Here is a 72,089-nt window from a genome sequence, read left to right as displayed (position 1 = left end):
TATGAACACCTCATTTTCGATAAAGGAGCTAAAAGTATACAATGGAATAAAGAAAGCATCTTCAACAAATCGTGCTGGCACAACTGGATGTCAACCTGTAGAAGAATGAAAATAGACCCATATCTATCACCATGCACAAAACTCAAGTCCAAATGGATCAAAGACCTCAATATCAATCTGAACACACTAAACCTGATAGAAGAGAAAATGGGAAGTACCCTACAACATATGGGCACAGGAGATTGCTTCCTATGTATAACCCAAGCAGCACAAACATTAAGGGCAACATTGAATAAATGGGACCTCTTGAAACTGAGAAGCTTCTGTAAAGCAAAGGACACTGTCATTAAGACAAAAAGGCAGCCTACTGACTGGGAGAAGATCTTCACCAACCCCGCAACAGACAAAGGTCTGATCTCCAAAATATAAAGAACCCAAGAAACTAGACGTTAAAATGATAATTAACCCAATTAAAAAGTGGGGCACTGAAATGAACAGAGAATTCTCAACAGAAGAAATTCAAATGGCCAAAAGATACTTAAGGTCATGCTCAACCTCCTTAGCGATCAGAGAAATACAAATCAAAACAACTTTGAGATATCATCTTACACCTGTCAGAATGGCTAAAATCAAAAACACCAAGGATAGCCGGGCGGTGGTGGCATACGCCTTTAATCCCAGCACTCGGGAGGCAGAGGCAGGCGGATCTCTGTGAGTTCGAGACCAGCCTGGTCTACAAGAGCTAGTTCTAGGACAGGCTCCAAAACCACAGAGAAACCTTGTATCGAAAAACCAAAAAAAAAATAAATAAATAAAATAAAAAAAAATAAAAAAACACCAAGGATAGCCTTTGCTGGAGAGGTTGTGGAGAAAGGGGTACCCTCATCCATTGCTGGTGGGAATGCAAACTTGTGCAACCACTTTGGAAATCAATGTGGCAGTTTCTCAGAAAAATTGGGATCAACCTACCCCTGGACCCAGCAGTACCACTCTTGGGAATATACCCAAGAGATACCCTATCATATGACAAAAGCATTTGTTCAACTATGTTCATAGCAGCATTATTTGTAATAGCCAGAACCTGGAAGCAACCTAGATGTCCTTCAATGGAAGAATGGATGAAGAAAGTGTGGAATATATACACATTAGAGTACTACTCTGCGGTAAAAAACAATGACTTCTCGAATTTTGCATGCAAATGGATGGAAATAGAAAATACTATCCTGAGTGAGGTAACCCAGACCCAAAAAGAAGATCATGGGATGTACTCACTCATAATTGGTTTCTAGCCATGGATAGGGGCCACTGAGTCTATAATTTGTGATCTAAAGAAGCAAAACAAGAGGGTAAACCCAAGGAAAAACATATAGTTATCCTCCTGGCTATGTGAAATAGACAAGATTGCCGGGCAAAAAATTGGAATCTTGGGTGTGGGGTGGGATGGGGTGAGGGGAGATGGGGAGAGAAAAGTGTGAAGGAGAGGATGAAGGGAACTGGGGGAAACGGGATGATTGGGGATAAAGGAAGTTTGGATAGGGGACAGGAAACTCATATCTTAGTTAAGGGAGCCACCTAAGGGTTGGCAAGAGACTTGGACTTGGAGTGGCTACCAGGTGCCCAGGGCAATTTCCCCAGTTAGTTCCTTGGGCACCTGAGGATAGGGAACCTGAAATGAACCTATTCTATAGCCATACTGATGAATATCTTGCATATCACCATAGAACCTTCATCTAGCGATGGATGGAGATAGAGACAGGGACTCACACTGGAGCACCGGACTGAGCTGACGAGAGGCCAAGGACAATGGCACAGGATTTTGATCCTACTTCATGTTCTGGCTTTGTGGGAGCCTAGACAGTTTGGATGTTCACCTTTCTAGACCTGGATGGAGGGGGGAGGACCTTGGACTTTCCACAGGGCAGGGAACCCTGACTGCTCTTGGGACTGGAGAGGGAGGAGAAGAGGAGTGGGGGGAGGGGCGAGAGGAGGGGGAGGGAAATGGGAGGTGGGGAGGAGGCTGAAATTTTTTTTTTCAATAAAAAAAAAGAATCAATGTCTCATTTTCGCATTTATTTCCATCTAATACCATTTTTATTACAACACTACTCTCACAAAACAGTTACTGGGTCAGTAAATTAAATTTGATGTTTAACATAACAAAGATTCTCAGTAATTACTGCTTTATCCTCATATCATTTCATATTGATTTTCTTTTTGAAATTATAAAGAATGATAATTGTGTCTAAGGTATACAAAGATGCTCTAGCTATCCAAGCTGAGAATGGTACAAACATTTTCATCCTAAGATCAATTATAACAATGACTTATGACTCCTTAGCTTTAATTTTAAGAATTATAAATTTTACAGGATGCAGTTTGTTGCTTAGTTAACTGTTTAGAAATGATGCATGAATCAATTTAGGAGTATCATAAGGCCATTTATTTTAACTTAGAATTTCCTGTTATAGTGGCATGGTTCAATATTTTAATGCTAAATTATTTTATTATTTGGATATTAAACTAAAATATTAGTTGGGCTGGGAAATGGCTGCACATGCCTTTAATTCCAGCACTTGGCAGACAAAGGCAGGTGTATCTCAGTGAGTTTGAGGCCAACCTGGACTACAAAATGAGTTCCTGGACAACCAGTATTGTTTCACTGAGAAATCCTCTCTCTCAAAAAAAAAAAAAAAAAAAAAAAAAAAAAAAAAGAATGAATAAATGAATGAATGAATGAAAAGAAAAAGAAAAAATAGTTGGAAATTTAATTGCAAAGTTGGTAGTATTAATAGAAATATAATTTAGTTGAGTTAACTTTATATAACTTATATTCTTAGTGGTCACAATCCAACTAAGACTCCTTTCACCACAGTTGACTAAAACAGTACCTAAAATCACTTTAATCTCGATTAGTATTTTCCTTGCTAGTTTTGACACTTTCCAAAAGACAAAAAGATAAAATGTAATCTTTCTTTTAACCCAATTTGTGTGTTTCTTCATTGTTTTCTCCCCTCTTGGTCTTTTACTGAGAAACACACAGATATTTTCCTGATGTCATTTTATTTCTAGGGGAAATTAATCCTTAATTCTTTAAGCATAAAATTTATATTTTAAATTTACATGTAATAATTTCTTGGTAACAATTTTGTTGGTGCTGGAAATACAGATGGCAGAATCTCTACTTCATTAGTCGCTTTGTAGATTGTCATTTTGTATATTTAAGTTTAGCTTACACTGAGAATGTGTGATAAAAATCAAAATTAATCAATATTAGTCACTTCCAATATGACTTTTATCTCCAGAGTGTCTTTTTCTACTTTCCCCACCACCCTGAGGTGATGCACAGATCTGACAGTGGAATCCGTTCCCCAGGCTCCCACACACAGGCCTGGCTTTCTATCGTAATCATTCTTTCCATAGCACAATTTGTGGGTCTCTGAAATGCAGCTATGGGTAGCGCTCTCTGTACTCAAATGAAGTGATATTGAATTTCTATTATGCATGTGCCTTGGAAACCTCACAGCTCTCCATAAAGATTTTATTCACACAGCAGATTTGTTGTGACTTAGATAGTTTCAGACAATTTTTGATTTGAATGGACATGGCAGGATCTGAAACTATGAAAGAAATATCAGAAGAAAGAAACATGTAGATCTAAATGTTATTTAAGCAAGCTGCAGAACAAAGCAAAGAATGCCTGTGGTTGAAGTAAACAATGCCTAAAAATGAGCCTTTGAAGGCCCTCTCGTGGGGGCAAATCTTTTTATACTGCATATGTGAGCTGATGCTGGAACTTGGCAACTCCTTTCATCCTACAGATTAACTTTTTATAAAGCATGTTCCTTATATAACCGTCATGTTTTGAAATAAATTGTTCATAATAAGACATATTCTACTTTCATATACATTCCCATTGGTCTAGGTCATAAATACAAAGTGGAAAATAAACAAATTTACAAACAAAACTTATTTCACAAGTAGAATTTTGAAGATTTAATTGGAAAAGGAGGAAAAGCAGTTTTTAGTAGAAATAAAACATATTGAATTTAAATATTGGTGAAATTAATTCATGGCAAAAAGAAAACTTACGTTAATATATTATGGAAAAAGTGAATCAAAATGGCATTGTCAAGTATTGAGAGTTCACTAATTATCAATCATAATTGGAGCACTGCAGAAACAGCACTGAGCATCGTAAACAATGCTATTACCCGACAGAACATACACGGAAAAACATTAGTAAAGAAGCAAATAGTTAAGTAATTCTAAGTGGTAATAAGTGCTATGATGAATATGAAATATAGCCACCTAACAAAATATGCCTTTCCCTGAACAGAGTAGGAGATGGCAACAAGTACCTCCTTGATAGCCAGAGCAAGCCTTAGAAACAAGATGATACGAGCCAAGTCACAGAAAAAGAGGGCAATTTCCAAGCTCCCTTGGGGGTGCAGTAAGATGTACACATGGAAAAACACCTACAAAATGCCTTCTCCATTGTAGCTATTCTTTCAAAAAAGATTTCTTCAAATTACACATTTTTATCACTTTAAAACTATTTAATCTTTGCGAGAAAAGCTGGTGCTAAAGTAAAGAATAAAGGTGAGTGGGATGTGAAATGTTGTGTAATCAATAAATCAATATACTAATAACCACAAAAAGAGAATAAGGGAAACATACTTATCAGTGTATTAGAAGAATCAAAATTTTATTTTGATAAATGGTAAGAACAGAACATATATCTAAGACAAATAGGGCATTTAATTATGCATTTATGTAATTTTTTGGCCCCAACTTGATCAGCTATTTTGTTTACCATTGTTTTGTCTATTTTGTGAGTACTGTTAACGTGCTTCATTTTTTCAACATTTATTTTAAGTGAATTACATAATATTAAAATAACAATATTTGTTTGTTCTGTAGAAATCTGATAACTGAATCTCAACATTGTCTACCATTTCCCCTTCTTCCCTATAGCTCAGTTTCCAGAAATGCTCACAACACTCAACTTTCTCATGTCATAATACACATGATGCATTATTCCGTATCGGGATGTTAATGATCCATTTATCATACTTGAAAAGAAAGGCATATGTCAATTGAAGTAACATATGTCTCCGTAAGGTATCTCAATCATCTAGTCACCTTAGTAGAAAAGTTTGACTTTTGACAGAAATTCGGTATGAGTTTTGTTTCAGAACCTAGGTAAGTTTCTTCTATCTGGATAAACTCAGATATGATTAAGTTTATAGATAAATTCAAGACAAATTAAGTGCTCTGCATGTATTTTTAAGCTTTCTTTAAAGTGACATTTATAATCTAGGAATTATTTTAACCTTAATAGTTATCAGACTTCTTTTAGCTTGTTCTTTGATAATTTCATGCATTTATTTGATTTTTTTGATCAACCCCACCATGAGTCTCTCCACTTTAATTCTTGTCATACCGCTCATGGACATTTTTCTGTCATTTCCATGCACTCCTCTTGTTAGCAATTGAATTCAATTAGTGCTAAGAATGTGCTGAGCCATCCACAAACATGAGAAACTTACCCGGGGTTCTCATCCAAGAAGAAAACTTATGCTTTGCTCCCTAAGCAGCCCTCAACTTCAACAACTCTTATGGGTGGGGCTTCCTCAGCCCCATCTCCTCCCATGCTAGAATTTTGAGTGGCTTGTTGTTATGTAAGTCTTGTTTGATACCTGTTTTGTTATATGTAATTTTACTATGTTAAAGTTAAAACCTTCCTTTGTATTTATTTGTTTATTTATTTTTATTTTATTTATTTATTTTTTGATTTTTCGAGACAGGGTTTCTCCATAGCTTTTTAGTCCTTCCTTTTTATTTATACAGAAAAGGGGAGGTGATGTGGGAGTTCCCTCTGTAGGCTGTGATTACCATTAATAAATAAAATACTTTGAACCTATAGCAAGGCAGAACTTAGGTAGGCAGGGAAAAATAAGCTGAATGCTGGAAGGAAGAAAGGCGGAGTCAGGAAAAAGTTATGAAGCCACTGGAGACAGATGCTGGTTGAAACTTTAGCTGGTAAGCCACAGCCATGTGGCAACACACAGATTACTAGAATGGGTTAAATTAATATGTAAGAATTAGCCAATAATAAGCTAGAGCTAATGGGCCAAGCAGTGTTTTTAAATAATGTAGTTTCTGTGTGATTATTTTGGTTCTGGGGGGCCAGGAAGAACAAGTGGCTCTTTGCAACAGCCAATGTGAGTTCATGTATACAACGGTTCTGCCATGTCCTGAAAACTGTTTCAAAGTCCTCCACAACCTCTGGTCCTTACAAACTTCCCACTCCCTCTTCATCAATGATACCTGAGTGTTAGAGGGAATAGAAAAAAATAGATGTCACATTTAGGGCTGAGAACTCTACAGGTTTAACATCTAGGTTTGACTAGTTGTGGATCTCTATTTTATTTTACTTTTTTATTGATTTTTATTGAGCTCTACATTTTTATCTGCTCCCCTCCCTGCCTTTCCATTCTCCTTCAACTCTCTCCCAAGGTCCCCATGCTCCCAATTTATTCAGGAAATCTTGCCTTTATTTCTACTTCCCATATTGATTAGATCTATGTATGTTTCTCTTATTGTCCTCATTGTTGTCTAAGCTCTCTGGGGTTGTGACTTGTAGTCTGGTTTTCTTTGCTTTATGTTTAAAAACCACTTATGAATGAGTATACGTGATAATTGTCTTTCTGGGTCTGGTTACCTTACTCAAAATGATGTTTTCTAGCTCCATCCATTTGCCAGCAAAATTCAAGATGTTATTTTTTTCTGCTGTCTAGTACTCCATTGTGTAAATGTATCACATTCTCCTTATCCATTCTTTGGTTGGGGGGCATTTAGGTTGTTTCCAGGTTCTGGCTATGACAAACAATGCTGCTATGAACATAGTTGAGCACATGTCCTTGTGGCACGATTGAGCATCCTTTGCATATATACCCAAAAGTGGATTATTGGGTCTTGAGGAAGGTTGTTTCCTTATTTTCTGAGAAATCACCTGTAGTGATGCAGCAAGCAGACCTGCTTTTCATCCCACCCGGCTCCCACATGGTTAGCTTTACACCCGAAATAACAACACACAAATTCTATTCATTTAAACACTGCCTGGCCCATTAGCTCTAGCTTCTTACTGGCTAATCCTCACATCTTGGTTAACCCATTTCTCATAATCTGTGTAGCACCACGAGGTGGTGGCTTACCAGGAAAGATCCTAACCTACATCCCTCTCGGGTTGGAGAATCATGGCATCTGCCTCACTCTGCTTTCTTTCTCCCAGAATTTTGTTCTGTCTACTCCACTCATCTAAGGGCTGGCATATCAAAAGGCCAAGGCAGTTTCTTTAATAACCACATAGTTAGTAACACATAGACAGAAGACCCACCTACCTCAATCACCACACTGACATCCAAAAGGGCTGTACCAGCTTACATTCCCACCAGCAATGCAGGAATGTTCCCTTTACCCAACAACCTCTCCAGCATAAGTTGTCATCAGTGTTTTTGATCTTGGCCATTCTTACAGGTGTAAGATGGAATCTCAGAGTTGTTTTGATTTGAATTTCTCTGATGACTGAAGATGTTGAACATTTCCTGAAGTGTCTTTCAACCATTTTAGATCCATCTGTTGAGAGTTCTCTGTTTAGGTCTGTACTCCATTTTTTATTGGATTATTTGTTCTTTTCATAAGCACTTTCACTAATGTAGCAGGATACAAGATTAACTCAAAAAATCAGTAGCCCTGCTGTACACAGATGATAAATGGGCTGAGAAAGAAAACAGAGAAACATCCTTCACAATAGCCACAAATAGCATAAAATATCTCAGAGTAACTCTAACCAAACAAGTGGAAGACTTGTATGACAAGAACTTTAAATGTTTGAAGAAAGAAATTGAAGAAGACATCAGAAAGTTGAAAGATCTCCCATGCTCTTGGGTAGGTAGAATTAACATAGTAAAAATGACAGTCTTACCACAGGCAACCTACAGATGCAATGCAATGCCCATCAAAATCCAAGCAAAATTCTTCACAGACCTCAAAAAAATGGTACTCAACTTCATACAGAAAAGCAAAATCCCCAAGATAGACAAAATAATCCTGTACAATAAAAGGACTTCTGGAGGCATCACAATCCCTGACTTCAAACTCTACTACAGAAGTAAAGTACTGAAAACAGCTTGGTTTTGACATAAAAACAGTCAGGAGGACCAATGGAACCAAATCTAAGACCCAGATATTAATCCACACGCCTTCAAATACCTGATTTCTGACAAAGAAGCAAAAAAAATCAAATGGAAAAAAGAAAGCATATTTAACAAATGGTGCTGGCATAACTGGATATCAACATGTAGAAGTATCTCTGTTTTAAATGACACCTACTGCAAAAAAAAAATGAAGCTTCTCTAGTGAGGGTTGAGAGTTGCAGTAAGCTATGTCCATTTAGCAGCACAATTGTGGTAGGTTCTGCCCCTGGGCCTCTGATGTACCTGGGTAATTATTATTGGCATTGTTTTGACAGTAATGGGTATGAGATCTGTTTTATAGAACAGGTATTAAATTCAACTAGTAGACAGCAGCTGGTTACCACTTATAAGGTGGGCATAGCTTGCCTGGCTATTGTAGTTCCTAAGTATGAAAGTTGTGTAAGTTAAACAATGAATTTCCACCAGCAGCATGCACGCTCACATGCGCGCCCGCGCGCACAGACACATACACACAGCCAATAAGGAGGAAGCTTCCAGTTCAATATCAACTTTCAATGTCAAAATTTCTCCATTCTTGCAACCAAAAAAAAAAATGTGGTTTCTGCAGGAATAAGATTTTACCATCTTGTTTGAATAAACAATAAAAATCTATGGTAATAGCCTATGCTGTTGACTTAGGGACTATCTAAACCCCTTTTGAACAAATTATCCTGAGGATGGATTCCTCATTTGACAGTGCCATTTATCTATTTAAAAAATTATCTATAGCTTCTGGGTAGAGGACAGCCACCCCTGCCTTATAGAGAGGAAAGCCAATTAAACTCTGCTTTAAAAAAAAGTATAAAGTTTTGGAAAGCTAATAAACCAGGTTTCCACATATATGTTTTTCACATATCCTTAGTGGTAGATATGCTACCTTCAAACCCCTCCTATTCCACTCTCTACTTAAACTTCCCCCCATAAACATTTAACTTTCTCTTTAATACTATCTGACATCTAGTTTCTACTTTCCCTCTCCTTCTGTCTCTCTCCCCAAGGCTATTTTCCTGTTTCCTGGAATACCCACATGCAAGAGAGAGTTTTTGTCTGTCTGAGTCTGGTTTAACTCAGTCAGGATAATGTTTAATCTTTTCCAACTCAATCCATTTCTCTGTACTTTTTATTTTGTTTTCCTTTACAACTGAAGTAAAATACATATTATATATGCATCATATTTTTATTATCTATTCATCAGTTGGTAGACATCTGGTTTTCCTTCACTTCTTAACTGTAAACAGAAGAATATTTTTATACTCTTTGGGGACAATATGTCAGGATGCTTATTCAAAGCATGGCTTACATTTTTCAGAAAAAGCAAAAATTTGGAATTGTCAATGGCAAATTTGTACAACTTAAAATAGATCCAGAAAACTATAACCAAACCTATTTGGATGAGTTAAAGATAGAATTCAGTAAGAGTAAAAGTCAGAGGAAATGTTTTAGAACTACAGTGATCTCTACTCATAGTTGAAATAAATTACTTTCGTTGAAAGTTAATAAAATTATATAAAAATAAAAATCTATAAAAATAAAAAATTATTTATCAATGTTACCACTCAAATCAAATATTTTATTTGCATTTTTCTTCACTGAAAACTATGCTCAATTACTCAATTAATTCTAACATTAATAAACAAGAGTGAACTCTCTGGGATCCAGAAAATCAAAAAATGGAAATAATGTGTATTTGTGTTTAAATTCTAAGAGTAAATACTGTTTTTTTCCATGTTAAAGTTTCCATGTCATCAGTGCATTATTATTCCAATGAAACACTAGACAAACCACACACACACACAAAAAAAAAAAAAAAAACTATAGGAGAAATTTGCAGTTGCTCCCTTATCTGATTTACTTTGGAATAGAACAGTTTGCAGGAATCGTTACCCTCTACACTCTCAGAAATATATGAAAAAGAGACAAAGAAGGAAGACAGCAAAAAAGAAGATTAAGAATAGGTAGAGGAAAATGTCAACCTCAAAATCCTACTGATGTTTATAGAAAAGTCATCAACTGAAAAAAAGTTAAGAGCAAAATGGGAGTTGTAATTTTATGTAGAAAAATCCAGATTTGTGGGACTAAGCAGCATGTGAGGAATCTTTGGATACTAATAAATTAAAGCCTACCACAAACAGGCAACAAGCACATGGCTTAATGCAGTATCCAGCCGGTGGAATTACCAACATGCAATCACACTAAACTTATACTATTATTGAGAGAAAGAAAACAAGAAAATGCTTATGTTGTAGTTGTTGACAGAGGTCCTTTTGAACACATATTTGTGAGGCTTATTTAATGACAATTAACTTCAAGTACATCAAAATGAAAAAACTGAAGATTAATAAGCATATAATATAACATTGATTCACAATTTCATTTAAAAGTTTATCATTATGTTGGTTGCAGTTCTTCTGTTCTGAACACTAAAGCACATTTTTCAGAAAACACATGTTACAAAAAAGCACTGAAATTACATGATGTTGTATTGGGAAGAGAGATGAATTCTGACTTCAAATATAAGTCTAAAAACAGCTTTGTATACTGAATAAAAATCTTTTAAAATGACACAAACTACTTGGAAAGTCAAGAAAGTAATAAGAATGGGTATTATTTACCCAATGTCATGATCAATGCTCCTTAGTGTCTGATGGAAATCATATCACATCATCAAAAATAAACATGCAAAAATCTATAAGCATTTAACATCACATGTCCCGGATTCACAATGCATTCATACTACTGATAATAGATGCAATCAGAATACTCCCAAATGTCTTGAAAGGTGGCCAGATACTGAGTGTGGGTGAATATTGTTCTTCTGATTTAGAAAGGAGATCAGGCAACATTCCTGATGTCTTTTTTAATATGATCTTCAAGAAGGATGAAACTCAATTTAATAATAGTTTAGAAAGGACTTTTGATGATGGCCAAGAAAAGGAAAAAACAAAGAACATATTCAGAATATATTACTTTTAAAACTATAATGAAAATTGAATTGCAATGAAAATAGCAGTTGTGTTATAATAGAATATATATAATATATAAACATTATATTTTTATATATTTTAATTATAAGTGCTAGTTGTTTACTATGTATATCTGCAATATATCATGGATAGAGTTATAAATAAACATTTAAAATGGATATGTAACACTCTCATCCCATAATAATTTATTAAGTTTAAGATATAGACACACAGAAAAGAATTCAGAGGCTTAAATAAACATTTATTTTCCTCTTGCATACTAGCCTGATTTGAAGGGCTCTGGCTGGCTGGGTGGGGCTCCTGTGAAGTCATTCAGTTCCCCAAGGCATCCCCCCTTTGTCACTTCCCCACACTACATATTTTTTCCTTACTTGAACACTACCTGCTAGTCATAATCGTACACCACAGCTGTGTTCTGTCTGTGTAAAGGGAAAAAGATTATAATACAAAATCTTCTACTTTCAATTTAGAATTGAATGTAAGCTACACAGATCATTTCGTCTTCTCCAGAGAAACTCAGAAGCATGATTACGGTGTTAGCTTTTTGGCATGGTCAGGAAGGCAGCAAGGACTGGAAAGCTTCAATACAAACACATAGTCTCATGATGCCAGAACCTAGAAGTCTGCGATCAAGATGACCATGGGACTGTTTCTCCTGAGTTCTTTCTCTTTGCTTGCAGCTGGCGGCCTTCCTGCTGAACACTTTCACATGATCTTTTCTATAAATGTGTCTGAACCTCGTTGCCTCCCGAGGACACCATCATTCTAGATTAGGGCATATTCATGGCCTCATTTAACCTTAATTGTCTCATTAAAGACCCTATCTCCACATGCAGTCACATTAGACTTTAACATGTGAATATTCAGTTTATAACATCTCGGTTCAGAGAAGGCTGAGCTACAGCTGCTTGTAGACAGATGTTGAACCAGGTCAAACCTCTCACTCAAACCTCTCACTTCAAAAGAAAGAAAGGTTAATAACTATCAGAGAGCAGTTAGCAGGATTTGCACCTTACTTTGGAATTCACATGGTAAAGTCAAGTTTTTACTCAGCGAGAAAAAAAGAAGAGAAAGAAAGAAATAGTAAAATTCAAAGCAATCATTGCCCTCCCCCACACCTTAAAAAAAAAACTGGTTTAAATGCAAAAAAAAAAACTAGTTAAAAATGAACTTAATCCAGGGATAGCAAGTCAATGTATACTATGAAAATATTACTTTAAACAGGAACAGCAAAATTATTTTAGGATAGTGTAGTCAATTAATGACTCTTTTATTACTTGTTTTTTGATTTGGGGTTTTGGGGAGAAGGTTAGTTGATTGGCTGTCTTGTTTATTTTTTATTTGTTTTGTTTTCTCTCTCTCTTTCTCTCTTTCTCTCTCTCTTTCTCTCTCTCTCTCTCTCTTTCTCTCTCTCTCTCTTTCTCTCTCTCTCTCTCTGTGTGTGTGTGGATAGTGCATTCTTTGCAATTCATGTTATTTAGCCCCAAATGGCATTGAACTTATAGAAATTCTCCTGCCTCAGCTTCCCAAATACTGAGACTTGAGCCAGCATACTCTTCTTTTAATAAGTGTTAAATGGACCATCCACAAAGAGAAAACTTCATTTATTTTATTCCTTGCCTTTTTCAGTGAACATTTGTTATACATTCCTAAGATGTTATTTAAGCCTATAAATAGAGAAATAAAAGCATTTCACTAAATGAAATAAAAGCCCTGTAGTCAGTGTTAACTTATTCTATAAGAAATGTAGAGAAATACGTCGTTTACAAAACTCATGTGCTTAACAGAATGGGAGATGGTAAATAAGACTTGAATTATTAAGCAGAAAAATTTCTCACTGAATTTTGGTTTTCATTTTATATTTTAACCAATGTTCCTTGTATCCACTGCATTGTTTCAAAATGCTCTGTAAGGATAAGTCTGAAGTATAACTCACAAACCTTTCTATGACCTTCAATTCCTTTTTCTAATTCCCATGACAATTTTATATGGCAAAAGCGTAGCATGAGCACAGTTCACAAATTGTTAATTTGTGAAATTTATTTGAGTAGGTATGTGACGGTTCCTTTGTGCTGTGACTCAGGCTTGGGTGCATGCCAGGAGCACCCTTAGCCTTTGCTTTACAGTTGCAGAAATAAAATAGGAGTATGAGGCACTTTTACTAAGAAATATTGTGATTAAAAAATAGTTATACAGCAAAAAACAGTTGCAAACACATAGTATCATTCATTGCTAATGAGTTAAAAGGATACCACAGTGCACATATAAATCACTATACAGTATCGTGCAGTTTATTTAAATTCACTGTGCCTCATTATAACTGAGCTATGCACCTTTAGGTCCTAGTTGATTAGGAACACGATAGCTCAGAATAGCTTTTAATTCAGAGAAACACGGCCTGACCTTTACCATAATCCTGTGTGAAACACACTATAGTTTAGACATTAATAATGATGCTGCCTCTTCTTCATAGTGCTGAGATGCTACTTAAAATTTGGTGCTATTAGTTAACCGGCCCAGGCCAATACATCAAAACCAAATTACCCTTCTGTGTATAACTACAGTACTTAAGTCTGTGTTCTTCATCTCTCATAACTATTACTTCCTCTTTAAAAATGCCTGAACTCAAAACGTAATAGTGTCATGTCATAGCAGTATGTCACAGGTACACACTAAAGGTACTGTCCCGTGCTCCCCATGGACTGCCACTGCACGCAGGAAAGAAATTATGCCTCATGATATACATTTTAACAGTCACAGAACTGCTGTCTTTGACCTTTGCCTCTCAAATTAAGAATGCCATTTCTTTAAACCACCTTCTAGCAAGTCAACTGGTACAAATAAGAGTGTTCCTTGCCACTCTGGTCCAACGCAGTGGAAAATACAAATACAAAAATTTAAATACACAGTTTCTTTCTAAAAACAATTTATTGTGCTTATTGCTGTTTAGTGAACAGAAAACAATTCGCACATTTCTCCCTTTCAGGTAATCTAATGGCTCCTCAAGTCTCAGAACCAACAGTAACAAGCCTACACCACCCTTCTCTACTCCTTTCTTCCATTTCTTCTCCCTAAAGAAAATATATTATCATCCGTGTGGTGTGTGTGTGTGTGTGTGTGTGTGTGTGTGTGTGTTTGATGGTGCTGGCAATCAAACATGGGTGTAGCACATGACAAGTAAGAGCTTAACCACAGGCCAGCATCCCAACCATAGCATATCTAATAACATGTTTGTCTTGTTAAACCCCAACTATGTGTGTGTGTGTGTGTGTGTGTGTGTGTGTGTTTAAGTATTGAATATTGGTTATCTACAGGCATAACACTACAAGATATTAGGCAAAGCAAGAGTCCATTGATATGGTCAAAATAATTGTGTGGAGTAGAAAGGCAACAGAGGACTCTGTGATTGCAATGGATACCTTGCTTGCTTTACTAGTTTGCTTCATTCCCTCTGTGTCAGGTCAGGAGAAGAGATAACTGCAAGTCATCAGTACACCATAGAAAAGAAAGGGAAGAGCAAGCTGGCTCCCTTTCAAACTTCCCAGAAGACACATTCTCTACTTCCACCAACATCCCATAAACTGCGGTTAATGAAACAGCCACACTTAGTTTCTGTGGGCTGGAAACTTTGCCTTTGTAGGCAGTTGTCTTATGAAGAAGTAGTGACAACATCAACTCCATGCTGCCGTTCTGCATTACTCTATATAGCATATTATATTGGAGAAAACCTCAGAAATAACATGCCTTTGCATCTTAAAATGCCATTGTTTTTATACCTTCACATTTGACAGAAGGTATTGTACAATTTAAAAACAGATTATAATTGTGTGATCGATTATTACTGTTGCTTTAAAAAAAATTGGTACACGCCATTATCCTCTGACTTTCAGGGTTGACATTAACCCCAAATCTCTTCTGATAACAAATTTGTCTGTGATCCTCTTGTACTATTCCTGCACAGGAGCCTTTATGACAGCTACTGTAACATGCAACGATATTGTAAATGTTGATCTGACTCTATTCTTTCTTGAACTCAACACTAGGAGATGCCTTAGTCTGAAAACTAAATTACCCCCATTCTGAGAAATTTACTATTTCTGAGAGTTATCTGTTTCTGGAATTTGAGTCATAATGTCAGACAAAAATAAGCCAGGTTTGGTGCTATTTAAAGATAAATTCTCGCCGGGCGGTGATGGCGCACGCCTTTAATACCAGCACTCGGGAGGCAGAGGCAGGCGGATCTCTGTGAGTTCGAGACCAGCCTGGTCTACAAGAGCTAGTTCCAGGATAGGCTCCAAAACCACAGAGAAACCATGTCTCGAAAAACCAAATAAATAAATAAATAAATATAAATCCTCAGAAAATCACAAGGATGACCCCAGCAAAGACCCTAAGAAAGAAAGGAGAGGGTGCCCAAACTGGCGTTGGTCTGTAATCAGATGGATGAATATCTTAAATAAATATCTTAAATATCACCATAGAACCTTCAAACAGTAACTGATGGAAACAGAGGTGGAGACCTGATTCGGAGCACTGGACTGAGCTCCCAAAGTCTAGAGGAAGAGTGGGAGGAGTGAGAATGTGATCAAAGAGGTCAAGATGATGATGGGAACACCCACTGAAACAGTCTAGCTGAGCTAATGGGAGTTCACCAACTCCAACCACACAGGGAAGGAAACAGCATAGATCCAAACTAGTCCCTCTGAATGTGGGTGACAATTTGTATGGCTAGGTCAGACTGTGGGGGCCACTGGCAGTGGCACCAGGATTTATCCCTACTTTATGTACTGGCTTTTTGGGAACCTATTCTCTTTGAATGGATACCTTGCTCAGCTTAGCTATAGTAGAGAGGGCCTTGGACCTTCCCCAAAGCAATGTGCTTTACCCTCTCTGAGGAGTGGATGGGGTTGGGTGGAGGGGTTAGGATGAGGAACAGTGAAGAGGGGAGGGAGTTGAAACTGGGATTGGCATGTAAAATGAAAAAGATTGCTTGTTTTCTTTTTTAAATAAATATTTAAAAAAATAAAACTAAAAAAAGAAATTTGCCTTCCATTGTTAAATGAGTTATATAGGTACAATACCTTGACTGAGAGTAGAAATATATGTACAATGAAATATCATATTTATTAATTGAACCTCACCACAAAAACACATTTAGAAATATGTGGTTTTAAACATCAAGTCTCAGATTCACTGAATTAAAAGTATGTGACAATTTTATCAATAAAATATGCATACTAAACAGATTGATTATATTGAATAATCATTTTTCTAAACTGACAAAAAATTCTCTCTTCTCAGTTGCTTTGAGTTGAAGTAGTGATTCATAAAATATATTTTAAATAGACCATTGCTATTTATTTCCATGAAAACCCTGACTTATGACTGAGCAACGTTCTCCTTCCACCGCTCTTCAGGTTTACTCCTTTCTGGAAATGAAGCCCTGGGGAAAAAATGAGGCACTGTAAATAGGGAAGGAAATTTCTTAAGACATGTGTCAGCTAACAGCTGAAATCTTTAACAAGCACTCCCAAAGAAGGTGAGTTTCATTTTTACTATAATACAAATATTAACCAATATAACAGAAGGCAACGTGTTACTTCAGGTTAGTTTTTCAAATGGGATGACAGACTGATAGAAGAATACAAATTAGCTTTTTGATAAAAAATTAAATTAAAATAATTTTTGTTTATACGATTTGAAAAACAATAGAACTGTTCTTTACTGAAATGTTAGCAAATATATTAGTATTGTTTTGTTGTTGTTGTTGTTGTTGTTTTTCAAGACAGGGCTTCTCTGTGTAACAACCCTGGCTGTCCTGGAACTAGCTGTTGTAGACCAGGGTAGCCTCAGACTCACAAAGATCCACCTGTCTCTACTCCCAGGTGTTGGGATTAACAGGTAACAGCACAAATATGCCAAGCTGAGCACAGCTTAAGCCACAGGTGTCCCAGAGGAGGAGTAAGCAGAAGGCCTATTGGAAAGGGCAAAACATGTGGCGCTGGTGAAAAGAGAATAGCATCCCTACCTCAACTCAAGCCTACAGCTCTCACCCAAACGGTTGGGTAAAGTAGTGATTCCTCCTGTCGGTTGTCAGGAGTGACTTACAAGGCAGTGGCAAGACCCAATCTTGACTGAGAATGGAAATAAAAAGAGGTCATGAATTTGAAAGGGAGCAAGGAGTACATGAAAGGGTTTGGAAGGAGGAAAGGGCAGGGAGGAATGTTGTAATTATATCATAATCTCAAAAGGTAAGAACTTAAAAATAAATACATAAGTACTGTTTGGGTTGAATAATAAAAATAAAAAGGAGCTACTAAAGGAGCGACTCTTGATGTCATGCTACTATACCCAGAGATCAGAACCTCAGTCAGCCTTCATTACAGAAGATTCTTGCAGTGACTGGAAGAAAATTAATACAAGAACGAACAATTGGACAGCATGCAGAAAGTAAGAGAATTTGGTTTACTCAGTCTTCACTGTGACATCATAATCAAATATCTCCCCTCAAGTTTCAGAAATATATGTTGAAGAAGAAACAGAAAAATTGTGAGAGGTAGAAGTGATGGACAACTACAAGAAAAAAGTCTCTTCTGGAAACAATAAGAATAACACACATATAAACTCACAGAGATGTGGCAGTATGCACAAGGACAGTACAGGCACAAGCCAGACAGGGTCCCAACACTGCGAAAAGAAAGTCAACAAGGTCCCATTCCAAATCAAGATGCTATCTGCAATTGGTATCTTGTAGCAAAAGGGAAAAGCACTTTTGTCTAATGAAGTATTTCTGGGTGTGTAAATGACACTTCAGGATAGGCACTCCAGAGTTCTTTTGTTGCTGTGGGATGATGGTTTTATCTTGTAAAGATTTGATTCCTGTACTTTTTAAATAAAATACTGACTGGTCAGTAGTCAGGCAGGAAGTATAGGCAGGGCAACCAGGCAGAAAGTAGAGGCGGGTCAATGAAAACAGGAGAATTCTGCAAAGAGGAAAGATGCAGTCTGCAGTTGTCATCCAGACACAGAGGAACAAGATGTGACTGCCTCACCATAAAAGTTACCAAGCCATGTGGCTAACACAGACAAAAATTGTAGGCTAATATAAGTTGTAAGAGTTAATAAGAAGCCTGAGCTAATAAGCCAGTCAGTTAATAATTATTGTAGACCTCTATGTGTTTTGTTGGGATGGAACACCTGCCGGACCAGTTGTGCCAGAATCCTTTGTCAGCATTTTGTGAACGCCATGTTTCATTTTGTTTTGATTTGAAAATTTTTGTCTTATTGTTATTTTGCTTATTTGTTTTGATCTTTGTTTTGTGGAGTTCTTTTGAGTTTCTTGTTTAATTTTTCTTTTTTGCTCTTTGTTTTTTGAAAGAGAAAGAGGACGTAAGGTTGAGTAGAGTGGGAGTATCTGGGAGAAACTGGAGGAAGGGAAATTGTGATCAAAGTATACTGTATGAAAATACTTTTTTAAAAAAATTAACAATTAATACAGGTTTAAAACATCAAAAAATTGGAGCTTCTCTTGGGGGTTAAGAACAAGGAATAAATACAAATCAAGCCATAGCCCTCAAACAAGAAACATCCCTAGGAGGCAGTGGAGAAAAAAAAGAAGCTGAAAAGCTGAACAATCTATCTTTAAGAATCATAATTCTAAGAACCCTAACTCCAGTGAGCTGGAGCCCAACTCTCCTAAAAATAGCATTGGAACTTGATAGCCTTCTCCTAAGGTTAGCCAGGGAATCAACCTCTGGAACCAGCTCTGAAATATAGCTTTTCAGGAAGGTGATTAACATTTACAAGATCATGGAAGATAACAATACATTCCTTACCCATACAGACCTCAGTACTATAATTGCTTCTGGCACTCACAAAGCACTTGGCAGGTACCTCTGCAGCAATGACTACCAAAGGATTAATATTTCAGGATTCCCAGGACTGGGATAGAACCTGCCCATCTCACAAACTACAAAGCCAAGCATGGCCAGTAGAAATCCCTGGTTTACAAATGTAAACTAAAGTAACTAAAATGATGTAATTAAATGAAGACAACTTGAAAAAAAAATAGGAAAAGTACCTAATAGACACTTATCACCAGCACAAAGCTTTCCGACATCTGTGTTTATAATTTTTAGTTAAAAAAGACCTATCTCTGTCTCTCTATCTCTTTCTTTGCCTCTGTCTCTCTGTCTCTCTCTCTTTCTCTCTGTCTCTGTCTCTGTCTCTCTCTCTTGTATGTGTGTGTGTGTGTGTGTGTGTACTTATCCTGTTTGATATTCATACTTGGGTTTGGGCGTCTATACTCTTGGCTTGAGGGCATTGTCACTTTTGGAAGACTCTTGACCAGTCTAACATTAAATATGGCATTCTGTTATCACCATATAGCATGACAATTAAGTATTTCAGACCTTTCTAACTTGTCCCACGTTTCTGTTCTTACCTTTCAAGGCTCAGTCTAACCCATTCTTCTTTCTTTCTCCCATCTCATTTCTGATTATTCTTCACAGTGGGGGCTTCAGCTGTAATCTCTTTACATTTCCTAAACATGCCAACATCTCCAAGATTTTCAATAGAGAACTCCTCTCTGGAATTTAACCCACTACTCTCTCTAGTTCTTACTCAACAATAAAACCCTGGTGAACATGCAATGCTGTCTGAAGGTTTTCTTAGATTGGATACTGTTGCTTTTGCTGTGTACTCAGAACCAGCTCTCTTGCATGTAGCATCATGATGGTCTGTAATTATATTTATATCTACATTTTCTATGTTTTTTAATCTATAGAAAACCAGAAGAAACCCTCTTTCTTTTGCAATACATTCTGTTTAAATTCTGTTTTAAATTCTGTTTAAATCCGTTTTGGTTTAATATAACACTGTGAGTTAAATTCACTGATTTACTTATAACTTGTATATCTAGTGTTTATATTTGGACTTCATTCTTCCATGCTGTAGTTTTATCTCCCTGCATGTGATGTGGGATGTCCTTCTGTATATGTGCTGTTTTATTGGCTAATGAATAAAGCTGCTTTGGTCTATAGCAAGACAGAATATAGCCAGGCTTAAAGAGACACATAGAGAGAGTAGGCAGAGTCAAGGAGACACCATGCAGCTACCAAAGTAGAAGGACATGCTGGAAAGTTAGAGATAAGCCACAGCCTTATGGTGATCCACACATTAATAAAAATGGGCTAATTTAAGATGTAAGGGTTAGTTAATAAGTAATCTGAGCCAATAGGCCAAATAGTGTTGTAATTAATATAATTTCTGTGATTATTTGGGTCTGGGTAGCAGGAATGAAGTAGCAGTCTCCACCTACAAAATGGCACCCAATGTATGGCAACTACAGACACCAAAAACCTCAGAGAGATTCTTGATAGCAGCGTTTTCTCAGATGGACCCTGTTTGCTAGAATCAAGCAGAGGCAAGATACCTTTAAGAGAAGGCTGTTTGACTTAGCATTAGCAGCAAAAACCTATGTGATTCCTTTAAGTGCTGGCTTCATGGTTCATGCTGATATGGTTACTGAACACTTAAATGGGGTCTGTGAGCAACATGTTACAAATTACTTATGGCTATGAACATAGTTGAACAAATGCTTTTGTAGTATGATAGAGCATCTCTTGGGTATATTGCCAAGAGTGGTATTGCTGGATCCTGGGGTAGGTTGATCCCGAATTTCCTGGGAAACCACCACACTGATTTCCAAAGTGGTTGCACAAGTTTGCATTCCCACCAGCAATGGATGAGTATTCCCCTTACTCCACATCCTCTCCAGCAAAGGTTATCATTGGTGGTTTTGATTTTAGCCATTCTGACAGGTGTAAGATGGTATCTCAAAGTTGTTTTGATTTGCATTTCCCTGATCGCTAAGGAGGTTGAGCATGACCTTAAGTGTCTTTCGGCCATTTGAACTTCTTCTGTTGAGAATTCTCTGTTCAGTTCAGTGCCCCATTTTTTAATTGGGTTGATTAGAATTTTAAGGTCTAGTTTCTTAAGTTCTTTGTATATTTTGGAAATCAGGCCTTTGTCTGTTGTGGGGTTGGTGAAGATCTTCTCCCAGTCAGTGGGTTGCCTTTTTATCTTAATGATAGTGTCCTTTGCTTTACAAAAGATTCTCAGTTTTAAGAGGTCCCATTTATTCAATGTTGCCCTTATTTTCTCTGCTACTGGGGTTATAAGTAGGAAGTAGTCTCCTGTGCCTTTGTGTTGTAGAGTACTTCCCACTTTCTCTTCTATCAGGTTCAGTGTGTTCAGATTGATATTGAGGTCTTTAATCCATTTCGACTTGTGTTTTGTGCATGGTGATAGATATGGATCTATTTCATTCTTTTACAGGTAGACATCCAGTTATGCCAGCACCATTTGTTGAAGATGGTTTCTTTCTTCTATTGTATACTTTTAGCTCCTTTGTTGAAAATCAGGTGTTCATAGGTTTGTGGGTTAATATCCAGGTCTTTGATTTGATTCCATTGGTCAACATCTCTGTTTTTGTGCCAATACCAAGCTGTTTTCATTATTGTAGCTCTGTAATAGAGTTTGAAGTCAGGGATGGTAATGCCTCCGGAAGTACCTTTATTGTATAGGATTGTTTTGGCTATCCTGGGTTTTTTGTTTTTCCATATAAAGTTGATTATTGTCTTCTCAAGATCTGTGAAGAATTTTGTTGGGATTTTGATGGGTATTGGATTGAATCTATAGATTGCTTTTGATAGAATTGCCATTTTTACTATGTTGATCCTCCCAATACAAGAACAAGGGAGATCCTTCCATTTTCTGGTATCCTCTTCAATTTCTTTCTTCAAAGACTTAAAGTTCTTGCCAAATAGATCTTTCGCTTCCTTGGTTAGAGTTACACCAAGATATTTTATGCTATTTGTCGCTATTGTGAAAGGTGATGCTCATAGCAGCATTATTAGTAATAGCCAGAACCTGGAAACAACCTAGATGCCCCTCAGTGGAAGAATGGATAAAGAAAGTGTGAAATATGTACCCATTAGAGTATTAATCAGCAGTAAAAAACAATGACATCTTGAATTTTGCATGCAAATGGTTGGAAATAGAAAATACTATCCTGAGTGAGATAACCTAGACCCACAAAGAAGAATATGGTATGGTGTGGCTAGAATCCACTTATCACTCATAGCCATAAATAAAGGACATTGAGCCTATAATGCGTGATCCTAGAGAAGCTAATTAAGAAGGTGAACCCAAAGAAAAACATATAGTTATCCTCCTGGATATTGGAAGGAGACAGGATTGCCAGGCAAAAACTGGAAACTTGGGGGTGGGGGTGGGGTGGGGGTAAGGGGAGTGGGGGAGAAAAAAGTGAGAAGGGGGATGGGGAAAGCTTGGGGGAATGGGACGGTTGGAATGGAGGATGGGTGGAGGGGAGCATGGAAGTATATATCTTAATTAAGGGAGCCATCTTAGGGTTGGCAAGAGACTTGACTCTAGAGGGGTTCGCAGGTGTCCAGGGAGATGTCCCCAGCTAGTAACTTGGGCAACTGAGGAGAGGGAAACTGAAATGACCCTATCCAATAGCCATACTGATGAATATCTTGCATATAACCTTAGAACCTTCATTTGGCGATGGATGGAGATAGTGACAGAGACCCACATTGGAGCACCGAACTGAGCTCCCAAGGTCCAAATGAGGAGCAGAAGGAGGGAGAACATGAGCAAGGAAGTCAGGACCAAGAGGGGTGCACCCAGAGGGGTGCACCCACCCACTGTGACAGTGGAGCTGATCTATTGGGAGCTCACCAAGGCCAGCTGGACTGGGACTGAATAAGCATGGGATAAAACCGGACTCTCTGAACATGGTGGACAATGAAGGCTGATGAGAAGCCAAGGACAATGGCACTAGGTTTCAATCCTACTTCAGGAACTGGCTTTGTGAGAGTCTAGCCTGTTTGGATGCTCACCTTCCTGAACCTGGATGGAGAGGGGAGGATCTTGGACTTCCCACAGGGCAAGGAATCGGGACTGCTCTTCAGACTGGAGAGGGAGGGGGAATGGAGTGGGGGGAGGAAGAGAGGAGTGGGGAGAGGGGGAGAGAAGTGGGGTTAGGGGCAGAGGCGTGGGAGGAGGAGGAGGGAAATGGGAGACGGGGAGGAGGCAGAAATTGTTTCAACAAAAAAAATAAATTAAAAAAAGGTTAAAAAAATTTAAAAAAATGCTATCTTGATTTTAAAATTTGAGTCTAAGATTATGTTACTTTGAAAAGAATGTCCTGTTTTTTTTTTCCTCAGGAAATAAAAGTATGTAGATTACTTCCAGGCTAATGTGGTTTGATGGAACAAGACACCCTGAAAGTTCTTCATGAACCCCAAAAATACATCACCCAACAAGCAGCAGAAGGCAGTTTGGAGAAAACAATGCCCAAATTCCCAAAATGATTGCTTATAAATGTTTACATTTAAAGGTGGATATAATATAGAGGTGAATACTTTACATTGGTGTGGACTTTAGCTTATTGGTACATATTTATGTTAAATTTTATTGTATGTATATTTCTACTCTTTCTTAAGGTATTTTACATATACAGCTCATTTAAAAATATAATGTATAACTAAGAAATACATATTAATTGATAATTGATAATTATAGTAATCAAGCTTGTCATGTTAGTTAAGTTTTCTAGATATACAGAGATATATTTCAGTTAGATAGATAATTTTCAATACTTCAAAGACATATGGAATATCACTTTTAAATACTTGAAGAACTTAAGACTTTTCTCAACGGTGAGACATGTCGGCTTCTGGCAGCACCAGTTACTTCAGAGAGATTGATGGGCATTGAAGAAACTCATTGTGGAATTTGCCATTTGGGAAAAAATGTTCTTTCCTGGATTACTTGGTGATATGCTATATCATATCTGGACATGCAAGACCCACAAGAAAGTGACTGTTGAACTTTCCAAGGATGAGGATGGTCTTTAGGGTTTGTGCTTCATGAAAGATTCTGCCAGACATTTTGCAGGACCCAAAAGAAAACAACTGATTAATTTTGCCATTACAAGGCAGAATAGATCTTCAAATTTCCTGCTTTGTGGAAAAGTCTGCTGAATATCATAGGCCTGTAAGCTGATGATGTTTCAACATTACATAAAAACTTTCAGTGACTATTCAAGCAGCAGGATGTTTCTGTCAATTCTAGAACTGTCAAAGTGAATTGCAATGCAATTTTTGTTTACATAGGTAATATTATATCCTTTTGGGGTCTCTGAAGATTTGAAGACAGATAGTTATAGCTATAGTTTCTCTTTTTTATGAAAAAAGATAAATGAGATATAAAACTATCAACTCAAAAAGATAGGAAAGGTGATAGAATACTTTCCTTAATTTGTCAAATGTAAATGGACTAAATATTGTAACTATAATTCTTGTTTGATAACTGTTTTGCTATATGTTAAAAGTTAAAACCTCACTTTTTATTTAGACAGAAAAGGGGAGATGTTGTGGAATGTTCTTCTGTATATGTGTTTTAATTGGATAATGAATAAAGCTGTTTTGGCCTATGATAGACAAAATATAGCCAGGTGGGAAGATTAGATAGAGTTGGCAGAATTAAAAATATGCCATGTAGCAGCCAAAGTAGGACATGCTGGAACCTTACCAAGGCCTCGTGATGATAAACAGATTAATACAAGAGTGTTAATATAAGATGTAAGAATTAGTTAATAAGAAGCCTGAGCTAATAGGCCAAACACTGTCATAATCAATATAATTTCTAGGTGATTATTCAGGTCTGTGCAGATGGGAATAAACCAGTAGCCTCTGCCTACATGCATGCCTTTTCTCAGTGTCTATAATGAGTCCAAGGTTATGAGTGACAACAAACATGGCACATATGATTGATACATTATTTTTTCTGCTGACTATATCTGAATAGAAATGATTCTAGAAAAGAAGGGCGTCCCTTACCAAGTTTACCACAGGTGATTCCTTTATCTCTTTATATGGCCCCAAATTCAAGACCTGATCATGAAAGTCTCTCTCTGCATGGTCTTAACCCTGAGACACCCAGTAGTAGCCCTAACTGCAAGTTCATATTTCTCACTGTGTGGAGAAGCTGTCATTTTGAATCATATGTGATAAAGAGCTAGTTAAGAATCAAGTTTACAAAGCAAATGAAGAGAAAAGCACATAAAGGGAAATAGATAGAAGAAAGTAGGTTTCTTTGAGAAATAAAAGACAAATGAGCTATTTTACCAACTCAACATTTTATAGTGACTGCCTGTCACCTCTTGAAACTTTGCAATATATTCTCTCAATATACCCTAACAGCAATTTGTTTTACATGCCTTAGTTCAAATCAAGGTTCCTTGTGTTCAAATTATATTCATATTATTGTCAGTTTTAAGTATACTTAGTTGCTACATGTAAGAAAAAATAACCTAAAAAAGAAGGGAGAGAAGAAAGAAGAATAAAGGAAAAGGCATATTCTGCACCTGGAAAATACTCACCTGTTGAGAAAATAGCTTTAGAAATGTCAATCATGTGTCTGTAAAACCTATTTTTATCCTTTCTCATGTTAGGCATCTAAGCCTGGTCCATTTTTTTGTTATTGTGAATAATACCACAATAAACACAGATATGGACAAATCCCTTACTATTAAAACCCCTATAAATCATTTCCATCAATACAAAAGAAATACTTTTTAGGTATAAGAAACAAGCAAAAGAATTATGTTTCGACAGGATAGATTAAGAAAAAAAAATGAGTAACTTCTTTACATATTCTCTTAAAAGACAGTAGTACTTTGAAATCATTCTTGGGATTCCTTCCAGAATTGCTTCTGTGTAGCCTCTGCATATCCTTCTTTTTCTATGATGGTATACAAGAATAGTATGCCCTTTCTGAAATGCAAGCAAAATAGAAAGGTCAAGATTATTTCATTTGGGAAGACAAATGTAGGCTTCAATTAATGATAAATGCTGAAGCCCTGATTATGAAATAGATTAGTTGCAGGAAATACTGAATGATAGATGTATAACGCTAAGCTCTAACTTGAATTTTTTCAAGAGTGTATCATCCACGTTTTGTTTTAATATGGTAATATTAGGGAGATATTTGTTGTATGAAATATGCCAACCACAAAACCACATAAAATTTTAATCTTCAGAGTTATTTCTAAACTTTTTTGTAAGAAATGGTTATAACCTTCCTATTTCCATAAATAAAATTTTTTGATAAAAATGTTATTTGTTCAATGAAATCTTCACTTTAGTCATGTTTTTCACAATAAATTTTCAGTACATAATCAATAGGATTTTCAATGTGTTCAAAAATTAATAATATAGATCTGCTGGATTGAGGAGCCTTAAGTTTCACATTGCATTCTAACTGAAATTGTGCATATTTGTCCTAATTAAATGATTTGATTGATGAGGTTAACTCTCAGCAAAACCAATTTGATTTGATGTACTTAAGAAACAAATCAATCATCATCAGGGAAAACTCTACTTACTTTAAAATAGAAAAAATAAAAAATGTGTTCATTTGTTCCAGGTTTCTTATTCTCCTAAAGCACACTGTGCTTTGCTTTTTCAAAGCATATTTTTTTGAAAAATAGAACAAAGTCTTTCTATATTTCTTCCATATTCAAATTTCTGATGTTTAATATTTCAATGGATTTCCCCATATTCAATTAATATGAAAATAATGCTCAGGGATTATGGACACATCACCAAAACTTTTTCTCTCTAAATAAGTCCTGTCAACTATACATGGTATCATAATCACTCTCCAACCTTTGTCTACTTATAAACATTTTTTTTACCTTTGTGAGTACATTATGTGAAAAACAGAATGAAATGTAGATGAATCATACCTAGATTGTCAAAATGCTGAAGGTTTCCCTTGAAATGTTTAGAAATTGCCTGTTCTCATTAAGCTTAATCTTAGTCCAGGCTAATCTATTTATGAGGTGTCAAATGACAATTCAAAATTACACTCTTTTGATTATCCTCTCACCGAAGGTCACAGGAACTATTCTACAAGTTTTGACAGTGACCTAAGTGTGAGGAGAAAATATGACATGTATGTTATTCAACTGAAACATACTGCACCATTAGCAGAGCCACTCCGAATGTTAAATTGTGCTTAAGTACCCAAGTTTTGTTATGCACTAATCTGCTGATGGTGATTTTGGCTTAGCTTAGTTCCACTTTTTAGCTCTTTTGAATAGTTCAGAAGTAAATAAAATTAATCAAATAACACAGTTGTATGCTTACTCAGAGCTCTTCATCTACAAACCCAGGATTGGTGTTGCTGGGTTATATGATATTTCTAATATCAGCTTTTAAGGACCAGCCCTACTATGATACATGGTGTCATGCACCATACTACATCCCTACCATTGAATACGTCTTCCTCTTTCCCACACATCCTCTCCAACATTAGTTGTCATTTATTTTCTTGACTATGGCAATTTTTACTAGAATGAGATGCAATTTCAAAAGCAGTTTTAATTTTCATTTCCTAGTGGTTATTATACTTTAAAATTGAACTTGTGTGACTTATATCTTTCCTGGTCAAATGTCTGACATACCTGTCCTCACTTTAGTAGCTGCCTTTCTTTGATTGCTAGTAGCCTTTGCTGCCCAGGCTCAGCTTTGAAATACATGAATTGGGCAGCTTCTTTCACATGCTGGAGACTGCCAAACTCATATTGCCTAATGTAGTTTATGCTATAGTAACCATTGCCTTCCAATTCCTTAAAAACATAATAAGGGCCTTTCTTTAAGCTGTATCATGGTTCACTATGCTTTAGTCATCCTGGTAGAATACAGCTGTGGTGTCAGTGGGGTCCCACACTTCTCAAACTCTATATCTTAGATAAAAAATAAGTGATCCCAGATTGATTCACTTCTGAGCTTGGACTCAGAGCTATCAAAGTCTTGGCTTATTCTCAGCTGGTGCAATCACTTCACCACCTGAGCAATCCTTCCTTCCACCAACTCTCTTCTTCTTGGCAGTGCCTGATCTTTCTCTTTTCCTTAACTGCATCCCAGGAATATGTAATGTGTTAAGAGAGTGATTGGCAAATACAGACTCCTTGTCTTCTAGTTGTTCCCTGTTGCCTAGCGCTCACAGTAGCCTGTCCTCAGACAACGCATTATATCAGTTACTGAGCAGAATGCCTGAATTTGATTCCTCTTTCATATTGACATTTGCCAAAAGACTCTATGTCCCATCAAAACCCAAAACTAATTTCATGGTTTGTGAGGGCCATGGGTTTGTTGTGAAATTAGAACTCCTAGATATAGTCACCAGGAATACCTGGCTTACAATTCGAATGAGCCTCTCTGCCATGTACGTTCTGGGAATTGTCCTTTGGGAGAGCAGCCAGTGTTTCTTTTCTTTCTTTTTTTTTTATTAATTCTTTTTTATTTATTTTTTCTCTTTATTTATTTATTAAAGATTTCTGCCTTCTCCCTGCCACCGCCTCCCATTTCCCTCCCCCTCCCCCGATCAAGTCCCCCTCCCTCATCATCCCTAAGAGCAATCAGGGTTCCCTGCCCTGTGGGAAGTCCAAGGACCACCCACCTCCATCCAGGTCTAGTAAGGTGAGCATCGAAACTGCCTAGTCTCCCATAAAGCCAGTATGTGCAGTAGGATCAAAAACCCATTGCCGTTGTTCTTGAGTTCTCAGTAGTCCTCATTGTCCGCTATGTTCAGCGAGTCCAGTTTTATCCCATGCTTTTTCAGACCCAGTCCAGCTGGCCTTGGTGAGTTGCCGATAGAACATCCATATTGTCTCAGTGTGTGGGTGCATCCCTTGCAGTCCTGAGTTCCTTCCTCGTGCTCTCTCTCCTTCTGCTCCTGATTTGGACCTTGAGATTTCAGTCCGGTGCTCCAATGTGGGTCTCTGTCTCTGTCTCCTTTTATCGCCTGATGAAGGTTAATATTCAGGAGGATGCCTATATGTTTTTCTTTGGGTTCACCTTCTTATTTAGCTTCTCTAGGATCACGTATTATAGGCTCAATGTCCTTTATTTATGGCTAGAAACCAAATATGAGTGAATACATCCCCTGTTCCTCTTTTTGGGTCTGGCTCACCTCACTCAGGATAGTGTTTTCTATTTCCGTCTATTTGCCTACAAAATTCAGGACCCAGCATACCACTCTTGGGAATATACCCGAGAAATGCCCTATCATACAACAAAAGTATATGCTCAACTATGTTCATAGCAGCATTGTTCATTCCAGCAGAACCTGGAAACAACCTAGATGCCCTTCAATGGAAGAATGGATGAAGAAAGTATGGAATATATACATATTAGAGTACTACTCAGCAGTAAAAAACAGCCAGTGTTTCTAATTGCTGAGTCATTTCTCCATACCGAATGTTGCAGGCTTAAGGGCTGAGATCCCTAAGAGGTGAGAGAGCCTCGATGGCTCTTCCATTGTGAGAATGAGGTCCTTATAAAAGAGGATGGGCCACAGCAAATGACTCATACCTGTTACCTTTTGCCATATTGTCGCATCTCTGACCTGGTAAGGAGAACACAGAACTCTGAGGCAGAACTAGCATTCCAGGCAGCAAGCCTGCTGGTGCCTGGATTTAAACTCTTACCTGGATCTTAGACTCCTCGCCCCTGATCTTTGAGAAATAACATTGCTTTTAAATTACTCAGTTCCGAGAACCCTTCTTCCTTCTGTCCCCTTTCCTCTTTGGGCACATAACACCATCCAGCTCAGTCTGTCTGGCGCTGGGGGCAAATCCTCAGGGCAAGCAGGCAGGCCAGACCTCCTTTGTCTCACTGGCCCGCCTGCACCAACCAAGGTAGGCGCTTTGTTTACAAACTACCCAACCTGCACGGAGATCTGATCTCGGCACCAGGAGAGACACCAGTGCGGTGAGTTTGTGACCAGCGGAGGCGGAAGCAGCCCTGGACAGGGAACTCTGAAGTTCCTCATCCCCCTCCCTATACTCCCCGGGCTCCCTGCAGGGGCTCTACCCCCCCATACTGCCTCTCTCTTCTTGTCCCACCCAGCTTGCATCCAGAACCCTTCTTCCTTCTGTCCCCTTTCCTCTTTGGGCACATAACACCATCCAGCTCAGTCTGTCTGGCGCTGGGGGCAAATCCTCAGGGCAAGTAGGCAGGCGAGACCTCCTTTGTCTCACTGGCCCGCCTGCACCAACCAAGGTAGGCGCTTTGTTTACGAACTACCCAACCTGCATGGAGATCTGATCTCGGCACCAGGAGAGACAGCAGTGCGGTGAGTTTGTGACCAGCGGAGGCGGAAGCAGCCCTGGACAGGGAACTCTGAAGTTCCTCATCCCCCTCCCTATACTCCCTGGGCTCCCTGCAGGGGCTCTATACCCCCCATACTGCCTCTCTCTTCTTGTCCCACCCAGCTTGCATCCAGAACCCTTCTTCCTTCTGCCCCCTTTCCTCTTTGGGCACATAACACCATCCAGCTCAGTCTGTCTGGCGCTGGGGGCAAATCCTCAAGGCAAGTAGGCAGGCGAGACTTCCTTTGTTTCACTGGCCTGTCTGCAACAAGCAAGGAGAGACATCACTAGAACAACAGGAGAGCTAGCACTGCAGAGAGCCATCACTGGGAAGGTACATCAGTAGGCAAGGAGACCTGATCCGGTAAAAGAACATCCAGAGGGGAGCATTCGGAGAAAGAGATGGGCAGGCGCCAATGCAAGAATTCACCTAACAATCTGAAAAACTATATGAAACACCAGAACCCAGCGACCTCCCAACAGGTGGACATGAACACCTTAATCATGAAGAAGTAGATAAAATTGACTTTATGAAAGTGATTGACGCCCTTAAACAACATGTAAAAAATGCCCTTATAGAAATGGATGAGAAGTATAACAGAAAGTTTGAAGAATTGAGTAAATCAGTGAATGATACCCTAGGAAACCAAGGAAAAACAATCAAACAGATAATGGAAACAGTTCAAGACTTAAAAACTGAAATGGAGGCAAAGAAGAAAACACAAACAGAAGGCCAGCTGGACAGGGAAAATCTAGGTAAACGAATAGAGACTACAGAAGCAAGCATAACCAACAGAATACAAGAGATAGAAGAAAGAATCTCAGATTCTGAAGATACCATAGAGAAAATAAACACGCTGATCAAAGAAAACAGCAAGGCCATCAAATTCTCATCACAAAACATTCAGGAAATATGGGACACAATAAAAAGACCAAACCTAAGAATAATAGGAATAGAAGAAGGAGAAGAAGCGCAGCTCAACGGTCCAGAAAATATATTTAATAAAATTATAGAAGAAAACTTTCCCAACCTAAAGAAAGATATACCTATGAAGGTTCAAGAAGCATACAGAACACCGAATAGGCTGGATCAAAAAAAAACATCCTCTCGCCATATAATAATCAAAACACAAAGCATACAGAATAAAGAAAGAATACTAAGAGCAGCAAAGGAAAAAGGCCAAGTTACTTATAAAGGTAAACCTATCAGACTTACACCTGACTTCTCTATGGAAACAACAAAAGCCAGAAGGTCCTGGATAGATGTACTGCAGAAACTAAGAGACCATGGATGCAAGCCCAGACTACTATACCCAGCCAAGCTTTCGTTCACTATATATGGAGAAAACAAAATTTTCCAGGATAAAAACAAATTTAAACAATACGTATTCACAAATCCAGCCTTACAGAAAGTAATAGAAGGAAAATCACTAACCAAGGAGTCCAACAATGACCACAATATCTCAGACAACTAGAGACCCTTCACCAGCGCAACACAAAGAAGGGGAACACACAAAATTTACAACTTAAAAAATGACCGGAGTTAACAACCACTGGTCAATAATATCACTTAATGTCAATGGATTCAACTCTCCTATAAAAAGGCACAGGCTAAGAGATTGGATACGAAAACAGGATCCAACATTCTGCTGTTTACAAGAAACACACCTCAACCACAAAGACAGGCACTTACTCAGAGTAAAGGGTTGGGATAAGGCTTTTCAAGTAAATGGACCTAAGAAACAAGCAGGGGTGGCCATACTAATTTCTAACAAAGTTGACTTCAAACTTAAATCAATCAGGAGAGATGGAGAGGGACATTTTCTACTCATAACAGGAACAATTCATCAGGATGAAGTCTCAATCCTGAATATCTATGCCCCTAATATAAAAGCACCCACGTACGTAAAAGAAACATTGTTAAAACTCAAGGCAGCCATCAAACCGCACACATTAATAGTAGGAGACTTTAATACTCCTCTCTCACCAATGGACAGGTCAAGTAGACAGAAACCTAACAGAGAAATAAGAGAATTAATGGAGGTAATGAATCAAATGGACTTAACAGACATCTATAGAATATTCCACCCAAATAGGAAAGAATATACCTTCTTCTCTGCAGCTCATGGAACCTTCTCAAAAATCGACCACATACTCGGTAACAAAGCAAACATCCACAGTTACAAAAAAATATTAATAACCACCTGTATCTTATCAGATCACCATGGATTAAAGCTAGAATTCAGCAACAATGCTACCCCCAGAAAGCCTACAAACTCATGGAAACTGAATAGTCAACTACTGAACCATACCTGGATTAAGGAAGAAATAAAGAAAGAAATTAAACTCTTCCTTGAAGACAATGAAAATAAAGAAACAACATACTCAAACCTATGGGACACTATGAAAGCAGTTCTGAGAGGAAAGTTCATAGCACTAACTGTCCACTTAAAGAAAACAGAGAAAGCACACATTGGAGACTTAACAGCCCACCTGAAAGCTCTAGAAAAAAAAGAAGCAGACTCACCTAGAAGGGGTAGAAGACTGGAAATAATCAAACTGAGGGCTGAAATCAACAAAATAGAAACACAGAAAACAATTGAAAGAATCAATGAATCAAAAAGCTGGTTCCTGGAGAAAATCAACAAGATTGATAAACCCCTATCCAAACTAATCAAACGGCAGAGAGAGAATTTGCAAATTAATAAGATCAGAAATGAAAAGGGAGACATAACCACAGACACAGAGGAAATTCAGAGAATCATTAGATCTTACTACAAAAGCCTGTATGCCACAAAACTGGAAAATGTAAAAGAAATGGACGCTTTTTTAGATAAATACCATTTACCAAAGTTAAACCAGGACCAGGTGAACAACCTAAATAGACCTGTTAGTCGTGAAGAATTAGAAGCTGTTATCAAAAACCTCCCTTCCAAAAAAAGTCCAGGACCAGATGGTTTCAATGCGGAATTCTACCAGAACTTCCAAGAAGACCTAATACCTATTCTCCTTAATGTATTTCACAATATAGAAACAGAAGAGTCATTGCCAAATTCCTTTTATGAAGCTACAGTAACTCTGATACCAAAACCACACAAAGACCCAACCAAGAAAGAGAATTACAGGCCAATCTCACTCATGAACATTGACACAAAAATCCTCAACAAAATTCTGGCAAACCGAATCCAAGAACACATTAGAAAAATTATCCATTATGATCAAGTAGGCTTCATACCAGAGATGCAGGGCTGGTTTAACATATGCAAATCTATCAATGTAATCCATCATATAAATAAACTGAAAGAAAAAAACCATATGATCGTTTCATTAGATGCTGAAAAAGCATTTGACAAAATTCAACATCCCTTTATGATAAAAGTCTTGGAGAGATTAGGGATACAAGGGTCATACCTAAATATAATTAAAGCTATATACAGCAAGCCGACAGCTAATATCAAATTAAATGGAGAGAAACTTAAAGCCATTCCACTAAAATCAGGAACACGCCAAGGCTGTCCACTCTCTCCATACCTCTTCAATATAGGTCTCGAAGTTTTAGCAATAACAATAAGACAACATAAGGGGATAAAGGGGATTCAAATTGGAAAGGAAGAAGTTAAACTTGCATTATTTGCAGATGATATGATAGTGTACATGAGCGACCCCAAAAACTCCTCCAAAGAACTCCTACAGCTGATAAACGCCTTTAGTAATGTGGCAGGATACAAGATCAACTCCAAAAAATCAGTCGCCCTCTTATACACAAAGGATCTGGAAGCAGAGAGAGAAATAAGAGAATCATCACCTTTCACGATAGCCACAAACAGCATAAAATATCTTGGGGTAACTCTAACCAAGGAAGTGAAAGATCTATTTGACAAAAACTTTAAATCTTTGAAGAAAGAAATTGAAGAGGATACCAGAAAATGGAAGGATCTCCCTTGCTCTTGGATTGGGAGAATCAACATAGTAAAAATGGCAATTCTACCAAGGGCAATTTATAGATTCAATGCAATCCCCATTAAAATCCCATCAAAATTCTTCACAGATCTTGAAAGGACAATAATCAACTTTATATGGAGAAACAAAAAACCCAGGATAGCCAAAACAATCTTATACAATAAAGGAACTTCTGGAGGCATTACCATCCCTGACTTCAAACTCTATTACAGAGCTACAGTAATGAAAACAGCGTGGTACTGGCATAAAAACAGAGAAGTCGACCAATGGAATCGTATAGAAGATTCGGATTTTAACCCACAAACCTATGAACAACTGATTTTTGATAAAGGAGCTAAAAGTATACAATGGAAGAAAGAAAGCATCTTCAACAAATGGTGCTGGCACAATTGGATGTCAACCTGTAGAAGAATGAAAATAGACCCATATCTATCACCATGCACAAAACTCAAGTCCAAATGGATCAAAGACCTCAATATCAATCTGAACACACTGAACCTGATAGAAGAGAAAATGGGAAGTACCCTACAACATATGGGCACTGGAGATTGCTTCCTATGTATAACCCCAGCAGCACAGACATTAAGGGCAACATTGAATAAATGGGACCTCCTGAAACTGAGAAGCTTCTGTAAAGCAAAGGACACTGTCATTAAGACAAAAAGGCAGCCTACTGACTGGGAGAAGACCCCGCAACAGACAAAGGTCTGATCTCCAAAATATATAAAGAACTCAAGAAACTAGACTTTAAAAGGATAATTAACCCAATTAAAAAATGGGGCACTGAACTGAACAGAGAATTCTCAACAGAAGAAGTTAAAATGGCCAAAAGATACTTAAGGTCATGCTCAACCTCCTTAGCGATCAGAGAAATGCAAATCAAAACAACTTTGAGATATCATCTTACACCTGTCAGAATGGCTAAAATCAAAAACACCAAGGATAGCCTTTGCTGGAGAGGTTGTGGAGAAAGGGGTACCCTCATCCATTGCTAGTGGGACTGCAAACTTGTGCAACCACTTTGGAAATCAGTGTGGCGGTTTCTCAGAAAAATTGGGATCAACCTACCCCTGGACCCAGCAATACCACTCTTGGGAATATACCCAAGAGATGCCCTATCATATGACAAAAGCATTTGTCCAACTATGTTCATAGCAGCATTATTTGTAATAGCCAGAACCTGGAAGCAACCTAGATGCCCTTCAATGGAAGAATGGATGAAGAAAGTGTGGAATATATACACATTAGAGTACTACTCTGCGGTAAAAAACAATGACTTCTCGAATTTTGCATGCAAATGGATGGAAATAGAAAATACGATCCTTAGTGAGGTAACCCAGACCCAAAAAGAAGAACATGGGATGTACTCACTCATAATTGGTTTCTAGCCATGGATAGGGGCCACTGAGTCTATAATTTGTGATCCTAAAGAAGCTAAACAAGAGGGTAAACCCAAGGAAAAACATATAGATATCCTCCCAGCTATGGGAAATAGACATGACTGATGGGCAAAAAATTGGAATCTTGGGGGTGGGGTGGGATGGGGATGAGGGGTGATGGGGAGAGAAAAGTGTGAAGGAGAGGATGAGGGGAACTGGGGGAATTGGGGTGATTGGGGATAAAGGAAGGTTGGATAGGGGAGCAGGGAAACTCATACCTTAGGTAAGGGAGCCACCTAAGGGGTGGCAAGAGACTTGAACTTGGAATGGCTACCAGATGCCCAGGGCAATGTCCCCAGTTAGTTCATTGGGGCACCTGAGGATAGGGAACCTGAAATGAACCTATCCTATAATCATACTGATGAATATCTTGCATATCGCCATAGAACCTTCATCTAGCGATGGATGGAGATAGAGCCAGAGACCCACACTGGAGCACCGGTCTGAGCTCCCAAGGTTATAATGAGGAGCAGAAGGAGAGAGAACATGAACAAGGAAGTCAGGACCATGAGGGGTGCACCCAACCACTGAGACAGTGGGGCCGATCTATTGGGAGCTCACCAAGGTCAGCTGGACTGCTACTGAAAAAAAACATGGGATAAAACCGGACTCTCGGAATGTGGCGGACAATGAGAGCTGACGAGAGGCCAAGGAGAATGGCACAGGAACTTTCAACTGGCGATAGATCGAGAGAGAGACAGAGACCCAAATTGGAGCAACGGTCTGAGCTCTTAAGGTCCAAATGAGGAGCAAAAGGAGGGAGAACATGAGCAAGGAAATCAGGACCACGAGGCGTGCACCCACCCACTGTGACAGTGGAACTGATCTATTGGGAGCTCTTCAAGGCCAGCTGGACTGGGACTGAATAAGCATGGGTTGAAACTGGACTCTGAACATGGTGGACAATGAAGGCTGATGAGAAGCCAAGGACAATGGCACTAGGTTTCGATCCTAATACATGAACTGGCTTTGTGGGAGCTTAGCCTGTTTTGATGCTCACCTTCCTGGGCCTGGATGGAAGTGGGAGGACCTTGGTCTTCCTGTAGGGCAGGGAATTTGGACTGCTCTTCAGTATCGAGAGGGAGGGGGAATGGACTGGGGGGAGGAGAAGAGGAGTGGGGATGGGGGAGGGGAGTGGGGGGAGGGGGCAATGTGTGGGAGGAGGGGAGGGAAATGGGAAACGGGGAGCAGTTGGAAATTTTAATTAAAAAAGAATAAAAAATAAATAAATAAATAAATAAATTACTCAGTTCCAAGTAATCTGTTTTGACCACATACATTGAATAAAACAAGCATACAGATAGTTGCTGTAGTAGATATGATGATGTTGTTGAGCCATTGTTACTGTGTTGAAATTATGACATAAATAATACTTGTCTAATAGAAAATTCTGATATATTTTTTCATTTGTATAGATAAAGTATTCTTTATGTTAATAATAAAAATAGTTGAAAACCTATTTATTGACTTACACTGTTGAAGATCAACAAATCAAACTGAATAGGAACAAATAAAATTATGTAAAACTATTAATATTTGGAAGAATTACCATTAAAAGAACTCTAAAATTCTACATCTGTACATTTACATAGAGACCAAAGAGCAATGCCCTAATTGGCCTTCACTTTTGGTCTTTAGTAGAAGGTGTGAAATATGTTTTAAAGGCAGATCCTTAGGCAATCTCTTACTCTTGTTTTCCATCCTTTTCCTCGATTCTCCATACTCAGGCCCTTCTTCCTCTCAGCTTCTGATGAGATTTTGGGGGATTCACTTTCTCTCTGATTTACATTCCTGCTGTTATGGAGAGGCAATGGCCTCCAGAAGCTGGGAATGAGGGAAGTAGCCTTGCCAAGAGCATTCTCTGATGACACATTTATGGGACAAATAAACCTCTTCACTGCTGAATTCAATGACTTGAAGCTTAGCTCAATGTATTGTTTTACTGGTAAAAAAAACAGTTGTGCCTCCTCCTCCTTCCTGAAGACTGCAAAATTGTTTCTTAGCATGACTCTGGAGTTTACTATGATCAGTGTGTTTCTGTTAATGTCCTCATCCTTTCTAAGAATTGATTTCCTTTATCCCAGGAACTGAGCAAGACATTAGGGAGGAACAGAGCAGACTTTCTTCCTACAGTTTTGCCCTTGCACACAGCTGGCTGCCTCTATTTCATTGTCTGTATGATACATGGGTGTTCAGTTTCATTCCCAGTCTATTTCTTGGTGAAATATAAATATTTTCCAGACAGAAAGGAAGCAGAAGAATAAGGCATGTTGTTACACCTCAAAATCGGCAATTATTTGATGGATTCTACCCACAATTGCCTTGCCTTTTTTTTTCATTTTGTTTTGCTTCAATTGTGGGAACCATGATGATATTTTCATAATGATTAACAGAGTTAAAGATATATAATTTTATTTCTTATGCCACAATTTCATGGTGTGTTCCATGAAACACTATCTGTCTAATCTTATTAATAATAGGAGTAAGCTAAAGGTATATGAAAGAGAAATCTGCCTACATGAATGAGGTTAACACTGATAAAACAGTGAGCATTGACAAATAAAATGTCTTACATAATGTGCATATGTGTGTGTTTATTGATTGATTGATAAATGTGTTATTCATTCATATATAATGAATGAGATCTTTAGCATCCTGTCCTGAGAACATGTATCTAAGGAGGAGAATGTATTAATATTGTGTTAGAGTAGAACAAATTCACAAGCTTGATTACTTAAAACAGTCCTTAATATCTCACTGCTGAGTGGTGCCCATCAGGATGACAACCAAACTTTTGGTGTTGCTAGGAGCAGAGTTTCTCTTTTGAACACAGATGTCTACCAACAAAATTCCTTCTTTAAAGCTTTATACTCACAGTGCACTGTTTATTCAAAGCCAGGAACAAAAAAACATTTCTGACTCTCAGCGAGATTCTCAAAGGAAAGACTTGCCAGGTCATGTCAGGCTGATCCAGGACAGGGTCCTTATGGTGCTGATGCCAAGCCCACTGATTAGAGGTATCACAGGTATACATGCAAAAGAAATTTACTTTTCCATCTAATAGAACCTAATCATTTAAAAAAAAATATTGTCACATTCTCAGTTTCTGCATACCCTCAAGGAGAAGAAATTAAGCTATCTTACCTTTCATGGAAAAGGAATTGTGGGGATATCATAAAGGTCTACTTTCTATATGAAAAAAAATCAAATACATTTACTACTTCAGCACTAGAATTTACAGTAATTATTCAGTATTGGATTTTGCTCTATTGTCTTGTTTTGACATTGTTAACACTGTTTTAATTTTAGACCTTTTTTATTCCATTCTGAGATTTTAGCATAACCACTTTATTTCTGTCTTCTCCTCCAACGTTACCCTCTCAGTCAAGTCACTGGTATTAATTTCTTTGACTGAGATCTGAGCTGCTGAGACAATCTCCTGAGAGGACAGAACATCAGTGTTTTCATGATCTGGCACCATGCCTCTGCCCTCATTAGTGAATGCAGTTGTGCATATTAAAGAAATAAATCATTTCGGTGACTCCTTGGTGTCAGAAGGACCATCACTTAAATGAAATTTAAATTTTAACTTGGAATTTCTAACATAAATAAATAAATCTTTATTTTACTTCTATTTGATATGTCCATCAGCCTATTAACATGGTTTGCTACCTTATCTAAAAGATGCCCTTTCCATCAGTGAGCAAAGTAAAATTAGAAGAGATACTGGTTAAAATCTACTGTCTATATATTCCCCATTCTGATTAATTTTGTTACTTAGCCTCAATTTTTTTCCCAAAGTTTCTGACCAAAATATGTGACAATTATTCTTCCCAGTGCCACTTCTGCCTTTTGTGATACCTGCATCTACAATATTAGATTCTCAAGGAGTGGGTCATTATTGCCTGGGTGTTCTTGTATTCATAGAATCTAATTGCAAACAACAATTTACCTGACATATATTCATTAAATTGAATTGAATTATTTTTTCTCATGGTTTATTACTTAAGGCTCTTTCATACATGAGTTCCCATAAACCTTGAAAGCTTTTCAAATTTTAATCAATTCATTGGTACCTCTGTCAATTGATATTTTATTCTCTTGTTGGTTCCTATAGTGGAGGTTCTTCAGGACTAGATTTTATCATACTTAAATGGTCTATCCCATCAACTCATTCCTGTATTAGTTACTTATTGCTATAACAGAAAAGGCAAAGGCTTCATGAAGAGAGATTTATTTTGGTTTGCAATTTGAGGCTACTATCCATAATAGAAGAGAAATCATGGAACAGAGCCGTGAAACAGCTAATCATGTTGCATTTACAATCAGGAAACAAAAAGAGATGAATACTGATACTCAGCTCCTTTTTTCTTTTTATTGAGTCCAGGACCCAGTCCATGGAATACTGCCATTCATATTTAGTCTGGGACCTCACAATTCAACTTAATCTAGAAACTCCTTCACAGACATGACCAGAAATCAATTTCATAATGATTATTGTGTATGCGTGTGTATGTAGTTATATTTCATTTGTATTTTAATAAATGCCTGAAGATAAGAGACTAAAACAGCCACACTGCTCAGCCTTATAGACCAGGCAGTGGTGATACACACCTTTAATCCCAGTAGCCTCACTAGTTTGCAATAGAAACCAGGCAGTAGTGGTACATGCCTTTAATCTAGGCCCTAGAGAAGAATATAAGACGGGAGGAGACATCTCTCAGACACAGTCTTATTCTGAGATTTCTGAAGGCAGGGTTGCCATTTCGGACTGAGGTGGAGAGGTAAGAGCTAGTGGCTGTCAATTTTGATTTTCTGACTTTCAGGTTGAACCCCAATATCTGTCTCTGAGTTTTTATTAATCATGGTGTGTGTGTGTGTGTGTGTGTAGAGAGAGAGAGAGACAGAGACAGAGACACAGAAAGAGTTTATGTATAGCATGTCTATAGGAGGCTAGAAGATGTTTCTGTACAAACTAGATTTACAGACAGTTGTGAACCACCTGATATGAGTGCTAGGAACAAAATAAGCATCCTCTACAAGATCAGGAAGCATGTTTAACCATTGCACCATATCTCCAGCCCTTTCAATGCCAAATTGGCAGTCAAGTTGAATCATCATGCTCCTCATTCCAGGAGTAGGGAAGTAAGCAGAATGTTGCGGGAGGTCCTTCCGCTCCTCCAGCCAATAGCCGCTGAGATACCAGCCCATTAGGGCATGGTCTCTCTCCCTTTAAAAAAACGGCTACTTCCCTCCTCGCTCTCTCTTTACTTCCTGCTCTGGTTCCGGCGACTAGACTCCTTCCTGATTGCACAGAGGGCTGTTGTCTGGGACAGTGATCTGTAAGTTTTTTCCCCTTTAAATAAATACCACCTTATTAATCATAATTCCAAACTGGTGTGGGATTGCTTATGACTTACGCCTTCAGCAGAAAGTATCTCCTACCTCTGAATGTTCAATTAATACTTCTATCCATCATGTAATACCAACCACTACAGCTATATATTCTGACATTTTATTTCTGGTATTAGATATAATGCTCCTTCAGCAGGGAATGTTTGTATTTGATACTTACCATATGTAACTGGTGAATCAACACTCCCTTAAAGAATGAAAGACTTTTTAAATTATGTACTATAAATTCTATCTTCCTTTCATATCTCTGTGCAGAAAAAAATACTCTGTGCTGGCTGCTGCTCAGGGTTGTACCACAGTGGGTTTGATTCCTTTTTTACTTATCCAATTTCAAATTTTCCCCTTTCTGTTCTATATAATCACAACTCAGTGAAATATTATAAATTGTATTCCCATACAAAGCAAACATTTTAATTCTCATCCCATGTAAAAAGCTTAAGTCAGATGATTTAAGGTTGCTTTGGTGTTTAGTGTTTTCAGCATCAAAGACATTAAAGATTTATTAGGATATTTCATGAGACTAGAACATATGGCATGAATAATCTCCAAAAGAAATGATACAGTAGCAATTTATTTCAAAATACTTAAGTTTTTATAAAATTTAATCTGATATTTTGCTACTTAATTGAGAGAGTATTTAAGGGATAATTTTAACATTGGTTTCTAATGTTCATGTTTACCTCTGTTTAGACAACTATTAAATATTTTTCTTGTTTTGGCCTTCTGATATGAGATATTAAAATTTTGTTTGCTTTCTTTATAGGGAACTCAAACTTTTAGCTTACCTAAGGTGCAATGACCTGAATAATAGAAGTGAGAAAACTGCTAATTTAGAGATTTTTAAATGGCTAAACCTTGTAAATGGATTATGTAAATTTAAACATAACAAATCAGCTTAATCATGTAGCTAATGAACTCCCACAATTTAACTTTGAACTTTTCAAGGGTTGGGTTATGCTTATATTCAGTGTTAAACATGCATAAGCCACAGGGTTATGAGAAACAATTTAAAGTCTTAACTTTTGTAGATTTATAATATTTCTGCATATGAATTTATTAGCCATGTTTGCCTTAAACTATTTCATTTAAAGTCTTAGAAGAACTTGACTTTCAACTACAGGAGAGACTTTTGAAGGCAGAGATATGTGTCTTGATATTCATTTCTCTTTCCACTTTTATGAGCTACAGATAAGATAGTCAATAAATGTCCAGTGAATCAAATTGTGTGGTGCCTCAGAACCAAACTACAATTTTTCAACATGATTACTACAGAGAACATATGGAGCATGAACCTTGCCCTAAAAATTCTCATCATCTCTCTCATTACCTGTTAAACCGTTTTATCATGGTTTGGATCCTTTATGTTAGAGGCTGGCTGAGGCCTGAAATAAAGAATGAAAATGTGACAAATGACCACTTATTGGTCATTAACCATCATGATTAGAGCAGCCTGCCTCTCAGAGTGAGGGTCAGCATTAAGAGTGAAGCCATCCTTTAGAATATTCTCCTGATAGGAATGAAGCTGTTCATTATCTGATCATTAGGGCCCATGCCAAATAAAACACATCTCTCACAAAACCTGAGTGCTAATTGTCCATTTACTCATTGCCTTAAACAGAAAGATGTGTTAGAAAAGCAAGTAGCTATGCACTTACACAGCCTTAGCATCTCTAAGGGCAGTTTTGCATTTGATGCTAACAGAGTAGCCAAGAACACACAACACAGTTGTGTAGCTCAGTTCTGAGAGATGATATGTGCCATCTATCCACAAGACAAACTTAAGGCATTGGTGAAGATAAAGACTGTAATTGATTTTGCCTACTGCTTTGGTTTGCTATTGCTTCACTCAAATGCTTGAAAAAATAATCCACTCAAATAAAGGACAGTGTTCTAAACTGAAACACTGTGCTGTACAAAACTAGTAAGTAGAGAAATCAGACTACAAAGTTAGAGACCTAGGTGAAAACTAAGAACACAGCATGGAAATGTTGTAAGTAGGACAATGACAGATATGTGGACACTATCAGAACACATCAAGATGCTTTCTTGAGAATAACAGAATCTCATATAAATGTTCTCAACCTAGTCTTGTGACCTCAAAATGTCTGCTAGGTAACATAACCCTGTTCTGTAATTTTAAAAAAAAATGACTTTGCCACTTGATTTATCATATTGAGTTACTGAGAGGAATTACGCAACTAAAATGAAAATGTAAGAACATTTTTGGAAGCTGACCCAGGACCTTTTGTCTCAGGTCTGTAGTATTGCCAGGAAGCAATTCATGTCTGGAATCAGCGGTCAAGATAAGGACAATCATCAGTTAACTGGCTTCTTGGCTTATTTTCATTCCATGTTCCAAAAGATGAATTATTTTTATCCCCAAATGTTTTCATTTTATTTTTTATTTTATTGATTTTTATTGAGTTCTACATTTTTCTCTGCTCTGCTCCCTGCCTTTCCCTTCCCCTTCAGCTCTCTCCCTAGGTCTCTATCCTCCCAATTTACTCAGGGTATCTTGTCTTTTTCTACTTCTCATGTAGATTAGATCTATGTATGTCTCTTTTAGGGTCCTCATTGCTGTCTAGGTTCTCTGGGATTCTGATTTGTGGGCTGTTTTTCTTTGCTTTGTTTAAAAACCACTTATGAGTGAGTACATGTGATAATTGTCTTTCTAGGTCTGGGTTACCTCACTCAAAATGATGTTTTCTAGTTCCATCAATTTACCTGCAAAATTCAAGATGTCATTATTTCTTCTGCTGTGTAGTACTCCATTGTGTAAATGTACCACATTTTCCTTATCCATTTTCAGTCAAGGGGCATTTATGTTGTTTCCAGGTTCTGGCTATGACAAACAATGCTGCTATGAACCTAGCTGAGCACATGTCCTTGTGGCATGATTGAGCATCCTCTGGGTATATACCCAAAAGTGCTATTACTGGGTCTTGAGGAGGGTTGTTTTCTAATTTTCTGAGAAATTGCATCCAAAGGGGCTGTACCAGCTTTCACTCCCACCAGCAATGCAAGAATGTTCCCTTTACCCCACAACCTGTCCAGCATAAGTTGTCATCAGTGTTTTTGACCTTGGCCATTCTTACAGGTGTAAGATGGAAACTCAGAGCTGTTTTGATTGTATTAATCTGATAAATAAGAATGTTGAGCATTTCCTTAAGTGTCTTTCGTTTTAAAAGGTACTTTCTGTTCCTCTTCTCTGTGTCTGACTGTCCTTCTCTCCTCAAAATTTACCTGTTGGTTTTCAGAATTAAGATGATATAAGTTTAACCCAGGAATGAAAGAAAATGGAAGTCAAAACTTAGAGTTGGTTTTGTTATGAGTTTTCAATAATGAGGAAAGGAGGCCTTATCCTTTATTATCTAACCTAGTTCACAAAGACAAACTAAGGTCATAAATGTTAAGAAATACATATTCCAAATAGAAAATATGTATTTAGTTCTTACATCTCTCTAAAAAGGGGCAAAGGAACAAGAAAGTAATATATTCTAATAGTTAGCAGGCTGTTGTTTTGTTTTTAGATTGGACGTCCCAGACACTCACAGAACATGAGTGATATTGATTCAAAGAGAAACAGGTTATTGGAACCAGACCACAAAGCAAGGTAGTAAGAAAGAAAAGAAAGAAGAAAACAATGTCTTTATAAGTTTTGAAGGAAGTTTGGAGCTAACACTTGAGTTAAAACTTAACAGAAAAGCACAGTAGAATTCCACATATTGAAGGAAGGAAAAGAAACTCAAAAATCGACAGCAAGTGAGAGAACAGGCAGTTCTCAGCAACTTAGAGAACAATAGGAAAATGCTGGGTGGGTAGATCTGTGGAAGAATGTTTGCCTACCGTACAAATCAAAATCAAATCTTTGAAGTCAATTCTAGCAACAAAATAAAAGAAAACCCTCAACATCTTTAGCCAGGAGTGGTACTGAACTGCTTGCAAAAGGAACACTCTGTAGAATGAGGCAAGATGATCACCAGTTTATATGCATAAACACCAGGAAATATTAGTAAAAAAAGAGTCAGTCCAAGCTTATGAACCTGATATGCACTGGTAAACCTACTACACTTCTTAGGCTAAAAGACATAGAATCAAACTACTCTTTCTCTACCCACAGATTGGTGCAGCTCTCAGACCATATCACAGATGTTTCTTTTGTACAGTGGATCCTAATTAATGAGGAAACTTCCAACTAGTCAAAGTGCAGAAAATGCATATCAATGGAACACTCAGTCACAAACAAAACACTTAACAAATACACATACCACAAATAGAACCAGAGTTCACAGGACTCCTGTGGAAGAGTGAGTAGAAAGAGTCTTAGAGCCAGAAGACCAGGAGAACTGGAGTGAAACAGTGTCATCAAAGCATGTCAGGGTGCTATACTCATGAGCTCTCGAGAGCTGGGGATGCCTGCCCAACACTACATAAAATCAAGCCAGTCAACATTCCAGCAGAAAGGGAAAGTAAGGGAAGAAGCTCATGAGCTTCTATGCAAACTGAAGAATTATGGACAATTTTCAGCTTCTTGTAGAATGAGAGTTTTCTTTAACCCTGTGGCCTCTTGGATATTGATGATACTGTAATGGATGGCACCACACCCATGGGTATATAGGCTGGAGAAATTCATCTCAATTGATTAGATAAGAAAAAGAAGAACAGAAATTTGTAGGAACAGATATGAAAGAAGTTAGGGAGAAGAGTAAGCATAAATATGACCAAAATTCATTTTATTAAATTCTTAGGAAATTATTAAAAATGTATATTTTTCAGAGAATAAGGTTTTTCTCAGTATTTAGGCAGTTATGCAGTTCTGACCATGAAGAATTAGTGTATATATATATATATATATATATATATATATATATATGTAATGCATAGCACTATGGAAGAAGAAAACATCTGTGATTTCAAAGGATCATTTGAAAACTTTGATATGAGGAAAATATCCTGTGTCTTATTTGTGACACAGTTTGATTATACATGTCTCTTGATTATCTATTCATCAGAACTTCTATAGCTAAATGTGCGAATTTTTAGTATATATAAATTATAGATTAATGAATTTGGCTTTAAAACACATCAAGATGTTTGTACTGTGTTACCCACCATTAGTTACCCACCAAAGTAAGAAATAAAATAGTCGGCCAAAGTTTTAAAACTATGAATGAAGAGATCATTTTAAAACGAAGAAATACTTAAATATACATGTGCAAATTGTACATGGAACCCAATAAAAACTGTCAATGTGTATAGTTATCCTACTAATGGAACTGAGATTCACTAAAAAAATACTATTTAATCAGGTAGAAACTCAGTCAATGATATGGCAAGGAAGTTAAGTTATTTAACAAAGAAAAGAAAGAAAACTATCAAATTCACAGCAACTAATACATAGTACCTAAGTCACACAGTGTATATTTGTTCTGTATGTCATGGATTCTTTTGCAGAACAATCATTTATTACTGACATTTTCCTACACAAAGCAAACTTTCATTTAGGAAAAATAAACAAATAAAATAAATTTCGTTACTTGGTAACTTTTGGTTACTAGGACTTACAAAATATACACCAATAGGAACTTTGGAATGTGTTAGCAATTGCAAAAATAGGGAGTGAATTTTCTCCATTTCTGAGATATGACTGATTACTAAAAAACAGCTGGTCATGGTATAGCAGACCTGACAGGATAACATGTTTAAGTTAGCCAGCTTAAATCAGATAAACTAGAGATATGCTGTGCTCGGGGGTACAAGAAGAATTACTGTGGGCAGATTTTGGTAGTATAGAAACAAAAAAAGTTTTGAAGCACAGACGCTAATGATCTTCAGGTTAGGCAATCTTGGACAGGCACGCAATTCACATCCACACAGGAATTCTCCCTCCAGACTCTTGTATCCCATTGTTTGGCGTAAAACTCTGCTTGCATTTTGCTGTGCTCCTTTATTTCTTCAAGCAGGCAGAGTTATCTCCTTCTGTACTTTTAAAAACGTCTGTATACACAATACAATATTATTGTCTTGGGATAAAATTTGACAATGCCACAGTTTCTCCATTTCATTCTTTTTTTTTTTTTTTGATGAGTTAGGTTGGCACATAACTATTCAGCTTGCCTTTATTCAGGGCATTTTCAATTTCTCTTCTGCATAGGTAAGTGATGTGATGTTCCAGGTGACTGGGTAGTTTGTCGTCCTTAAACATATCATTTCCTACTCAGCTTCCCTCTGCCAAGCAGACTTGAACACATTCGATACCTCAAAGAGCAGAGGAGATTTCCTTGATTTGCATTTTAAATATTTCATTATCGCATGTACCTTCCATAAATCTGGATCATGCCTTCTATCCACCTAGCAGAACATTACACTCTCTGTAAGTCCCTATAATAAAGCTACAGTTAACCAAAGAGGTCAGATACGAAGCCTTCTGGACAAATGAAATGCAACCTTTGAGCAAAACAAAACTTTGAATTTCATTCCACAATGTTTATAAAATCCTACTTTTCTGCCTCAGTAAGTATAGAGTTTATTTGGTACTAATAATACTCAAAATTTGATGGTAATTTTTAGTCTTCCTAAATATCTATTATTTTTATAATGTAGATTGGTTAAAAATAAAGATTTAAGTATATCCGTGATACGTGAAAATGTTTACTGAAGCAAGTTAACTCCATAGGAACATATATTACAGTAATCCAGCTGTTGGAGGGGAAACAGATTGAGGAGATCCTGCTGTAGCCAAATTCTCTAAGACAAAAGTTTCCCTCTGTTGTGTTTAAAAGAGGGAAAGTGACAGTTGCCCTCCCTGGCAACACGGTCATCAGACACTATCCGAATTCTTACATGATAACACACACAGTATGATGGGAAATAGTATTATGGGAAATTTTCATATCTAAACATGACTTGCTGAACCATTTAGTGTCATAATTTTAGCAACAAAAAGACTCAATTCCTGAAGATTGGCTTTATTTTTTGCCACATATTCACAAAGAGCATGAGTATAGCTAAGTTTGCATGACTCACCTAAAACTTCTGCATCCCACACCTCAGCTGCTGAGATACATCGGACTAACATTCAGGAGCAAATATTTCTTGGTTAAGACACAGAATATAAGAGGTGAGCTTAGTGAAGGATCAAAGGCCAGTTAAGAGTAGATGTGTAGCAGATGGCCACTGCTTTACTGTTAGAAAGAAAGTCCTCTGTAAGCTGATAAGTCTAACATGAGCATGGAGGTTGCTCAGATCAGCCAGGAATCCATAAACAGAAAGGAAAACAATCCATGAACGGGCCTGAGAAAAATACCAATTGAAACTAACTCTTTCTATTTTTTTTTAAGAATTGGATAATTCTGTGGTGCCATGGACTGAGTATTTCCTTCCAAAAATTCATATTCTAAAGCTTCATTCCTAACAAGAAGGCACAGAAAGACATTGAGGGACGGATGTAGGCACTGAGGCTGTGGGAGTGGATCCCATATGTCTGCCTCAGTTCTCTGACCAGAAGCCAGAGCTTCCCTCTGCCATGTGAGAATTCAGAGGCAAGCAGGAAAAGGGCTCTGCTGACAGTGTCCTCCCACGCCTATTAGAATGTGTGCCAACCTTCTAGTAAATTCCTACAACTGAGGCATGCGCTGAGCCACCTGTGGTGCTCATCCCTTCTATTCATAAAGTATGTAAATGTTAATAGTGATAACTAATGAAACAGTGATTATAACTATAGTGTAAAAGAAATTGTTGAAAACATTGATTTTTCATTTCTGAGCTATTCTGCTTAATGGTTTTATTTTGCAAATTTTAAAAAAGCAAAATTACAGGAAAGGAAGTCTCACAGTACTTTGATCTTGGCCTTTTCGGCCTCTAGAACAGTAAGAAATGTTTATTGGTTGAGTCACGCAGCCTACAGTATTAATATATTGTTATGACAGCCCAATCTGAGAGAGGGTGGTGACAGCAGAAGGGGGACTAGGCTCGCTAACGACTCCTGATAATGCTTCCAGCCAAAAGAGGTGAGAACCTCTATGAAATTAGAAGCTCACTAGTCGTTTCTGTTCACACACAACTTGCTGAAAGACATTTTGACTTTCTTGTCGTGGCCTGTCCTGAGTTAGTCTCAGTCCCCTAAGTCCCTTTCACATGCACACACAGAAACTCTAAGGCAGCAATCTGAAAGCAGAAGGTTGGCAGTTTGACAGTTAGGAGTGTTGACTATGTTGCTTTCCCTTTCTACAGCTGAGTCTTTTTTGTAAGATTTGTATATCTGCTTGACACATTTGCCTTCAAGATTAATGATCAAAGCTGAATATAAATGCAAATTTCTTTTTCCTCATAATCATCATGTCTCAGATGGAATGGCCTCCATGCTGGAAGAGGCTCCTTCCAGCCCTCTTTTATCACAGTAGCCACCGTGCTCATGATTTTCTATGTCATTCTACCCTTTAGCCCTGCTCTACTGCCATGCTCACAGCCTGCCAGCTATTGGATCTTCTTCATGATGCACCCCCAAATTTTCATGGTCCCAAAATCATCTCTTGTATAGAGATCTTTTATATAGGTGGCTATATTACTCTTTGGTTACCTTACCTTCAAGGACACTCAGACCCAAATTCTGAATGCCTTTTCTATATAGCACAAGTTTTTCCATCTTGCAATCTAGCCTGTTTTCAGTAACAATTCAACCACTTTTGATCTGTCACATCAGACTTCAAGAATCCCTCCTCAACACACACCCACACACCTTCTCAATCAAGCTTTTGCAACAGCCTTCTCCATTCACCTCTCGTACACTGATGCTTTATCCTTTCTGAGAAGGCCTCATTAGTTATTCTAGACGGTGATAATGTCCTTCCCAACTACATCCCCATCTAAATAATAGCCCTACTAATTACTATTTCTCTGATAATAAAGATAATAAAGAATTTCACTGATTTACTGGTAATTGAATATACAGGGAAGAGTGAGAATTAAGCAAGTTTATTCTCATTAACCCTGTCCTCTAAGGCATGACTTCATAACATGAATTTCTAGATTTAGTCCTATGATGGCAGATTTGCAGAAGGGGATTCACTGCTTTGAAATTCTACACAGTATTCAATGCAAAATAAAGCATTCATCCACAACATTTAGAAATCTGAACAAACTAGTTAGGAGATTTAGTATAAATCTTCATTCATTGGACAGTATTAAGACCTAAAGACTCTTTCTAACTAACGTGGTTTTGCTGCCCTAAACATACCATTTGTTCCCCCAACATTTGTCTCCCTCAGCAGATTTCCACATTGCCACATCTCTTATTGCCCTCTCTGGCAGGTGTGATAGCAGTTTTTGTTCTTCCCTTTCTTTCTGTCATATTTCTGGAAGTGCCAACCCCCTTGCCTCTCCCTTGTTGATAAGTAGTTCTATAGACCTGTCACATCTCATGCAAGTCTTTGCTTTGTTGAAAGAACTTGGGACTCCATCCATGGTGCTCCTGCAATAGCAGCATCAGCTGCAAAAAGAGTCGGCAGTGTGTGCCCTCTGGGACTCTTCAACAGAGAGTAGGCAGCAATAGTCTCATTAGGCAGAGGCAGGGTCAGCCGAGAGCAGCCGATACTCCACCTGCCAGTGTGACTCAGCCTGTGGAAGCAGTTTGGGATGAGTGAAGCCCAGCTGGAATCAAGAAACCAAGCTAGTACAAAAGCTTCTCTGAACCTTCAGTCAAATTCAGACAATAAAAATAGTGCAACTAAGCCTTAATCAGGCCACTAAACAATGCTTGGCTTGCAGAGAACACAAACATTAAGAATTATTTTCAATTAACCTTTACTTTGTTATTTCTGAGATTGTTTCTTCCACCAATTCTAGACACGCTCACTGCTGTCAGAATACTTTTACCTAAAGTGCAACTGAGAAGACATCATCCTACTATTTGAGTGCTGGAGTGGTTCGTCTACTCCTTTGATTAAAGATACCATCCTTGTTTAACATTACAAATGGCATCTTTAATGTTTAGCCCTCAAAGATTCATCTCCTGTTGACCCTTCATGTTTCCCTTTGACCCACAGCACTGATCAGCTGGACACCAAGGTCAGTGTCCCTGATCCACACGATTACTTACTTTTCTGATGCTGTGATAAAATCCCCTGGCATAAGCAACCTAAGGGTGAAGAGTTTGTTTTCTCTCACAATCCAAGGGCACAGTCTGTCACAGAGGGAAGATCCTGGCTTTGAGAATGTAAGGCATCTCAAACTATTGTATTTACAGATAAAGGTAATGGATTTACTCAACTTGGGTTCTTCTTATGTAGCCTATAACTTAAACCAAGGGAATGAGGTCACTCAATTGGGGGGTAGATGGGTCTTCCTACCTCAACAATAAATATAACTCATCACAGGCATGACTGGAGGCTAAACTAATGTAGATAAATACTTACAGGTGTTTCATGGATACTATGAGGTTTTTGTCAAGCTAACAATCAATATTAACCCTCAACGAAACTATATCCCTCACTATTTTATCCCTCACCTATTCTGAGCTTCTCTCAGTAGACACAGCACCCAGATATACTAAAACTATACCATCCCCTTCTCTATAATCTTATAGGTTTATAACTACCATGAGAATATGAATTATTTGAAGACATAAAACATATGTCTCACTAAACAAAGAACTGCATAACATCTCATTAAACACTGCTGGAGTTGATGAATGCAACAAAAGATTCCCTGAAGTTAGGTTGTTATTCGAATGTTCTCCTAACTATTGTGGTCAAGAGAATATTCTACAGCTTCAAGCCCAGTTGAACCAAGTGTTTGAATGGGTTTTTTTTTTTTACCAAAGAGATAAAAGAAAATAACTTCTGCTCAAACAGAGCAATTTTCTGTTTAAATAATGATACACCTCAGGGGGCCTTCAAACTGCAAGTGCTTTTCTAGAGCATTTAAGGGTTTAAAGTGATTAACTACTTGACAGGAATATGAGGCAGAAGAGAGAGAATTTTAGCAGGAGAAGCCAACATCTACTGAAAATAAAGCAAATGAAAAGAAGAGGTAAATGGTAATAAAACATTCCTCTGAAACTTTAATAGAGGGGAATATGATTTAATTTACACATTTGACTTATACACATTACAAAGTGTATCCATTGTATCAAACAATGATAAATCAGTATCAGTTTCCAGAATAATTTTCTAATATAAGCTCCTAGAATTAAGATTCATGACAATACTGTCCCCCTTGTGAACATCAATAATCTTGAAATAATCTACACTTCTGTTTCAGAACGAGAATACAAATAGTTTAAGGCTCCATACTATGTCTTACTCATATTTGCCTCACCACAACATAGCACAGTGCCTGGACTCCAGGAGATATTCTACATACCTGAACTTGAACCAGTGTTTGTTTTCTCACATCTGTCCCCAGAGACCTGATGGAAACGTCTGAAGAGAGACGGGGTATGTTTGGATTCATGGTTTCTGAAGGTTCTGTCCATCTTCCTTGGGTAGGAAATCAAGGTGATAAGCAAACGTGGCAGAGAAGCCTGCTCACCTAATGGCAGACCGAAGCAGAGAGAAGCTGGCCCTAGTCAACCTTTCTCCTCATTGTCCTCTAATTCTGCCCAGTTGTCAAGCCTGCAACATGCTGGCAGCTCCGCTCAGCACTATAAACTGACTCCCCGTGTCAGTCGGGAAAGTGGGCGCTGAAGAAATGCATCTGCAGCCCAGAGGCCAGTCAGTCAAACCAGACAAGTCTCAGGTAAAGAACAATAGACGATGACCCCCAAAATTGACCTCCGGTTCCTGCCTGCATATACAAATATGAATACTCATGCCAGACATAAAAATAAAAATAAAAAAGAAAGTTCTTGAAGTTCATTATACATAATTATACCCTGAAGACTGAAAATTGCCTTGGATTTAAAATTTTAAATTAAGTTAATAAATAGTTTAATATACCATTCAAATTTGAGTGATAGATACAATGAAATGTAATGAGAAGTATATAGATAGCTTTTTAAATATTTTTACTTTAAAAGTATGAAATATCACCTATGGAACACATTAGCAAAGCACGGAGTATAAGCATTCCATGGTGGCTGCCTCAGGCTATCAAACCATCTTGAACCCATTTCAGATTCATACTTATCAAACTGTGGGTGGTAACAATCTGGATACATTTTTTTGTGGTTGTTTAAATCTTTCATAGATACAGCAGCTGTCAAGCAGCCAACAGCCCTGACCCAGTAGTATTGAGTAAGCCCTACAGATTATTTGTCAAACAAATTCAGTAACCCAATATTTGTTTCTTTATTTTAAAATTTAATTGGTATGCAAATCGAGCAACAAGACAGCATTTGTGCTGGATACAGTTGTCACTTCAGATTCTGGGAATGCTCATTATCATGCTTACAGATGTTTTTTTCCCACCTAACATCTGCCAATACTACCTAAACCCCAGGAAGTCTCCAAACCTGTACAAACTTCCCATCACTGTGGGTCTCTTCCTCTGTTATCTGTGCCATGCACACTAATTTTTGTGCATCTGAGGCCTCTGCTCTCCAGAATTATGCCTGCTTCCTAACACTTGTGCCTCTAGAGCTTTAGATTGGAAATTGAACAGACACTGAGCCAATTTATCACAGGATGACATGTGTCATGTTTATGGTATTACCAGAGGAACCCTGGTAGGCACTATGTGTATCCTTTTCTTGTCAGCTTAGTCCCAGACAATGCAGGAAAAAAGAAGCCATTACATTTTTAATGATTTGATATATACTTTTAAAATGGAACATTAAATAGAATCAACCTAAAAATATGGTGCTAGATCATTCTGCTTAAGACTAGAATTTCTGTGTCAAATAATCATCTGCCATCCAGGAATTCATTCTTTGAAATGAAAGTAACAAAACAAAAGCAATGGAATATGTTCCCTCAAAGAAACAGATAATGTTTCGCCCAAACTTATAATTTATTTATCTTGTCTACTCCATTTCCACATAAATTCTAATAATGGCTAATGATTGTTTTATCATGAATATGATAGAAATTCATATCATGTGGCTTTTGTCAACAAACATAAATATCCAGAAGCAATTCCTGTTATATCTTTCATTTCTAGCACATGTACTTTTAACATCCCAGTGATGCATTGCACTGTTCTCTAGATCAAACACAAAGAAAAAATACAGAAAGATAGTAATATTTCAAGTACAAACCTAATAGCTGAAAGGAAAAAGCTTTTTATTTGAGTAAAGTTTAATAAAAAGCCCCAAACTTGAAGGCGAGCTTGATCAAGCTGATAACCCCTTTGCATCTCTGTAAAGATCCAGCATGTGTCAGGAAGAAAGATTTGCTCATACCAGACTTGATACCTTGTGGCTTATTTTAATACATAATTAACTTTGATTTCAATACATCTCCAATTACTCTTCTACCACATAATTTGCAAATATTGTTCTTCAACACTGAGTAAATAGGACCTAAGCGTGGAACTGCTGAGATGGCTCAATGGATACTTGCCAACAAGCCTAATAACCTGAGTCCTACCCCAGCACCCACATGGTGGGATGCCAAAACTGACTCCCTTAACCTGTCTGCTTATCTTTACACACGCCATGATATGAGAACCCCTTCCACAATAAAAAAGTAAATGTGAATATATATAAACATAAAGATGTGATGTGAGGCCTCTTTAGATATTATTGGTGAATGATAATCAAGTGAGACTCTGCATGTAAAACTCATACGACAGATGTACAATGTTATCAGATATTAAACATCAACTCTCAGCCTCTTCATCCTGATCATAAACTTTTGCTACCTGTGCTATTGAAGGAACATGTTATGGTTATCAATGTTCACAAGTTACCAGAAGTATTTATCTGAATGAATAAATAAATAAATAAATAAAACAGGGATTGTGTTGAAGAAAGAGTTGGATAACACAAAATGATTGCTAATAAGGCTAAATCAAGGATAGCTTATAGAATGCTGGGCCTAGTCATTTGAGAAGTGACAAGAGAAACACTGGGACCCCTATGCCTCCAGCATAGCAAGTTCCAGATTAAGTAAAAGCATGAATAACCTTCCTCCAGCTGCAGCTACTCTGTCCAGGGATGTAAGACAAGTACACAGGGTAGGGGAAGGATGGAGGAAGAGATGGACAGAGACGGAATCACTGAACAAAAGGTAAATTAAATCTTGTAAGGAGAATGTGGTAGAGGAGCATATCCTATGGCACTAATGCATTCTTTGAGTTTGTTCTAATAATGTTGTACAAAAATTCTCAAATAACATCCAACTTTTAAAATAGAATTAAAAGATATCTGATTTCAAAGTAGTTTCCTCTTCCAATATTTTTATTAATAAGTTTCCATACTAGATGCTTAATTTTTACATATATTATCTCAATTAATTCTTACAATGCACATTTCTGAGTTCATGTATAATTATCTGAGACTCAAAGAATGAAGGTACCTCTCTGAGCTTACAAAATTATAATAGAACACTTTCCCTGCCTGCGGCCTATACTTCAAACCCCAGAAATCTAGTGCTATATCTAAGATGTCTAAAGGATGAGGCAGTTTTAAAACTCTGTACATCTCAAACTCAAATCAAATGTTTGCTATCATCTTTATCTAGCAGGCTCTGATTGGGATTCATGCAATACTTATTTAGTGTCAGTAAGTAGTTGACAGGAACACATGCACACACACACACAAAAAAAAAAACTGTAAAAAAAATGTGCAGTCAGGCCAAGCTGGGCAGGTAAACAGAAACTACAAACTATTCTTACACATTTTAAATTATTCTCAATTCATATTCCATGCTGACTCCTTACACAGACTCAAGGGAGGACTCTCCCTCGCTGATCCTTTGGAGATGAACAAATGGCAGCTGCAATTCAGGACCTTGTGTCTCTACATGCAATATATGATATATGTATGTTGATATCCTTCTTAATGGAGGAGAAGGAGTGGGTGGGGGATAGAAGGGAGGTAAGAGAGGGAATTAGAGGAGAAGAGAGTGGAGAAACTATGATTGGTATGATATATATATATATGTATATATATATTACATTATACATTATACATATATATATGTTAAATGCCCCAAATAAAGAGCTCGTTTTTGATATAATATTTTATTCGTTGAGAATTTCATAGGTGCACAGAACATATCTGAACTCTTTATCCCCAACAATTCCCCTAAATCCTCTCATATCTACGCCATGTCTTATGCATGTATATGTTATGCCCATCAAGTCCAATTAGAGCTGCCCATATACCAGAAGTGTTGTGCTATCAAAGCAAAATTGACCTATCAAAGGTCTCAAATTTAAAGAAAACTAACTGTGAGGGTTAAGCCTAGATTGTGTTGAAAACCCCAAGATTTTGAGATGTCAAGGTATATATACCAAAGAGAGCTTCTAACAGGTTGTGGAACCAGCCAAAGAGGTACAATACATTGCAGTCAACAAATGTAGAAGGAATTGGAGATCTTTAGAGCATTTTGACATGAGATGTTGGCCATAGTTTCTGTACCATATGGTCCTGCTGCTTATTAACTCTTACATCCTACATTAACCCCTAATTCTTGACTGTGTTAGCCATATCGCTTGGGACCTTTTATCAGTGAGGCCTTCTCATCTTGCTTCCTCTGTGTCTGTCTTCCTCTGCTATGACTGCAGACTGAGTCTTTCCTCCTCCCAGAATTCTCCTGCTCTTGTCACTATGCTTCTACTTCGTTCCTGCCCCCCCCCATCTATACATTTTGTCTGGTTACTGTTCAATCAGCATTTTATTAAAATAACATAAGTGACAGGGTACAAGACCATTGTCCCACAGCAATGAGACACAGAGTGAGCCTCAGAATTTATTGTACTCTGATGGATGTTGGTCTTGCTTTGGACCAGTATTTCCTCATTATGCTCCCTTTTTCCTTTTGGGATGGTACTATATATTCAACATCAGTTTGTGTAGGAAGTATGTGATTTGCTTTTTCATTTTGTTTTTAAAGGAGATTACAGTTAAGAGATTGCCTTGAACCTCAGAAGAGAATATGGACTTCAAAACAGTCTTGAGACTGAAAGACTATGGGAACTTTTGAAGTTAGACTAATTACATTTTGAATTATGATAGAGCTATAGACAGTGGGAAGAGGTAGTAGAATGTAGTGGTTTAAATAAGAACAGTTCCCCAAATGCTCATGTATTTGGATGCTTGGCTCCCAACTGGTACACTGTTGACAATTATAAGAGTGGTGGCCATGTTTGAGTAGGTATGCCCATGTTGGAAAAGTGGACTTTGAGGTTTCAAACACCAGATCAAACCATCAAACCTTCTCTCTCTCTCTCTCTCTCTCTCCCCCCCTTTCTCCATGCTACCTGCAGGTCAGAATGTAACTCTCAACTACTCTTACAGAGCCATCCCTATCTGCTTCTTCCCATGATGGCAATGGGCTAACACTCTGAAATTTTAAGCTAGGCTCAAATTTAATGTTTATATATATATATATATATATATATATATATATATATATATGAGTTACCTTCACACATGAGCTGGCTCTTTGGAACATATTCCCATGATTGGATACGTTTCCCAGCTTTGATGCAGCAGAGAGAGGCTTGATCCTGCCTCAACTTGTTATGCCATTCTTTGTTGACTCCCATGAGAGGCCTTAGGCCTTACCCCTTCTGAATGGAGACGAAGAAGGAATGGGTGGGGGATAGAAGAAAGGTGAGAGAGGGAATTGGAGGAGAGGAGAGAGGGGAAACTATGATTGGTATATAAAATCAATGAATAATTTTTAAAAAGAGCTGCTTTAGTCATAGTGTATGTTTTTGACAGTGTTCTCTATGACAGAAAAAAAATAGTAACTAAGACATACACATGATTTCTTGAATTTTTGTTGGTTTGTTTGTTTGTGATTTTTGAGACATGGTTTCTCTTTCTAGCCCTGGCTAATCTGTAACCTTCTCTATACACCAGGTTGGCCTCAAACTTGGAGATCCACCTGCCTCTGACTCCCAAATGCTGGGATTAAAGGTGTGCACTATCATCCCATGGCTACATACATAGTTTTACTAAGCTTTTCTCTCTGGGCTAACATGTTCTCTCTATGAGTCAAAGGCTACCTAGCAAAAACCCTAATACCAGATATGAGAAGAATGCTTCTGAGTTCTATTATTTCCTGAACTTAGAACAAAGTAACAATTGAATATATAGTATGCAAATATACATAAGCAAAATATTCACCAGTACATAAAACTCAGTAAAAATTCTTGTGTAGATTTTAGTCATAAGTCATATAAAACAACATTTTTGTGTGCCATAAAATATAGTTATATTCCAAAATTCAAATTTATAATATATAAGTAGACCAGAATAAGTTAAAACCTAAGAATCTTAATTCACTTACTCAGTGTACAAATCGTTTAACATATTTCTAGTTCTAAGCAATGATTTTCCTTCATTAGGCTGTAAAATGAATTCATTCTGCAAGAATGAACTGAGTCCGAAACAACAGAAATGTGTATTTGTATTACATGTTCACAAATATGTTGACTTCGAAAACATCAACTTGTGGACCAATAAGAGAGAGATTCATTACCCAAATCAACACCAAGTAACTAGAACTAAACTGGATGTATCGGTCTGAGTTCAAACAGAATTTACTTCAGCTCTGCCACAGGCTAAAATAAGCCATAATAGGAAATCATCACATTGTACCTGGAAATTTTGCATAAACAATCTGATAGATTCAAACACACTGGAGCTGCCTGTACGGGAGCCTCTCGGCCCAGATGAAAAATGGTTAGATCAATGGATGCTGATGAACAATATTTAAATGAATTTCTAAATGACTATAATAAAAAATTTAGTTGACTCAACCCCTGCTGTTCTGGGCTGTAAAGTTATGAGCTCTATTTACCTGAAAGCATGTATGTCTATTAGACTTGGCAGGAGTTTCTCAACCTTGATATTAACTAGAATATCTATTTAAAATGAACGGAGCACCAGGCTGTATCAAGTCTGTTACTTCAGGCAGGGATAAAGGAGTAGCCTAACCTCACGCACACAACACAAGGTTCAGAAAAGAATAAATCTTAAGGGTTTTTCTAACTTCTTTCACAAATAAGGCTGACATTGGGAGAACACAGTATGTATACTTCCACCAACACCAACTGTTAAGTGTCTAAACAATTGGTGACGAAACAAAGAGTGAAATAAATGAAGGTATGCAGATTGAAACTGAAACCAGAACAAGACGCTGTCTTAAATAAGAAATCAACATGAATGGGAAAATTGCAAAAGAAAGGACAGATATGAAAAGAGAATATTGGGAGGAGAGGATTGACTACTTGGTACCATTAGAGATATAATGACCAAAAATCAACAGCGAGCAAGTTAATTAGAACTCAGAGGATGTCAAGCCCAATCAGAATTAGATTCTGGAGATACATGGAAAAACAGGTAGCTGTTTATGAAAAGAGAGCCAAGGCAAGACGTTGGGGTTGATCTAACGGGAGCTCACCAAGGCCAGCTGAACTGGGACTGATGGAGCATGTGATCAAACCGGATTCTCTGAATGTGGCAGACGATGAGTACTGACTGAGAAGCCAAGGACAATGGCACTGAGTTTTGATTCTACCGCATGTACTGACTTTGTGGGAGCTTAGTCTGTTTGGATGCTCACCTTCCTAGACCTGGATGGAGGTGGGAGGACCTTGGACTTCCCACAGGGCTGGAAACCCTGACTGCTCTTTGGACTGGAGAGGGAGGAGGAGTGGGGGGAGGGAAGTGGGAGGAGGGGAGGAGGTAGAAATTTTTAATAATAATAATAAAAGATAATAAAAAAATTTTAAAAAAGAATTAAAGCACTGGCAGACTAGATAGCTGGACAGTTTACTATGGAATAGCAACAGGGTATACTGGTTTGCAAATGTTGAATAGAGTATAATAAAGGCAAAATCAGTCCATAATTAACAATAAAAAGCATCAATTTCATTGGAAAAGGGAAATTCATATAGTTAGCCAAAATTATTTGACCAAGTTTCAATACAATAAAAAGTTTTCTTACAGGCAACACCTCTCTAACACAAATAAATCAAATACCATAACTACAGAGCACATGTAAAGCTATTTTCAGTTGATTAGAGGAGAAATCTGGATTGTTAAAAAATAAAACTTTCAAAAACATCCACACCTTTCTGGAGGCCAAGAAAAATCTGTGGATCTAATGAAGAAAGGAGTGGGGTTTGCAAGACATTAATCTCATTGCCAACAAAAATCTATCAAGGGTAGAAACAGAATTAAACACTATATAAACTCTAGCTGATGAGAATGGTTCACAATGAACTCAAAGATGAGAGCCAAAAGTCTAATAAAGACATTTGCAGTTGTCCAGCAAATGTGAATACCGACCATGGTTTTGCACAGATGTGTATATAGAAAGACAAAATGGAAACAAATCTCAATCTGAATTTATACTTTTGTCATTTGAGAAAAACTATTTTTCTTGGGAAAATCATACCATCTTCTATTGCTTTTGTAAAAAAATATAGTAATAAAACAAAAATCTAATTGTTCAAACATCATAAAGGTAACATAAAGGCAAATGCTATTGAAGTAACAATCTGTTAAAATACAGCTATGGAATATCAGCCCACATCTGTGAAAAGTTGTTTATCATTATTATGGTTATTATTAATTGAAAATACCTTTTATACAATATATTCTGATCATGGCTCCTCCCTCATCTCCTCCCAGATACTTCTCACCTCCCTACCTATCACTAACTTCATACCTTCTTCCTGTCTTTCCATAAAAAACAAACAGGCTAATAAAAAAACAAGAAACAAGTCAAACAACAACAAAAAATGAAAAAAAAATAGAATTTTAAAAAGCAAATTGAAAAACAGGAAAAAAGCAAAGAAAAAGAAAAGGCACGAGAAACACACACAAAGACACATATACATATACATAAACCTCATAGAAAACATAAAATTGAAGACCATAATAGGTAATAAAAAGAAAAGTAAGGTATAAATTTCCCCATAAAAAGCATTATAATATAAAACATCTCAAAAAAGTAGCATTGAATTCATTTTGTGTTGACTTTCTTGCTGGGCACTGTGCTTCTCCTAAGTATGGTGTGTGTGTGTGTGTGTGTGTGTGTATGCATATATATACATATATATATATATATATATATATATATATATATATATATATATATCAGACTTTGTTGGAGGAAAGTAAATTTTCATTTGTAGGTGATTATCAATTAAAAATTGCTTCTGAGCTAAGGATGGGGATTTGTGTTCACTTTGCCTCTTTGGGCTAGGACTCCATCTGGCTTAGACCTGTATATGCCCTTCGTCCTAGTTGGGGTTTATATTCCTCAGCAACGATAGCTAGTCATGAAGGGAGATTCTGTAACCCCTTCCTCCTATCTTGACTCTAAAGCCAGAACCACATGGCCATAGCTGCCAAGCTCTACTGCTTGCTGGGGCTGGAACACAGCCCTCTTGTTCAGTTTTATCTTCACCAGCTTTCTGTTCTTGATGGTTGGTTACATTTACAGCCTAAGCTTTGATGGTCTGGAACTTGCTCTGCAGACCAGGCTGGCCTCAAATTCAGAGAGCTGCCTGTCTCTGCTTCTGGAGTTCTGGGATTAAAGACATGCACCACCACACCTGGTTCTAATCTTTGTTTTAAATTCCTTTGACAAGCTGAAGCTAAGTGGGGTCTTTTCTTGAGGTCACCACCCCCTTTATTCCATTTATCTCCCTGAACACAGGACTTTGCACTACTCCACTTCCTGATGTCCCTTTTCTCAGTCTGTACAGTTTGTGTTTTTACTGGCTCAGCTTGCTTCATTTCCTAATACATCTTCATTAGATTAACGCTAATATGGAAGAATCAATACTAGGGGGGTTTGAGATTTCCCCTGACAACAGGATTAATCCAAACCTCTTCACTTTAGCCTTAGACAGGCTCTTCAGATAAGGGAAAAGAGCAGCCACATTCACCAAAATGTCACAAGAATGTTCTCTAGGCAACATACTAAACTTCTTCTCTGAAACTTCTTGGTTAGGAACCCACAGTTCAAATTACCCTCAGCACTAATGTCTCCCATGTTCCTAATAGTATGGACCCTTAAACCCACTTAAAACGTTCAACTGCTTTTCTAATCCAACCTCACAAAGTCCAAATTTCTCCCAACAAAAGCATGGTCAAGCCTATCACAGCCATACCCAGTCCCTAATACTAAATTCTGGTTTAGGGTTGTGGTTGCTGAGAAGAGGCACCATAACCATGGCAACTCTTTTTTTAATTAAATGTATTCAATTATTTTACAACCCAACTGCAGTTTGACTTCTCTCCTCTCCCCCCATTTCTTCCCCCTACTTCCCCTCTGCCACTCCTCCCAATTCATCCCTCCTCTGTTTCTGTTCAGAGCAGGCCTCCCATGGGTGTCAACAAAGCATGGCATATCAAGTTGAGGTAGGACTAAACTTCTTCCCTCATATTAAGACATGGTAAGGCTACCCAGATGAGGAATGGGTTCATAAAGCCTGTCAAAACATCAGTGGCAAGTCTCGCTCCCCCTCCTAAGAGTCCCACAAGTAGACCAAGCTATTCAACTGCCGCACTTATGTAAAGTGCCTAGGTTGGTAGCATGGGGTTCCAGTGTCTGAAACTCCTATGAGAACAGGTTAGTTGTCTCTGTGGGTTTCCTTGTGATGAGACCTTCAATCCTACTGGTTCATACCATCCTTCCTGCCCCTCTTCAGCAAGATTCCTGGAGCTCAGCCCAGTGCTTGGCTGTGGATCTCTGCATCTGCTTCCATCATTTACTGGACAAAGGTTCTCTGTAACAATTAAGGTAGTCATAAATCTGATTACAGGAGATGGGCAGTGTAGACATCATCTCTATTATTGCTGGGATTCTTAACGGGAGTCATGCATGTAGATTTGTGGAAGTTTCCCTTCACCAGGTTTCTAACTTGGTGCAGGAGAATTGTCTGTATTCTGTCAATCATGTTTTAAATAAAAGCTGATTGGACAGGTAGGAAGTAGAGGCAGGGTGATGAGAACAGGAGAATTCTGGGAAGCAGGAAGCTCCCTCCCCAGACCTGCCCAGACCATGGAAGAAGCAAGATGTAATCTACCCGGCTAAGAAAAGTACCAAGCCATATTGCTAATGTAGATAAGAACAATGGGTTAATATAAGCTACAAGAGTTAAAAGGAAGCCTGAGCTAATGGGCCAATCAGTTTTATAACTTATGGAGATCTCTGTGTGATTTTCTTTGCTGGCTGTGGGGTACCGGATGGGACAGAAACCCCAACAAGCAGGCCCCTCATGTTACACTACCTGATCCTGAAATGCCCCTCATCAAGACATCTCTTTCACTCTTTACACCTCTATCCACCCCCAGCCTGACCCCTTATTTTCCCATCCCTATCTGCCCTCCATTTACCCAGAAGATTTCTTCTATTTCTCCTTCTCAGAGAAATCAAGGCTTCCTTATTGGGCCCTAGTTGACACATAGCTTCCCTGGGTTTTGGATCATAGCATGATTATACTTTACCTTACAACTAATGTCCACTTATAAGTGCATACATACCATGCTTATCTTACCAGTTCTAGGTTACTGCACTCAAGCTGATTTTTTTCAAGCCCCATCCATTTCCCTTCATATTTTTGGATGTCACTGCTTTTAATAGCTGAGTAATATGCCATTACATGAATGTACCACATTTTATTTATTCATTCTTTAGTTCAGGTATCTAGGTTGTTTCCAGGTTCTGGCTATTATGAATAATGTTGCTATGAACATACTTGAGCAAATGTCCCTGTGATATAATTGAACAGCCTTTGAGTATATGCCCAAGATTGGTATAGCTGTGTCATTAGGTAGAAAATTCCTAATTTTCTGAAAAACAGTTCTACTGATTTCTAACATGGCTGTATCAGTTTGCACTCCCACCAGCAGTGGAGGAGTATTCCCTTTGCTCCACATAAGCTGTCCCTGGTGTTTTTGATCTTAGCCATTCTGACAGGTGTAAGATGGAATCTCAGAGTTGTTTGTATTTGCATTTCCCTGATGGCTAAGGAAGTTGAACATTTCTTTCAGTGTACTCCAGCCATTTGAGAATTTACTGCTAAGAAATTCTCTCTTTATATCTGTACAATTTTTAAACAAGATTATTGGGAGGGGTGGTTTGGTGTCTAGTTTCTTGAATTCTTTATGTATTTTAGAGATCAGCTCTCTGTAAGATGTGGGGTTGGTAAAGATCGTTTCCTATTATGTAGACTGATATTTTGCCTTATAGGCAGTGTCCTTTGACACAACAACTCTTATAAAGGAAAACATTTAATTGGGAGTAGCTTACAGTTTCAGAGATTTAGTCCACTACCATCTTGGCACATCATGGCACCATGCAGGAAGATGCGGTGCTGGACAACACAACGTACTACCCTCCATTTACAGTTCTGCTTCTTCTATTTATTTATTTATTTATTTATTTATTTATTTATTTATTTATTTATTCATTCATTTAAGATTTCTGCCTCCTCCCCGCCACCGCCTCCCTTTTCCCTCCTCCTCCCCCGATCAAGTCCCCCTCCCTCGTCAGCCCAAAGAGCAATCAGGGTTCCCTGCCCTGTGCGATAACTGAAGGAGTCTGTTTGACTGGGCACAGCTTGAGCATAGGAGCCCTCAAAGGCTACCTACAAAAAGGCTGCACCTATTCCAACAAGGCAATACATCCTAATAGAGCCAAGTATAGGCTCTATAGGTCAAGTATTCAAACACACAAGTCTATGGAAGCCATACTTCAAACCACCACTGTTGAAGGAGCGGTGGGCCACATCCCTGCTGCCCCAGCTCCTGGCTGCCTGGCTAGCTTATGCCCCGAAATAATTACACAGAAATTGTATTCTTTTGAACACTGCCTGGCCCATTAGTTCCAGCCTCTTATTGGCTAGCTCTTACATATTGATCTAATCCATTTCTAATATTCTGTGTAGCACCACAAGCTGGCTTACCAGGAAAGATCTTAACCTGCGTCTGTCTGGAATGAGAGAATCATGGCGACTGACTGACTCGGCTTCTTTCTCCCAGCATTCTGTTCTGTCTACTCTGCCCACCTAAGGGTTGGCCTATCAAATGGGCCTAGGCAGTTTCTTTATTAATTAGCCAATGTAAGCAACAGATTAGAAAGAAATCACTCCCACATCATTTCCCCTTTTACTGTTTAAACAAAAAAGAAGGCTTTCATTTTAACATAGTGAAATTACATATAGCAAAACAGTTATCAAGCAAGAATTACAGTTACAATATTTATATCTATTTTATCTTTTATCATAACTAAGGAAAACTACAACTATGTATCCATTCTTCAACTCCATCAAAGACTCCAGAAGGATATAATATTACCTAAGCAAACAAGGAATCCAAAACTCTAGAAATGACAGAGACATCTCACTGCCTGTACAGTCACCCAAAGTTCTTTTGTAACGTTGGGGCATCCGTCTTCTGCCTTCAGGCCCATAGTGTTCAGCAGACATTTCCATGAAGTAGGAAATTTCTTTTTTTTTTTTGTTTTTTTTTTTTGTTTTTCGAGACAGGGTTTCTCTGTGGTTTTGGAGCCTATCCCGGAACTAGCTCTTGTATACCAGGCTGGTCTCGAACGAAGTAGGAAATTTCAAAGACAGTTCAGTCACTATCTGCTGTGTCCTGCAGAATGTCTCGTTGACTCTTTCATGAATCAGGAACCCCAAAAGACCATCTCACCTTTAGGCAAGTTCAGCAGTCCTCTCTCTGCGGGTTCTCTGTGTCCAGTTTATGCATCAGTCCAGGCAAGAGCAGTTTCTTGCCCAAATGGCTATCAAACTCCATAAGGAGCCTCTTCGATGCCCACCTTCTTCCTGAAGTAGCTGGTACTGACAGGAGCAGACGTGTCTCATTGTCCTGAAAAGTCCTAAGTTATTAAAACATTTAAATACCATATTCTGCAGTCTTTGAAAGATATGAAGAATGCCTATCTAATTGAAATATATCGCTGTCTATCTAGAAAATCTAACTAACATGACTACAAACTTGACTATTATTGATGATTATCCATTAGCAACCTATATTTCCTAATTATACATTACATTTTTAAATGAACTACACAATCACAATACCAATTGACCTTAAAATCCATACCAATGCAAATTATTCATACCTATATCATTTCCCCCTTTAAATGTAAAAGAACATTTATAAACAATATTTGGGAACATGGGCGCAGATTTTTCTCTCCAAACTGCTTCCTGCTGAATGGGGGCGTCATTAATTAGGTGTTTTATGGGATAACCTGTCTGCTAGGTTCATCTCAGTCAGCAGTTGAGCAAAGTAATTTTTTGAGGGTGTTCACAGCAACCTTTCAGGAGGACGTGGTCTATCATACCATATTGGGATAGAAGCAATCCACAGGGTGTCATCCTCTGTGAAAACAAAAGTAGACCCTCTCCAAAGTATCGTATCCTTAGACCTATATTGTGAAATCATAATACCCTTATATCCATTCTGGTTTAGCTTGGCAGCCCATGTTATAAAATGTCTCTCTGTACTTAGCTCCTTTACAGTCAAAAAATTTAAAGAAAACACAATGTACATAATCCAGACTCTCTGTGAATTTTTCATTTTTACATGGCTCATTTTCCTTTATTTCTTTTAATCTATAACTACCTGTACTCTGTCTCTTTAAAGACTTTACCATTTTTTTCAAACCATTAACTTTATTTTCTATATTTTTTCTTCTCTCTCTCAAGCCTACGTATACTCATCCAACACTGTCTGAATCTGTTCTATTGTGAATCTGTAATTTTTTTACTATCCAGGAGCACTTTGTTTTGTGCTTTTAAATCATTAAGCGCTTAAGAATCTAAGCTGTGATATTCCTAGCTTAAAAACAGGTACTGCATGCTTGCCCCACCCGGTCCGACATGGTGGAACTGCTCGTGCCTCTAATCCTTGCACATTGCACCAGTAGCGTGGTGGAGCTGCTTGCGCCTCTGAGCAACAGCACACAATGACTTCCTTTTAGGCACACAGCGTCTAGTTGCCATCAAACAAATCGTAGCACTTTAATCCAAATGCTCCATTCAAAGACTCTGTCTCCCACAGGAACCAGACAGAGATCGCAATGGCGGCACAGCCCAGAAAGCCGGCATTTTAAAACAGCCAGTTTTTTCCTGCTGCTGAGTCAGGACAATTTCTTTGCAGCAAGCCACCCACAAACAGCCAAAAGCTGTGTTAAACTCCCCCCCCCCTTTTTTTTTAAAGACCTCTCAGGTTTTTAAGTGGATTTAGTCTATCACGTTGGAGCTCCACTCTGTTGAAGGAGTAGTGGTCCACGTCCTTGCCGCCCCAGCTCCTGCCAGCCTGGCTAGCTTATGCCCCGAAATAATTACACAGAAATTGTATTCTTTTGAACACTGCCTGGCCCATTAGTTCCAGCCTCTTATTGGCTAGCTCTTACATATTGATCTAATCCATTTCTAATATTCTGTGTAGCACCACAAGCTGGCTTACCAGGAAAGATCTTAACCTGCGTCTGTCTGGAATGAGAGAATCATGGCGACTGACTGACTCTGCTTCTTTCTCCCAGCTTTCTGTTCTGTCTACTCTGCCCACCTAAGGGCTGGCCTATCAAATGGGCCTAGGCAGTTTCTTTATTAATTAGCCAATGAAAGCAACAGATTAGAAAGAAATCACTTCCACATCAACCACACCCTGTGAACACTGCCAGACTTTGTGAGTTCATATGTATATCAGTTCTCCTGTGTCTGAAGCTCACTGTTTTCTTGGTATCTTTCATCCACACTAGCATGGAAAATCTTATTCATTCTTTTTATCCTCTTCTTCAGAATTCCCTGAGCATTTAGGCAAAGGGTTCCATGAAGACACCCCATTTAGGATTGAGTGTTCTAAGCTCTCTCATAAACTATCTCATAAACTCTCTCTCTCTTTCTCTCTCTCTCTCTCTCTCTCTCTCTCTCTCTCTCTCTCTCTTTCCTCTCTCTCTCTCCTATAATTTTACTGACCCCTCTTCCATAATATTTCCTGAGTCCCAGGAGGTACTATGGCAGAGAGAAAGATATGGTGCCCCATTTAAGTCTGTATAGTCAACAGCTGTTTATTCTCAACACTTGGATCTGTTGCATATCTATTTGTTAATGATTGTCTATGGCAGAAAAGAAACTTCTATGATTAAGATAGAGAGCAGACCAGATCTTTGAGTATAAACACAAATATTTATAATACAATTTGATAGTGTAACAATTTGCCAAAACAATAATAGGTTTGGGCCAAGGGCCTATGGCCTCCACAATCATGAGATTATGTTTCTAGAGCCAATGATCTTCACAGCCATGAGCCTTTGCTCAGCTTTATAGCACCAAACAAATGTTTGTTCAGGAAAAAAAAACTAATTTCTACCTCCCTTCCCCAACTCACATCTCACAGAGGAAACTTCAAGAGCTTTTGATTTCACTTTCTGATGTAGGTGGGTCTTCTATCTATCTGTTACTTTCATTGGTTAATTAATAAAGAAACTGGTTGACCTGATAGGTAAGAACAGAGGTGGGTGGAGTAGATAGAACAGAATGGTGGAAAGAAGGGAAGTGAGGCAGATGCCATGATTCTTCGACCTGAGACAGATGTAGGCTAGAATCTTCCTGGTAAGCCACCACCTCGTGGTGCTACAGAGATTATTAGAAATGGGTTAATCAAAATGTGAGAATTAACCAATAAGAGGCTAAAGATAATGGGCCAGACAGTGTTTAAAAGAATACATTTTCTGTGTAATTATTTTGGATAAAGCTAGCCAGTGGCAAGGAGCCTGGCAGCTGGAAGCGGCCCGCTACACCTTCTACAATTTGACTTTTATTTGAGAGGAAAGCCTCAATTGAGAAAGAGTCTAGACATGTTGATCTGTGGACATGTCTGTGAAAGATTGCCTTTATTATTAATTGAGGCAGAAAGGCCCAGCATATTATGGTGCTATTCCTAGACAATTCCTGGACTGTATAAGAAAGCTAGCTAAGCATAAACCTGTGAATCAGCCTGAAAATGAACCAGCAAGCACCATTCATCTTCATGGTTTCTGCTTTAGGTTTTTGCCTTGAGTTCCTGTCCTACCTTCTCTTGGATGGACTATGACCATTCCTCTCCTAAGCTGATGTTGGCCATGTTGTTTATCACAGCAACAATGAAATTACAAGTATTTCAAAAGGAAAATGAAGTAAGAAATTCTATTTTAGGAAATAATATAAGAAAATCTTGGGAAAACATTGAAAAATTAAAATCTATACATTGTTTTAGAGGTATTTTTACAATATTTATGTGTTATTTTCCCAATTTATTTTACGTGTATTCAAAATCTAATGAGGTAAATGTTCAATTTCAAATCAATTTGTACAGAATGACCATTGGCTTTTAATTTGTATAGTAATAAATTGTTGTATATTTATATGTAAGGTCAGAGTTGTATAAATTTTAAGCAATATCAATGTCTTAAAATTTACTAACTACAAATTTAATGCAATTAATTCTTAATAATTCAGTTTCAATTGTCTTAAATCACATAGCACAATGTTTATGCTTTTAAGGTGAGTAATATTTCTCAATAGTAAGCACTTTAATTTTGGTATATTTGAAATTTAATATCTTTAAAGGATATTAGTGACCCTGATGATAATGGGTAATGGCTTAACCACAGCATCAACATTTGGAAGAGAGCTTGATACGGAAAATACCAAATAAAGCTTGGTTTTAGAAGATTACAAATGTTCAAGGAGTCTATGGGACAATTGAAGAGCACTTTGCTTTTTACCCTAATTACTAAAACTATTATTTACCTAATTACTAGTTATAGTCATTGGCTTTGGTCTCTTATAAAGCAGATCTTCAGATGTTTGGGAGTTGCAATTTAAGTGCTTCATTGGCAACATAATCCCAAGAAGCACTCAGGTGATAGTGAGTCAGAAAAAGGAAAAGGAATAGTAAAGAATAGGGAACATGATCATCATAAGAACCTGTGGTCCCACGATGCAATATAACCTCTGAGGGACAAAGTAGGACATGCCACAGAACTGTCCTGGTACATAAAAAAAAAAAAAACTTTAAATGTTTATTCAAAACTCCTTTTCCTTCTCTGTCACTCCCTACTAATGACTGACTCTGTGCATAAGAACATACCTTTAGGTAGAAGGCTGAGAATCTTTAGTATGCATGAAGTACATGTTCTGGGGACTCTCTTAATATGCAGAAAAAGTGAGAGCAAAAAAGGTACCAGTGACAGACTGAACCACAATTAGTGAGTGTACGCATGTCTAGCTAGTTAGGCAACCAACTGTCTAAAGTCTATTGTACAAATCTGCTATATGACTCAGCTCCCAGGGAATGGTTATCTATCAGTCTGGTCACATCTCTACATTCTTTTATTATTGGTTTAAACACTAATAATTCATTTAACCACTGAGTACCTACCATCATACAGTACTAAAAGAAATGAAACATAGTAGCCAGGCGGTGGTGGCGCACGCCTTTAATCCCAGCACTCGGGAGGCAGAGGCAGGCGGATCTCTGTGAGTTCGAGACCAGCCTGGTCTACAAGAGCTAGTTCCAGGACAGGCTCCAAAACCACAGAGAAACCCTGTCTCGAAAAACCAAAAAGAAAAAAAAGAAAAAGAAAAGAAATGAAACATAGCAAAGGAAAGATAGCCTAGCACAAACTCTCAAATATCAAAAAGAATTATGACAAGACTTGGTCCAAAGTGTTAATACGTACTCAGAGAAAACACCAACCCTGAAAATATCTTAGGCTAAACTTATTTCCGTGGTGCCACACCAATAACAGACCATAACTAAAAACAAAACTAGAATTCACCTAAGATTACACTAGGAAAAGAAACTCCAAAAAAATATTTTGCCACAATTGAAATGCAGGCATTCGACCCTTAGTGTCTCAAAAATACTCTGCACTGTGCCGGTTACACCAAAAGAACTTTTGCCAGAAATGTGTTTTAACCAAAATGAATGAAGATGAAAAAATACTTGTCTTGCCTATGTTTGATACTTTTTATTCCAAATCCATTATCTACTCCCTCCTATTGTTATTAGATCTTATTTAAGTCTGAAATAGAGTGGTTTACCTTTCATAAATTTACTTGTTCTGTACATATAATTTATGTGTGCTTTGTGTCCCAGGACACAAGGAGTATCTCAAAAGAGGTAAATACTGTGTAAAGATGTATATACAAGTAACAAGTACTATCTATAAAACAGTGCATGGAAAAACAGATTGAAGTGGAGGAGAAGTAGATAAAATAAACAGAATAACTCCCAAAACATTTATGGACCAAGAAACAAAACTTTTATAGATGTTTAATTTTGAAAGCAAAATGTATTATGTACAAAATATTATCATGTTTATTCATAATGATTATAAAAACATGTACCCTTTATATCTATGTTCCACAAATTACACTTTTATTTTGAAAATGTTTTGAAATTGCAAAAGTTAAAAGCAAAAGAAAATTTGAATGGGTGTGAAACAAGGACTTAGAATATAATCATTCTTTCAACAATAATTATACTGTATATTTTGGGATGCTATAATCAAGAATTGGAAGTTGGTTCTTGTCTTAGGTTCAAAACCATGAAGCAACAATTTTGCAAAATGGGTGTATCTTGTGAGAAATTACAAAATGATGACTTAGTTGCTTTTTCTATGGG

This window comes from Chionomys nivalis, chromosome 15, assembly GCF_950005125.1.
Source record: "Chionomys nivalis chromosome 15, mChiNiv1.1, whole genome shotgun sequence".
Lineage (NCBI taxonomy): Eukaryota > Metazoa > Chordata > Mammalia > Rodentia > Cricetidae > Chionomys > Chionomys nivalis.
This window is presented reverse-complemented; position numbering follows the sequence as displayed.